This window comes from Nicotiana tabacum, chromosome 1 (genome assembly GCF_000715075.1).
Source record: "Nicotiana tabacum cultivar K326 chromosome 1, ASM71507v2, whole genome shotgun sequence".
NCBI classification, from domain to species: Eukaryota; Viridiplantae; Streptophyta; class Magnoliopsida; order Solanales; family Solanaceae; genus Nicotiana; species Nicotiana tabacum.
This window is the reverse complement of record NC_134080.1, coordinates 18,000,906-18,069,094: the sequence shown is the minus strand read 5'-3', so window position 1 is coordinate 18,069,094 and position 68,189 is coordinate 18,000,906. Positions and strand designations below refer to the sequence as shown.

At 35.4% G+C, this 68,189-nt stretch overlaps 5 protein-coding genes across 8 annotated transcripts; 3 read left to right on the top strand and 2 right to left on the bottom strand.

Moving 5' to 3' along the window:
- Positions 1-10,009: 10,009 nt before the first annotated feature.
- On the bottom strand, positions 10,010-14,337 carry LOC107816882 (uncharacterized). 3 transcript variants are annotated; one of them, XM_016642624.2, is made up of 8 exons: positions 14,153-14,311; positions 13,852-13,883; positions 11,757-12,222; positions 11,480-11,646; positions 11,303-11,383; positions 11,121-11,196; positions 10,952-11,044; positions 10,010-10,510 (listed from the first exon to the last, which is right to left on the bottom strand). In XM_016642624.2, exons 3-8 carry the CDS (start codon positions 12,205-12,207, stop codon positions 10,290-10,292), a joined length of 1,089 nt encoding a protein of 362 aa, XP_016498110.1. In that variant the 5' UTR covers positions 12,208-12,222; positions 13,852-13,883; positions 14,153-14,311; the 3' UTR covers positions 10,010-10,289. The 3 variants fall into 3 exon arrangements, with proteins under 3 accessions (XP_016498110.1, XP_016498111.1, XP_016498109.1); XM_016642625.2 differs by having other exon boundaries at positions 13,852-13,976; positions 14,153-14,278; XM_016642623.2 differs by lacking the exon at positions 13,852-13,883 and having other exon boundaries at positions 14,153-14,337.
- Positions 14,338-15,615: 1,278 nt separating this feature from the next.
- On the top strand, positions 15,616-23,253 carry LOC107816879 (thioredoxin domain-containing protein 9 homolog). The gene is made up of 4 exons (XM_016642622.2): positions 15,616-15,884; positions 17,044-17,319; positions 22,563-22,721; positions 22,839-23,253. The coding sequence occupies exons 1-4, from the start codon at positions 15,861-15,863 to the stop codon at positions 23,010-23,012; spliced, it is 633 nt and encodes a 210-aa protein (XP_016498108.1). The 5' UTR covers positions 15,616-15,860; the 3' UTR covers positions 23,013-23,253.
- A 6,800-nt stretch (positions 23,254-30,053) lies between these two features.
- LOC107806545 (IRK-interacting protein) lies at positions 30,054-32,057 on the top strand. The gene is made up of 2 exons (XM_016630715.2): positions 30,054-30,297; positions 30,555-32,057. The coding sequence occupies exons 1-2, from the start codon at positions 30,229-30,231 to the stop codon at positions 31,935-31,937; spliced, it is 1,452 nt and encodes a 483-aa protein (XP_016486201.1). The 5' UTR covers positions 30,054-30,228; the 3' UTR covers positions 31,938-32,057.
- A 5,835-nt stretch (positions 32,058-37,892) lies between these two features.
- Positions 37,893-55,531, top strand: LOC107806541 (SNARE-interacting protein KEULE). Of its 2 annotated transcripts, XM_016630709.2 has the most exons (21): positions 37,893-38,314; positions 44,562-44,620; positions 45,287-45,368; positions 46,288-46,366; positions 48,079-48,129; positions 48,914-49,010; positions 49,107-49,139; positions 50,296-50,421; positions 50,491-50,682; positions 50,775-50,858; positions 50,938-51,036; positions 51,117-51,193; positions 51,613-51,709; positions 52,868-52,993; positions 53,068-53,163; positions 53,508-53,627; positions 53,710-53,787; positions 54,148-54,344; positions 54,509-54,599; positions 54,727-54,816; positions 55,163-55,531. In XM_016630709.2, the coding sequence occupies exons 1-21, from the start codon at positions 38,242-38,244 to the stop codon at positions 55,214-55,216; spliced, it is 2,001 nt and encodes a 666-aa protein (XP_016486195.1). In that variant the 5' UTR covers positions 37,893-38,241; the 3' UTR covers positions 55,217-55,531. The 2 variants fall into 2 exon arrangements, with proteins under 2 accessions (XP_016486195.1, XP_016486196.1); XM_016630710.2 differs by lacking the exons at positions 37,893-38,314; positions 44,562-44,620; positions 45,287-45,368; positions 46,288-46,366 and adding an exon at positions 46,489-46,555.
- Positions 55,532-55,760: 229 nt separating this feature from the next.
- On the bottom strand, positions 55,761-60,980 carry LOC107806543 (deoxyribodipyrimidine photo-lyase-like). Its single transcript, XM_016630712.2, has 9 exons — positions 60,551-60,980; positions 59,569-59,909; positions 59,247-59,487; positions 58,335-58,492; positions 58,104-58,140; positions 57,782-57,840; positions 56,924-57,005; positions 56,781-56,852; positions 55,761-56,182 (listed from the first exon to the last, which is right to left on the bottom strand). The coding sequence occupies exons 1-9, from the start codon at positions 60,851-60,853 to the stop codon at positions 56,009-56,011; spliced, it is 1,467 nt and encodes a 488-aa protein (XP_016486198.1). The 5' UTR covers positions 60,854-60,980; the 3' UTR covers positions 55,761-56,008.
- Between the last annotated feature and the right edge of the window lie 7,209 nt (positions 60,981-68,189).

Here is a 68,189-nt window from a genome sequence, read left to right as displayed (position 1 = left end):
TTGACCCGATCAAGCCTTACCCGGTCTCACCCACTACCAAAACCCAAACGACACCGTCTTCCCTAAGTGAATAGATTCTGGCCATAGATCTCATTTGATCCAACGGCCAGGATCTAAACCCCCAGATCGTATATAAGCCTTCTATCGTACCCCACGCCCCCTATTCGAACCCACCCTTCACTCATCTCCTTCCCCAAGCCCTGAAACCCCCAAACCCTAGCAGCCGCCCTAGTTTCCCTTTCACCAGAACCCGGCGGCATGAACGCCGGTGACCACCCCCTTCACACCACCGATACATCCAACCACCCTGAGCACGAATCCACTAGCCATGTACCTCGAATCACCTTCCATCGTCTCGAATCTGGATTTGAAGATTCGAGACGAAGCTCAATCTATACCAAACCATCCCATCTTCATACCAGACACTCCCCTGACCCTCCTCGTGACCAAACCAAGCTTGGTTTGGTCCGAATCTACCCACAACTTCTAAAAAACCAGATCTGAAAATCCAGACCTCAGAACACATGCACCTGGGGAATCCGGCCGGTCTTGACAGGGGTTTGAGGTCTAATGGACCTTAACCAAGGTGTTCTCGTGTGAGAACACCCTGATTAAAGTTTGTTCGGTCTCAAATGGTCGAAGCTAAGTTGAATTTGGTTCAGTTTGGTTTAAACTTTTTCAGTAAGTTTTCCCTTTTCTTTGTTTTAGTTTTGATTGAGTTGTTAGCATGCTTTGTTGTGACTGTGTGTTATTGTCTGGTATTTTTCTTAATTTCTTCCATCTCTGTCAAAGACCTTTTATTTGGTCGGTTGATTTTCTATGTGTGTTCTGAATGTACTCTGTGATATACATGCTCGTCAATTAGATTAATCGTCAAATAGGTTAACTCATATAGGTTCCCAGTAATTGAACAAAATATGTTTGAAGTCATTCGGGACCCTGTACGTATTGTTTATATGAGCGACTAATTATTACCTGTTATATTTAGTATAGTCGACTCGATAAGCGTCGTCGATTAGTTTTCTATAACTAATGGATCAAATGAGCTAATAATTTCACATGACCAATTGAACCTTGTCACTGACTGAATGCCCGACATCGTCTGAAATGAGTTTGTTTGCATTGCAAAAATGACTGAAAAGGTTCAGTCCAGGGCAGTCCTGAATTTGAACTTTCATGAGTTCAAAATGCCCTGATGCTGCAATGGGCAGGGCAGTAATAATCAAGGTTTAACAAGGGTAGTCTGGGGTTCGAAAAGAACAGAAAGGCTTAGTTTTAAATGAGCTGACAAGTAGGGTACTAATTTGGGATTAAACTAATACCAATGGGGAACAAGACACAAGAGTATGGGGTTTAAAATGAATACTTAAATGAACTCATAACTCTTGATTAAAGAAAAATCCAGGCGTGGGGAACAAAATGGCTGGCATCAAAAAGATGCCTAGGCATGGGATTTAAGAGGTATGGGCAGTCTGCAAATTGGCAGAATCCAGGCAGCTTGACTGCACTGGTTGTTTGGCTTATAAATAGGCCATTTCAGAACTTAAAAAGGGGCTGGAATTTTTTAGTCTTGAGAGAGGTCTGGTGAGTTGAAGAAAACTAAAAAATATAAGGAAATTTCCAGAAACACTATAACCAAACACTGTCCAAAACTACTGAAGAATTCATATTGGTCAAGCTGTCTCGGCCAAGTTCTGTTGTTAGCCTTGATTGAGCTGCTTGTGATTGTTGAATTGCTGGTGTTGCTGCATCGAATACTCTGTTATTTCTGTTTTGTTTCACTACTCTTTTCTGGGATCACTTGTTTGGTGCTCGACCATCTGTTGGTTTTCTTTGTTCTGGAAATTGTTGCTGGTTGTCTGTGGACTGTGGAAAACACTTGTGGTTGTTGGTTTGTTGCTGTGTTGTTGCTGTGTATCTGCTGTTGCTGTGTTTATTGCATACTGCCCAGCTGATCATTCCTTTCTTCTTTGTCCTCTATACCAGGTACACAACCAATGCACTGTCAAATGTAATTGGAAAATTGAGCATGAATACAAATGAAAAGACCTGAAGAATGTCTTTTATACATAGATTGTTACATTAAATATTCATGTAATGTAGAATAATTTTATTTTTGTTTGGATGCTGGAAGTAGCTTGCCTGTCTAATAGACGTCAATGTAGGACAATTGAATATAAGTCTATATATGCATGCGGTTAGGTAAAACATTCCCAATACGATAGGTTGCATCCCAGATTCGGTTTAATCATGCAACATGTCGTTTAATACATGCTAAGCATAAAATTATCCATTCCTAGCTAAGCTCGTCTCCCTTGGATGAATTGTTTCGCTATAATTAGTAATCATCCACACCTACATGACAAAGACACAAGTTTACGGTCTCAACCTCACGGAGGTTGAGCCTAGGTAGAAACGGACCAGGCAGATCCGCATCAGATGAACAATGGCCCAGGTCTGGCCCATCACGTATGAGCTAGATTTGGGCACATAATGTTCGATTAGCTGCCCACGTGCATGGCCATGTTTTCTTATTCTACAAAGGCACTCGGAATTCCGTTATAAATAACCTGCAAGCATGTAATTGAGTAGGATTATTTTTACTTTCAGTTAGTAGATACAAATGTGACAGGAAAATATAGCCGCTATAGGATATCCTTTTAAAATAAAGACGAGATGAGCCTCGACAAATAAAAATGCATAAGCTGCGGGGCCCTTGTTAAATGTATATATCAAAGCATTCAGTTTCCAGGACAGGTCGTTTAGCAAATCTCACGGCCCTCCTAGAATAATAACACGATAGTCTCTTTAAGCGCGTACTTAATAATGTTATCTCCTTAAACTCGGGTGCACATTTATGTGACCCAAATCCAAATCTCAACGGAATCGAAATGTATCTCTAACTACGGGTACATTGATTGTGGCGTGGTCTGAGATGCATTTCCATGACGTTGCAAATTCTTTTCATAAGGAATGAGACTAGCCTCGACAAACAAAAATGTACAAAGTGCGGGGCCCTCTAAATGTATATATATAAAAATATTTAGAATTCGGGACAGGCCGTTTAGCGAATTTCATGGCTTTCCCCAAAATAACAATACGCTAGTTGCTTTAAGCGCGCCTTTAATAATTTATTTTCCTTAACTCGGGTGCACATTTATGTGACCCAAATCCAAATCTCAACCGAGTCGAGATATGTCAACAATCACGTGTACATTGATGTAACGTGATTCGAGGTATGTTTTCACGACGTTGCAATTCCTTGTAAAAATAATAATAATTATGAAAGCGGTGAAAGTTAAAATTTGCACATAAGTTCATATTTGTATAAAATCAGATAATCAAGCCGAATATAACAGTTGAGCGACCGTGCTAGAACCACGGAACCCGGGAATGCCTAACACCTTCTCCCGGGTTAACAGCATTCCTTATCCGGATTTCTGGTACGCAGACTGTAATATGGAGTCATTCTTTTCCTCGATTCGGGATCAAAATTGGTGACTTGGGACACCCTAAACCTCCCAAGTGGCGACTCTGAAATAAATAAACCAATCCCGTTTCGATTGTCCTTTAATTGGAAAAAACTCCCCTGCCCCCTCGGGTGCGTAAAAAGGAGGTGCGACAACAATGCATAATACTCTCCTTTTAATATAATATAGATTATTTCACTGATTTCCTACTCGCATTCCCTTCTTTCCTCTTTGGCTTCTGGATTTGTAGTTTTGGTATGATTTGGCTTCAAATTGGCAATGTTTACTGTCCTTTACTGTATTAGATGTTAGAACGTCTTTGAAATAAAATACTTTATTTTCTTTCCATTTACTTTGGAAATATTAATATGTATTTGTATATTTCCTTTTGTATGTGAAAACCACGGGAAGCAAATATGGATATCTCACAAAGAAAACTTGGATCAATGTCTAATTGTAAAAATATTTGTTTAGTTTATTCATGTACGACACATACAATATTCAAAGAAAAGAAATATTTCTCTGCATTTAAGTATGTGTAAGGGAGATGTTACTACAATTTCTGGTAGTAGTAAATTAATTGAAGGCTCTGGAAGAGCTACTATAACTCTGCCTAAGGGAATAATACTTGTCATAGAGAATGCAATGTTCTCCTCCAAGTCCAAGAGGAACTTGTTGAGTTTTAAAGATATCCGCCGAAATGGATATCATATTGAGACAATAGATGAGAATAATCTTGAATATCTCATCATTGCCAAGAATGTCTCTAGCCAAAAGAGAGTTATTGAGAAGTTCCCATCTTTAACTTGTGGCCTGTATTGGACAAGAATTAGTGCAATTGAGGCACATTCTATTGTAAACCAAAAGGTTACTGATTCCAATACTTTTGTACTTTGGCATGATCGATTGAGCCATTCTGGATCAATTATGATGAGACGAATTTTAGAAAACTCAAATGGGCATCCGTTAAAGAATGTAAAGATTCTTTTAAATAATAAATTTTCTTGCACTTCTTGTTATCAAGGCAAGTTAATTATAAGACCATCACCAACAAAGGTTGGGATTGAGTCCCTTGCGTTTTTGAAACGTATACAAGGGGACACTTGTGGACCTATTCACCCACCTAGTGGGTCGTTTGGATATTTTATGGTCTTAATAGATGCATCCTCTAGATGGTCTCATGTGTGTCTATTGTCATCTTGCAACCTCGCGTTTGCAAAATTAATGGCACAAATAATTCGATTACGGGCGCAATTCCCCGATAATCCAATTGAGTCTATTAGACTTGATAATGCTGCTAGTTTTCATCTCAAGCATTTACTGATTATTGCTTATCAATTGGGATAAAAGTGGAACATCATGTAGCTCATGTTCACACTCAAATGGCCTTGCAGAGTCTTTAATTAAACGTCTGCAATTCTAGTTCATCTCAGACCGACAAATTATCATAAATATTCTCCGTTGCAATTAGTTTTGAGTCATGAACCTAATGTATCCCATTTAAGAACTTTTGGATGCGCAGTATATGTGCCTGTAGCACTGCCATATCGCACCAAAATGGGTCCCCAAAGAAGCTTAGAAATATATGTTGGGTTTGAATCGCCTTTCATTATTCGCTACCTCGAAACATTAACGGGGGATTTATTCACTGCTCGATTTGCAGACTGTCGATTCGATGAGACACTTTTTCCAAAATTAGGGGGAGAAATTGGTGAAACTAAACGAGAAATTTTGTGAAAAAATTCATCATTGTCTCATCTTGATCCACATACCTCTATTTGTGAAAAAGATGTGCAAAAGATTATCCATTTGCAAAGAATAAATAGCAAATCAAATGCAGACGCATTTACGAATTCTCTTATGTTGCTTGTTCTCATTAATCAATAGACCAACTGAAATTGAGATTGAATCCCATGAATGCTGGAAATAGAAAAGGTGAATATGGGCCCATTCACCTGCCGTGTATACCACATAAGATGCATCTATGAGATGGTTACATGTGCAATTATTATTAACACGCAACTTGTTGTTTGCAAGATAACTTGCTCAATAATTTAATTTAGAGCATAATTTCCAGATTTTCTATTCAAGACTTTATCTTGATAAGTTGGTTATATCACAATTGATTTAGCAAAATGATTTATTGAGTGCCTCCACTTAATAACTAAACTATTACTTATGAGAACTAAGTTGTTTATATCAATTTGATATACATTATATACGAAAGTATATTACATTCTCCCCTCACAAGTGGTTCAGGGCCAGGAACCAAATAATTCCATCTTATTATTATTGATGTGCGGTGTATATTTTGATTAACACCATAATGCACAAAGATGGATTCCCAAAATTGAGGAATAAAGTTAGTTTTTCTAATATGAGGGAGAGACATGATAAACAATTGAGAAAAAGTTACGTGAAAAGAATTATCATTTGTCCATCTAGATCCTCGAATAAGATAATATGAACTTGAAGTTCATAAAAAAATAATTCATCTGCAATATATTGCAAAGCATGCTAGGCGCATTTGCTGACCCAAAGAAAGTAACTATATTCTCACTGAAAATGCTCATATTTAGAATAAGTCCTAGAAGGACAAAGTCTATGGCACGCTTAAGATGAGCAAATGATCAAAACAATCATAATAAAGGAGGCAAGTGATCTAGAAGATCACATGACATAACACTTCATAAATCTCAAGAGAGGTTCAGGTACCTGAAAATATGAATGAAGAGATCTCTATGTTATGTCTTTATGAAAAAGATAATATTGGAACTGATATAAAATGTTCGTCGGCGACATCTTTCATAGCGCTAAGTATCGATGAAGATCTTAAGTTTGTCGAATACAGACCCAAAAAAATATTGGCCAAATAGAAGAGACGCAATTCAAATAGAATTGGTTTCATGTGAAAGACAAGTATTTGGACCTGTAGTTCAAACACTTGAAAATATAAAGTCAATGATATGTACAATCACTTTTCGATATCTTATTTGTCTAGTATGACATGAAAACTTGATATGCATCTAATTAAAGTCTATTATATGACTTATATGACAATTCTTGAAGGATATTGCTAAAAGCACATAAAATTCTTGGTCATGAAATACTACATCCTACGTGCAATTGTGCACATATGTATCTTGCTATAACTATAAGCATGATAATGTGATAGTGGAGAATTATTCCATCTATGGAGACACTGAAAAGGCTATTCCACGACATTATATAAAGGCATTATATATATACAAGAATGATGATTTCAAGGTGCAACATATTTATTCAATTGATAATATAGCTGATTTGTTCACAAAATCTCTATCAACATCAACCTTCAAGAAGGTAATACATAAGATTGTGATGCGAAGGCTCAAGGATGTGAATTGATGCTCTCATCAGTGGGAGTTAATGCGCGTTGCACTCTTTTTCCCTTACAAGATTTTGTCCCACTGGGTTTTCCTTGCAAGGTTTTTAACGAGACAACCAAAAGACGCATTTCTAAACATGTTTACTTTTTCCTTTTCTAGAATTTTTTCCCATTGGGTTTTATTTTAGTTAAGGTTTTAACGAGACACATTATTTGTTGAATAGACATTCAAGGGGGAATGTTACAAATAGAATTCTATTTATGGTGAATGTCTATATTCTAGAAAGATTTTAGGGTTTGTTACTTGGTGGTTAAGTTACTTTTCCCCTACAAATAGAGATGTTTTATTCCATTGTAAATCATCCCAATTCAATAAGAATTCTCTCTCTCTCTTTCTCTGCAATATTGTTATTGTTCTTTTATTGTTTCATAACATTTGTTAATTTTTTCAGGTGAAATTCAAAAATAGTCAAATTTACAAGTACTAATTGTAAAATAGTTACCGTTTTAAAAGTAATCGAAATTTAACTATTTTTATATAAAGATAAATTTGAACGTAAATACTATTCAAAATACGAAAAATATTCCAGCATAATATACTGGAGTTCCAGTATCATATACTCGACTTCCAGCATAATATATTGGAGTTCCAACATAACATACTGAAGTTCCAGCATAATATAGTGGACTTCCAGCATAATATACTAGAGTTCCAGTATAATATACTGCTCCAGCATAATATGCTGGAAGTTCATAAACAGGTGCTCCAATCTCCAGTATATTATGCTGGAACTTTACGTGTTGCAGCAAAGTAGTGACTATTTTTTAATGACTTTGCAAACACTTGCTATTTTTCAATTATCAATCCCAAAACTGACTAGCCGTGCTATTTTCACCATTCTTTCAGTTAGACAAATTTCTAAAAAAAAAAATTGTGGCCCATTTTGGAGTAAAATACTTGCTCTCTTTTTCTTTTTTCTTTTCTTTTTCTGTGAAAAGACTGGAAGCCGATTTTCATCCAGAAATATTCTTATCCCTGTAAGTACTGAATATGAAAGAATTCATGTAAATGTACTGAACTCTTTTCGGATTTATTTTCAAGCGGGTTTAAATCTTTAATCTGATTTTTGTGAGAAATTTGGAGCGTATGTTATTTAGACTTGTTAGAAATAGTATAAAGAGGTTGTATATAAAATTTGAAAACATTTAATGGACATTTGAACTAATTTTGAACAAGAATAACAACTGAAAATCGTGAAAGTAATTCGTCTTCAGACGCTTGTATCAAGGTGTATAAAAGTATATAATAGTGTATAAGAGGTGTTTATAAACGCATATACACTATAAATACAACATTATATAATATTATATAAAAACTGACTTCGTCTTCTTCCTTGATTCTCTTATGAAATTTAACTCAAACTTCGTTCAAATCTACTCCAAATCACTTTAAATGGAAGTTTTGAACTCCTCTTGATGTTTCCAATTGATTAGAACAACACCAGTTGAAACAACAAACAAACTCAAAAACCAAGTTCTTAAATTTAACTCAAACCTACTCCAAATTACTTTAATTTAAGTTTCAAACTCTTCTTTATTTTTTCAATCAATTGGAGCAACACCAAATCCCAACACCTAAAATAGTAAAAGATTAAAATTAGTTTAAAATTTTTGCAATGTTTACGCACATTTCGTTTTAAAAAAAAAAAAAGAGGAACGCCCAATCAGGGGATCACCAATCATGACAAACGTATAACGCTATTGGTGTAATGATAGCTTAGTTACTCAAAAATTAAATTTGTTATTCATGGACAAATCGTTTAGAACTTTTCTCGCTTCAATTGAAAAGATAAATATAAAGATGGTCATAACATATGAATATGGTAGTGTCTAGTTAATACTACAAAAACATACCCATATTCTTATGTATCATTTTGATTTTTGAATACAATGCTTGCATAATTATATGGAGTCAACAATTGATGAACTATATGTTTTTGTATGAAAGAAGAAGGAAATAAAAAAACATTAAAAGTATGTTTTTAACGTTGGGCTAAGGAACGACAAAAGAATTTCAAGTTATATACAAAATGGATTAAACTAGGTAAGAAGCAAAAATATGAGCTAATTTTGGCAGCATTATTATCCCAATTAATAAATAGAGTAATTTTGTCTTTATTTATTTACCACACTTAATTTATAGGATAAACCTGTTCGCCATATATTTTACAGAAAAAACACAAAATTCTTAGTTAAATAGAGACGTCGGCGTTTCTGACGCTCAGACATTTTCGTTCACAGGTCATTTTCACATAATAAAGCACGTCAATTTACGCTCTATATCTCAACCTTCAGCATGCAAACAAACTCTTGCGTCGTGCCATGTTATGGTATTAATAATTAGTTATGTTTTGTCTCAGCAACATCTATCTACATGCTTTATACGAATAAAAAGTAACACCTACTTGAGTTCAGTCCCTTGCTAATGCTACTGGAACTTGGAAGCAATATTGAGTTGAGCATTGACGCAACGGATGATCACAAAACGATGTCATCACATTCCAAATTATAGCCGAAATCGTTAAAAATCATAGCAATTGCCATAATCCGATGACAAAGATTACGCGTAACTTTGGCGAGACATCATTTTACCGGGAGAAATTCAAAAATAGCTAGATTTACAAGTAGTCATTAAAAAATAGCCACAGTTTCAAAAGTAATCGAAATTTAGCCACTTTTCATATAAAGATAAATCTGAATGGAAACACTATTTAAAATCCGGAAAAATACTCCAGCATAATATACTAGAGTTTGGAACACCGGTGCTCCAGTATATTATACTGGATCCAGCAAAGTATACCGATCCAGCATAATATGCTAGAAGTTTATACACAGATACACCGAACTCCAGTATATTATGCTGGACCAGTCTCTGTTGCAGCAAAGTAATGACTATTTTTTATTAACTTGGCAAACACTGGCTATTTTTGAACGACCAGTCCGAAAACTGGTTAGACCGTGCTATTTTAACCATTTTACCCCTTAAGCCTACTCAGGTTTCATGTCCACGGCTCAGTAGGTTATAGGCAGTTCAGAATTCCATATTAAAACGCGTAATAAGCAGAAATATACTATATTTATAAAGCTGCAAACATATTCGACCGGGTACCCATCGATCAAAACTATAAGCTACTAATATCAGGTGATCATGATCAAAATCCCTTACAAATCTCTTATACCACCCAGTGGAACTGGCCAGACGGCCCAGACATTACAACAACTAGACAAATTTGCTACTACAGCACTAGATGATGAGAACGATTAGGGTGCATAGATGATCCGCCTCCTGAAAAAGAAGGCAGAATAGCAAAATACAAGACTAGAGCAGCGTCGCTCTACATGACTTGACATTGTCAAGCAGCACCCAAATTTTTTGGGGCAAATCAAATCCTTCAACGTTTCTTAGCTTTCTCCAGATTACTACCAGCAGTGACCCTAGAAGAACCTATCACGTTCCCAGCATCTGTTTTCAGCTTCCGTGAATGCATTGGATGGGATGGACCAGCTGCATTCTCCACTTCTGGTCCGAAGTTCCCTGAATGATGTGATCTCTCCGTCGAAGGAAGTGCCCATCCACCCTTATATGCACCATTCCGAGCAGTGCTCCCAGAGCCTAGAACAAAGAAGTTGTGACATGAGAATAGCGGAACTCACAAATGGGCTGAGGGACTAATATGATACAACTCGTAAAGAAATTCAACAGTCTGGCAGAGGTTGCATATATTATGTGTCTGTTTCCACCAAAGGACGCGCCATCCAAAAGCAAACATCACCCTCGGTAACAGCACTATATCCAACCAAAATGTGAATAAAAGAGAAGGGGCGGCTATTTCTTCACAGAAAAGAATTAAAGGACATGATACCGACCTACATAACTCTCCTCCCCCCCCCCCCAAAAAAAAAAAAAAAAAAAAAAAAAACAAATCAGGAACTTACACACATGGGGATGACATAAGATGTATAGATAAAAGAGTCCATAATGACAAAATTTCAGAAAATACAAAGTTGGGAGAGCAAACAGAGATGAAATAGTTGAATATCCTAGTCTACTTACCAGTATCACCTTGTATATTAAGCCCCCCATACAGGCCAGGTAGCTTATTTCTAGCTTTTCCTTTCCAGGCTTGTTCAAATCCAGCAAGTTCATCTACCAAAAAATACCTTTATTTAGAAGCAGTTCCTTGGAACCAACAAATGGGGACTCGAGTTTAGTAAGCACTTACTTTCATTAAGGTTGTGCAATGTCTGCATTGTGTCCACCCTACCATCTGAGTCGAGTTTCCGCAACACAGAATGACCCTATATTGACAAATTTCTATCAAGTTATTTTAAGCATAAAAGAAAGAAGGGTCTTGCGGAATCAAGAAAATAGTGAATTCTATTACTGTCAGGGGAGAAAACATACCTTATTCTGGATTCCCCTTGAGACCTTGTGACTTGCTCGACCAGTAGCTGAATTGGCTTCTTTACTTTCCTCAAATGTCAGCTGCAAAATCCAAATCAAATAATGAAAGATATGGCAAGGCCATAAAAAACTCAAGCTCTATAGTCCTATAACTGCTTATAGCCGAATATCACTTACTCCATCACTTCCGGTCCTCCTGGTTTTGGAAGAAGTATAATAGGTCCCATTTGCACCACCATAAGACACAGTGGAACTCTGAAAGCTAAAGCTACGAACTTGAGGCTGTTGTTCATTATTTATTCTCTGGATATCATTCTGGAATACCATTTGCTTACTCTTTCTCTCTGCAAAAGCAAATATTATTCATCAATCAGTACCTATAAGACAGAGAAAGTTACAACCCTGGAGATGAAATTGAACACTAGGCATATAATCATCATGGAACTATGTTCACCTCTAGCTTCATCATCTGGATATTCAACAGAAGGCTCAGTGCTTGCCCTAGCATGCTTTCTCGTGCTCTGTTTCTTCTCTTTTGCAATTTCCTTTTCCTCGTTCTCATCATCAGAGTCCAACTCCTCAATAACTGGACCCCTAGACCTAGGCTGCTGGTAGGGGGCAGGCGGCTGTTGTTCTATAAATCCAGTCATGTGCGAGTCCATGAACGGGTCTCCGATAGAACCAAAAGGGGATGACTGCGAGCCCATGAAAGGGCCTCCGCTAGGACCAAAAGGGGATGATTCAAATATGCCTCCAAATGGGCGGGTGAAGAAAGGATCATCAAATGGGTCCCTGCCACCAAAAAAACTAGATACTAAACTCCTCTGACCTCCGAATCCACCAAAACCACTAAAACTACCAAAAGGGCCACCAAAATTGGAAAATGGGTCTCTTCCTCCCTGCATTTTCAGTTTCTAGGCCTGAAAATTAAACAAAGGCGGCTTTCCTCAGCACAATTACTATATAAAAGAAGATGGAACTATCAATTACATACAAGTATAAAAGCAAAGAAAACAATTACCATAACAATAACCCAGGCTTCAAAAGAACATACACTCAATAGTTTAGTGTCCTCCCCTTCATATAGCCATATCATCTATTCCTTGCTACTTTACTCAAACAGATGTCAACTTTTTGACTGTTGCAACAGAGTGTATGCTGCTACATATATGCAGATATTCTTACATGTAAACTGTATTCTATAGAGTGACCAGATACTTTGGTACAACCAGATACGTTGGTACACTATGCATGAACATCCTTTATAGTGTTTCATTTCTATAACCCAATAGTAGATTATCAAATCCAAAAAAAAAATAATCTTCCAACTCATTTTTCTTCTTTTAGAAGCAAATAGAAATTAGACATTTGTCAGCGAGTGCAGGGTATGAAGACCATTATAAGGTGTTGATCCTCTCTTATCAGTATAGGTAATACAACACAAGCTAGCACGAAGGACGCCTTCCCAATTAGTTCATCAATAAACCAACGGCACCTCAATCTCAACTGTGGCCAACAAAATAATCGTCTATATAATCTGCTCCATTCAAGCTTATTTAATATCAAGGTAGCTAAGTAGTTTCTTGTTAAGCACATACAAGGTTCTACAGAACCAAAGGTTCACTAAATTTCATGGTTATTCCTTTTCGGACCTAAAATAAGTGCAACAACAACAACTAAACCCCAAATTCAGCTAGTTGATATTGTTTATTATGAACCCTTTGCTTCCATCGTGTTCTATGTTTGCTAAACTGTATTGACTCCTTGTCCTCTTGGTGCCATCGTTCCCATTTAATTGCACACGAGGCTCTCTCATTTTATCTTTATGTGTGCTAACTGCATCCTCTTAATGATGTGATCTCCTCTAATCCGATAATACACGACTGTGCATTCGTCTTAACATATTGTCCCAATAAAATTCATCTTGTGGATGGCTTCATCGTATTGTAGATCATTCCTGTATGACTCCCAACTCTAACCATCCTATTTCAATCCTAGGAGCTACTTCCAATCAATTATACAATTCTCCTGAAAGGTAAAAGATATATCAATTGTCTGCATTTAGCACTACACTCACCTTCACTCTCACTTCTCCTTTCATTCTTCCTATGGCAAGCTAGACATCTGTGCAAACTCAACTTGCATTATGTACAATCCATCTTATTTCTAGATACCGTAACACCCTTACCTCCTCAAGTACTTCTCCCTATTTCCAGCTTTTTCTTAACTTCCTAGTTGGTGTTATCAATTAATATCATCTGTCCTAGTATCTAGCCAAAAAATTACTAACTTCATCAAATCCTCCACTAACAAACACGAAAAAAGTCAAACTCCAGAACAAAGTGGCTGCACCACCTACAAGGCGTATACCAACATTCACTCTCTCCCTCTCGCACACAAAGAGGGAGGGGGGGGGGGTCCTCCCTGCTGGTAGAGATTATTAATCAACAAACCTACCCAAAGAATAAACAATATAAAAAGCAAAAACATTAATAAGAAGGAGATCATGCAAGAAAAATAAGAGAAAATAAAGAAAGTAATGGAGCTACCTGTATGAGTCAATCAACAAAATCCTGCATCTCTATGATCACACAAGTGAAAGATTATCAATTTATCGTTCATTTTCATAGTTCGATTCAAGCAAATTGCCAAGCATAAAAATCATCAACAAACCCTAAAACAACAATCGTCGAAAAACAACAAAAGAAAATTGGGAATTCAGACTATCAAAACTATCATCAATGCTGAAATTAAACAAAAAAGCAACTTTTTAACAGTAAATGCAAACAAACTAAACCCTAAAAAGAGAAATTCTGAAACCCTAAACAGATAAAATTGAAGGAGAGCTACCTGGGGAAACTAGTGTTTAACAAAATGTTACAGGAAAATTGAGTGGGATCAGAAGGAATTAATCCGCTATATCGAGGAGGATCCTTTCCACTTTAGGATATTTGGATGAGAAAATATAGAATTACAGATATCAGATTTTCATTTAACTGCTTAATAGCGTAAATTAACCGACTGTTTCGGGAGGAATGTTCTAGTACGTGCGAGCACAAATATTCGGTATGAGGCCAACTTTAATATTGGGCTGGGCTTTAGACATATAGAGTGAAATCGGAAAAATCAGAAATAGCCTGATTTACAACTACTAATTAAAAACTAGCCATACTTCAAAATTAATTTAAAGTTAGTTACTTTTTATGTAAAAATAAAATTTGAAAAAAACACCTTTAAAAATTCAGCATAATATACTCAAGTTTGAATTTTTTTTCATATGATATTCCAGCATAATGTATTAAAATTCATAATATGTTGAAGTTCCAACATAATATGCTATAAGTTTGTAAGCAAGAGTTCCATAATCCAGCATATTATGCTGAAATTCTCCAGGTTTCAGCCAAGGTATTTTTGTTCAGGTTTTATCTTCGTATTATATAGTGGCTACTTTTCAATAACTTTGCGTACGGTAGCTATTTTTCGATAACCAAACGTTAAAATGACTATGCCATGCCAATTTGACAGCGAAATCATCAAAAGGTAATTTGCACAAATAGGATGACTTGGTGTTACTATTTAAATTTGACTTCGATAAGAAAAGCCTCATAGTTTTTTACCAAAATTTTGAATTTTGAAGCATGCTACAGTAACTTTAGACTTCGAACTTTATTGCAACAATTTCGAACTTCAAATTACTGGTCGAATCCTAAATCTGTTGGCATAGCCATTGAATAGTTTACATATGCTGCTTCGGCTTGCCTTAGCAACCCAAGGGTGTCTTGTGCATTTTTATCTTCTTGAGACTTGACATAAGTGGAGCCATTGTAACATGAAAGAGTTTTTATACTTCATCATATTTAGTCGCTCGAGCTAAACTTTAGGACTAGGAGCGGCAAACGAGCGGGTCTGGTCGAATCGAATATGGTTCGAGTCGAAAATGGGTAATGAAAAACGGATAAATTATCGGACCCGACACATATTTATTTAATACGTATAAAAAACGGGTTAACCGGTCGAATCCTAAATATGATCACTTTTGGGAGAATTCCTGGTCTCCCAAACTTGAAGAACCCCAAATTTGGTGCTTTACAAATGTAAAAGTTAAACCCATTGGTTATCTATTTTCTAAATGGATAATATGGTTCTTATCCATATATAACCCGTTTTTAAAAAGTTCATTATATAATCCATTTTTTAGTGGATAATATGAGTGGTTAATTGTTTCTTTTAACCACTTTTTCACCATTATTTAGGACAAACTAAATTACCTATAGGAGTTCTGGTATCCCTCCTGCTCCTAGAGGAGTTCCTCACAACAACTTGCTTGGAAAATTCGAATTTACCTATAAAAAATTTATGGTCAAACATTAACCCTCTAGCTAAAGTATATAAAAAGTGGCCTCAAGAAAGGCTATTTTTGCAAATTGAGCTCTGAAATCGGGCTTCTTTTCTGATCTGCGTCCAGAGTTGGACAAAAATCCTTCTCCCTCTCACAGGCGAACAAACAATTCAAATCGAAATTCCGCAGAAATTTCGATCCATTTCCAATCTTCAAGCGATGGATAGATCCATGGTGCAAGAGGTATGCAAATATCACATGTATTTTCTATTCCAGAGATCTTGTTACGGTTTTATGGGGTTCCCATTAGAACTTATGCAAAGTCCAGAAGAATCCCATCAAACATCAAATTCCTATTCCTACCCGAAATTAGTAACCTTCCCTCTTCTTCTAGGAGAGGGGATAATTCTTTGAAAATATTGTTATCAATACTTTTGTTTTTGTGAAGGCATTTGTTTTTTTTTAATTGGAAATTTTCTGAAATCTTAGAACAAAAATTTGATAACTAGATAATTTTAATGGGTTTAATTTTGGAAGAAGAAGTGTTGGTTGGACCAGCGAATTTGTCACTAGTAGAAGAAAATTGCATTTACAGATCTGGGTTTCCTCAGCCCTCCAATTTCCCCTTTCTTCACTCCCTCAATTTGCGCTCCATAATATATTTATGTCCGGAGCCTTATCCTGAAGAGAATTTAGAGTTTCTTAGAATTAATAATATCAAGCTTTTCCAATTCGGAATAGATGGTACTAAGGAGCCAGCAGCTATGTCCCGGAGTGCTATAACTGAAGCTTTGAAAGTTTTAATTGATGTTAGAAATCATCCAGTTCTTATCCACTGCAAGCGCGGGAAGCATCGAACTGGTTGTCTAGTCGGGTGCCTGAGGAAATTGCAGAATTGATGTCTTTCTTCTGTTGTGGAGGAGTACAAGCATTTTGCTGGCTCAAAGTGGAGGGAAACGGACTTGAGATATCTGGAGACCTACGATGTCTCGTGTATAAAGCATTGCCTTGAGAGCATTATCTATATGTATTACGGTTCAAGGATGAGACGCTTGCTTTACGGAGATGAAAATCTGCAGAAGCCCCAGATGACTTATGTTCTATAGGGGTACTATTCATACAAATATTAGGAAGGATTGGGATATTCCTATTATTAGTCTTTACACCTTATTTTTGTGATAATACTGGTATTGTCTCTTTTTGTCTTTTTATCTTCTTGAGCCGAGAGTCTTTCGGAAACAGCCTCTCTACCTCTTCGGGTAGGGGTAAGGTCTGCATACATGCTACCCTCCCCAGACCCCACTAGTGAGATTTCACTGGGTTGTTGTTAGTGTTACGGTTTTATGGGTTCGTTGTTTTCTTTTCTGGCTTAATTAATATGGATTTATTTGTTTATTTATAGATAGTGGAGAAGCAAGTGCTGACGGTAGCAAAGGCGGTAGAGGAGAAGCTGGACGACGAATTACATGCTCTAGAGCGGCTAGATCTTGATGATTTGGAGGTATTGAGAGAACGGAGGTTGAAGCAGATGAAGAAAATGGCGGAGAAACGGAGCCGTTGGATTTCTCTCGGACACGGTGAATACTCTGAGATCCCTACTGAGAAGGAATTTTTCTCTGTTGTTAAGGCTAGTGACCGCGTTGTCTGCCATTTCTACCGTGACAATTGGCCTTGCAAGGTATACGAGTTTAATTCTACTTGCAGCAGCATACATTTTCAGCTTTGACATATGCATCACCTCTTTATTGTTGAGACAACTTAATTAAGTAAATAAAAGTGTGTTTGAACTTCAACCTGGCACCAGAGGAGACAGAGGTGTTGGGTTCAAATCTCACCATCACAAAAAAAAAAAAAGAAAAAAAAAAATTCCGTGCTTGGCCCATGAACAGAATAAAAGAAAAGAATCAGACCCCCACGTAAGGGGCGTGGTGAGACATAATTAAGAAATAAAAACATGTTTTCTCTTAAAGCTTAAGCTTTTAATTGAGATGGTCACACGCTTCAACACTTATAAATTTCTCTTAGACATAGTTATGCTATTTAACTATTTGATACGGAGATAACATCTCATGTAACATATGGCGTCGCAGCTCTCATTATATTTGGGGAGTTAATGTGGATGCTTCTCTAGTTGCTGCTTCATTGGAGATTAGCCTTATTGGAGTTTTGTTTTAAAAATTTCATGCAATTGTTCTTATTTAACTCCTTGTAACTGCATTGTAATTGTTTCTTTGACTGTGATGTTTATTTTGTTGTTGCCTGGTAGAACTGATTTGCAATGTTTATTTTGTTGTTGCCCGGTAGAACTGATTTGCACTGATGGATGATAATCGATAGGTCCAAGTGATCTACTTAAAAGTTAGAACTCTTTCTTGATCTGCAAATCAACAAGCATAATGTCACTAATAATAGTTGCTTCTAACCACTGAAGCCAAATGTATCAAAAATCTAGTAGAAGTTCTTGTGAACATTTAGTAGGGTCATTGAATATGGGGAGAGAGAGGGACATAATAGGAGATGGAAGGAGAGGAAAGGAGAGTGCGGTGGGAAGTGGAATGAATTCTGAAGAGAAGGAGAGGGAAAAGGAGTAGGAGGTAGTGAATATATATGTGGAGGGGGAGGAGACGTGAAGCCATTCAAGCTTAACAATGAAGTGTTAAATTGGACTTAGTTCTAACGCCAGTTTTTGAAGTATAAGGACTAAAAATATATTTGGAGGGCTAAGACATACTTAGTTTGTCATTTTTTCCCTTCTTTGGATAAGTGTGAAGACTGAGTTAGAGGGTGTTTGGATTTGCTTTTAAACTGGTCAAACCAACTTCTAAGCTATTTTTAGCTTATTTGAGTGTTTGGCAAAATTTTAAAAGTGCTTAAAAACACTTGACTTTTTAAGCCAAAAGGCCCAAAACCACCCAAAAGCAATAAGCTGGACAATCCCAACTTATTGCTTTTTTGGCTTTAAAACTATTTGGGTTTGACCAAGTTGTTTTCCCTTTTATCCCTAATATTTTTCTTTATTCCAAAATGCCCTTCACAGTAAAAGCCTCAAATTTATTCCTTTCTCTCCCGTTCTTCATTCCCTGCGTCTTTCCTCCATCAACAATGAGAATTCAGATCAATTGCAGAAGTGAGGAAAAAATAAAGTATTGCGTGTGAAATTTCACTACCTATGGCAACTACTCATAAATTTAGTGGAGCTATCCACTTATCCATGAAATGGGTGTTCAGGAAATTGGTAAAAATTCTCTATGTACTCGTGAAGGCAAGTGGACAATTTTAATTATCATTATTCTGTTAATTTCCGTAATCGTAAAAAATTCAGTACCAAATTTCAACTATTCCTACTATTCTGGGATTATGTTATTTACGTGTTTATCTTTCATTTAATTTTTATGAATTTTAAACTTATTTGAAGGTTGAATTGTTTGATCACCAATACTAATGTTGCCATGTGTGTTGGGCATCCGTTCTTAACTTCTAAGTAAATTAGCATGTGCTAAAGGTTAACCCTAAAATCTAACTTGATAAAGTAATTTAAACGAAAATAATTTCAAAATTTGTCTAATTAATTTTAATCAACATGGCTTGAAACATAAGTTAATTGAGATTAGAATCATTTTAGAATAAAAGATCTTATAGTAATTATCTCATTTTTAGTGTTAACAGCTTTAAGGATATTTTAGTCCTTAGAACAGAAAATGTATTTATAAGCACTTTTTAACCAAACACATCAGCAACTTATTTTCAGCTCCAGCACTTCTATTCAAACACGTAACTGCTTATTTCTAAGATAAGTTCCAGCACTTAAAACTTAAATTCAGCCAATCCAAACGGGCTCTTAGTTGCAAAGTGAGGTGTTAGATGTCATTTCCTCAAGTGGGTGGTATAACGTTTCTGAAGATTCTTCTTCCAATCTTTATTTATGCGGGATAAAAGTGATCCCATGTTCAAGGCAAGATTATCATAATTCTAATCCCATCTTACGATTTATCAACAGAACCTATGTGTATATTCATTGCTTGAATCTAGCATAAAGGGAAGCTGGCCTATCTTTGAATATATGTCTCGCCTTTTTGGGAAATCTTTATCTGAGAGTTTAAGTTCAGTTACTTTGATGGCTAAATTAACTGAAATCACTAGTTACTTGTGGTTAATGAATGTGCAATTTCCTTCATAATTATTCATCCAAGCATCGCAGGCATCTGCCATGTTGTCACACTAATGAAGACTTCTGTTTATTTTTGTGTTTTTTACCTCTTTTGTTATATCTAGTTTTTTTTCCTTGATGCTGCTGGACATTTTGCGTTTAAACTAGTCCAGATGTATTCCTTAGTTGGAGTTCACTGCATGTGCATGACTTGCTTTCCTCCTTGAGCTCTATCTAGATCTATAATATGAATCAAGTCTTGCTCACTTAAAATTATCACTTCTTGTAAACCTAGAAAAACAAGAATCCTTTGCAGAAGTTGTCTCCGTAATTTTTATGGAAGTTAGTGAAGCTAAGAAAAGTCTAGATTTGGATGAAGTGTATAAACCTGCACTAGAATGGTGACATGTGTAGAAGATTAATGATGCTGATAGAAACATCACATAGTGCTTAAGATGTAACACCACTCAATTCATATCGTAAACAGTTCAATCGTGTGCCCAATAGATCATGATAGTTCAAAAGTGTCAGCATACTGTACATAGAAACCTCAAAAGAAAAGCCGAGTAAATGATAAAGATGGCCAACACATTCAAACACTCACCAAGAGCTTGTTCAAACTACTCTGTTTGAAATTTTATAACATACCCGCAAGCCAGAAGCATAATCTTCAGCTGCTCGAAGAAGTTCCACTAGTTGAACAGCAGCATCAAGTGCATCTGGAGCCCATGACGGTGGACCTTCTAAAAGTCCAAGAAAAAGCCTCTGGGTCGCACTTGGAGTAGCAATTGCATAGTATCTAGTCAACTATTGAGTATGTTCTCAAAACCGATGAGCAGGTCAACATTATTTGACTGGTTGTGTGTGTGTGGGTTGGGGGGGGGGGAGTGAAGATAGTGCAGAATGTTCCCACTGTGGTATTTGAATCAAGGTCATGTACTTGTTCAAATTGGCGTGGACGGTGCCTCCTAAACATGTGCTTCTCTGTAGAAATCCTTGTCTGGGCATTGCATTTTTCTGGATTAAGTTGCTCCATGACTGGTGTTCTTTTTGGCAAATATCTATATAGTTTAGATTAGGAATATGAATATGTATGGAATGTTTAGGACAGGGCTGCTGTGTGTGTAACTGTCACTTGGAAAAGACAGATGCTTCACCCTTTTGGTTTGTTAACCAGCTCTATTTCTGGCTGGTGTTTGAAGCCTTAAAGCTATGTATGTAGAACAGTTTAAAACTCTTTAGGTTGGGGTAGTGGAACACTGACAACGGAGGAAGACGGAACCTAAGGCCAGGTTGTTTACCTGTTGATCTTGAAGCACAATATTTTTGTCCTTTTTTGAGATACTTCCAACTGTACATTGTTTTCCGCACTGAAGCACAAGAAAGTAATTTAACTATTAAAAAAAACGAGTCCTTTTGTGATCGGCAATTTGAGTTTGTCAACTAAATGATTCTGTGGTGACATAAAGCTTGGGCATAAGTGTTAATGACAATTAGATCTCTCTTCTCACACATTTTTTAGAGGTTGGGCGTACTACTAAATTCATGTCGTGCGTTTGTATTAGCTTGTGTTCGGCCCCCCAAATTCTCTGTATTTGTTTTCTCTATCCTTGTATTGTTGTCTCTTTCCATTTGTCATTATTATTGAAAAGGCTTGGATAATTTATCTCACTTTTTGTTTAATATAGCATGTTGCCTACTTTTAAGGGAAAAATATTTGTTCTCAGACAAAATTAACCAAAAGAAACTTAACCCCCCACCCATCCCCAGGTAAGAGAAAAGGAAGAATCAGATGCAACTGCAACCTCTTTATGTTATCACCATGTAAATTTTCTCAGTATTAATTAGTAAACCATATCTTACATCTTGCATTCAAAATGTCATCAAAATTAATTATGATCTTGCTTCTTCATTGACAGTTCGTATCTTGCCCTGATAAATTACCGCCTTTGTTTCTGCTTCGGGTTTGTTTCTAGAGAGATATTTTAGGCGTGGGGTTAGTGGTGGTTAAGTGGTTTTTGGTGGCAAAGTTCTAAAACAGAAGGATGGGACCACATTTCATGTTGCTTATATGAAGTATACAGCAGTTGAATTTTGCTTCCTTTACACTTGACATGTGACTTTTACCTTCAATCACTGCAATAGAGGACGTCACTGCTAACTATATTCAAATGATGACAGAGTTACTCCTCTTTTCATGCAAAGTGGTATTTCAGGATTCAATTATGAGTGTCTAAGTTTCCTTTTTGTTCATTTCTTTATCTTTAAACTAGCTTACTGATTAGGTTTTGTGACATCCTTTGATGGAAATAGGGCCGATAAGATCTAACGTTCACTATTTCCCCACAATAAGGGACTGATATATTAAGTTCATGCATGACTCAATGTCACGGTCTATAGTATATTTGAGGATTTAACATACAGCTAGCATGATCTGCAGAATGGCATTATTGGATAACTTCTGATGATATATTGCAGTAATTACAGTAAGCTAGTTGGTTAAATGTTCCTTTTTTCCTTACCCCCACGAGTCGAAGATCATATTGAATCTTTCCTTGGCTGATTCAACAATAAGTACTAGCTCATATCTACTCAACATCAATGAGTATCAGTACTTTCTGAAAGGGTTTCTACTTTTGCATATAAAGTGAGATGTTTTATATAGGGCTCTTATTTTCGGAAAACAAAGAAAAGAAGAAGCTCAGCTAAGTTTATGTTTTTTTCACCCTGAGAATTAGGTTTAGGTAACAATAATACATGCAGCTTCATTGCAGGTGATGGACAAGCATTTGAGCATACTGGCAAAACAGCATATAGAGACACGTTTTGTGAAAATCCATGCTGAGAAAAGTCCATACTTAGCTGAGAAACTCAGAATTGTTGTTCTTCCCACCCTTGCCCTCGTAAAGCATGCTAAAGTGGAGGATTACGTGGTATGTTTAGGTTCAGATAACATGAACTACTCATGTTCTATTAGTTATTTTTTCAGCCGTCATTTTGCTAGCATCCTTTAATGAAAATGTGCCATGATTTTACTCCACTGGCACTAGGTTGGATTCGACGAGCTTGGTCACACAGATGAGTTTAGCACAGAGGAACTGGAAGAGAGGTTAGCTAAAGCTGAAGTTATCATTTTTGAGGGTGAATCATCGAAACTTAAATCCAAAGCTCCATCTAAGAGTGTCAGGCAGAGTGCAAATCCCGACTCATCTGATTCAGAGTAAACTTAGACTGGAGAGTTATCTGTCCATTGTACTAGTACCATATAGTCAGTTTTGAAGACTTATGTATTGAGGAAGTGGGAATGCATATGTTTTTTGTGTCTCCTGAAGTATCCTTTAGCAAATCAGACGAAAAATTAACTTTGAGAGTTCCTGTAAATGTAAAACCTTTGGTTTTATCTTGGTGGAATGGAGATTACAATTCAGATAATGAACAAGTGCAGTAACTTGTCACAGTAACAAAGCGTGTTGCGCATTTGGTTCATTTCTAACTTTAAAAAGTGTTTGTTCCTCTTTTTATATAGTGTTAACTAGTATTAGCTAATAAGCAAACATTGCTCTCGGCGAACTAGATACTTGGTGTATATATCAATCAAGGATTCACATTTGTCCCACAAACCTGGGGCTTGGCTTCTGCTTTCAGTGTAGAGTAAGATGTAGACATTGCCTACTAGAGTATTTTAAATGTAATAGAGCTGATAATTTAATCTTACTCAGCTAGTTCATTCAATTAGATATCAGGGCGTTAAAGCAGGAAATGTCAATGAAAATTAACATGAAATGGCAAAAAGAAGACAAAAGGCAAAACTATTGTATAAAGGACATGGAAAGTGAAGGATTGAATGCAAGCTCGTACCCTGGTTACACATTGCTTGGCTCAATAGTCATTAACATTCAAATTCGAAAGACATAGTAAAGCTATCACCGTACCCTTATGATGCCGGCCTTAACCAAAGTAATCGAAATTTAAGATAAATCTGAACGAAAATACTGTTCAAAATCCGGAAAATATTCCAGCATAATATACTGGAGTTCGAATTTTTTACATGTGAAATTCATGCTGGTCCATACACAGGTGCTCCAATCTCCGGTATATTATGTTGGAACTTTCCGTGTACTGGAGTTCCAACATAATATGCTGGAAGTCCATATACAGGTGCATCAATCTCTAGTATATTATGTTGGAACTATCCGTGTTGCAGCCAAATAATAGCTATTTTTCAATGACTTTGCGAACGCTGACTATTTTTCAATTACCAGTCCAAAAACTGGCTAGCCCATACTATTTTCACAGTTTTACTCTCTCAACGGGGCTGCTGAATTCAAATTAATTGGATCGACGGAAAACTAGAATTAGGAGAAGACATACCCGTGATCATCTGAAAGTGGTCAGCACCTCCTATAAATCAAGAGGGACCACATTACAAACATAGCCACAATGACTGCTGGATCTAATTTCCCACAATCCCCATTGTCTCATTTATTACTTTCACATGCCCTACTCTCCCTTTAATCTGCCTTGATTTCCCTTTTTTCTTCTTTTGCTTCTGTGTATGTAGAATGATGTATCCATCTCTGATCTCTGCCTATGAAATTTAATGCAGGGTAGATGAAGAAGTTAATATAATAATCAATGTCACCACCAAAACACCTACTACTCTGTTGGCTAGTACTAACACCTTCTTTAATGTTGAGAATGACCATACCAATCTATATAGCCTTTTATTTATTTATTTATTCATTTTTTTGGAAGTTGTGTAAATTCATAACAAAAAGAAAGAGGTGAATATATACTTTCATGTATAGGGCAGCCTTGTGTATAAAACAATTCTCTTTTACATACGAACCGATAAAGGATCGCATCTAAGCGGTAATGATATAAAAAGCTAAACATAATGCAAGTATTAATAGTTGTTTCTACGGCTCGAACTTGTGACCTATAAATCATACGAAAACAATTTTACAGTTGGTCCAAAGCTCACCTCCCGATACTTTCATCTATAACGTCAACTCTTGTTTGTTTGAAAGAATTGCAAAATGATACACCTATATATGAATGTTCTGTTTGGTTTAACCCTCATGTATTTGAACTTTGAAACCAACTAGCTCGACTTATGCGGTGATTTGTGCCAAGTAGGTTCACTAATGGGAATAAAACGCTTCGTATCAAGAAATTGTTTATTCTTAGGGCTCGAATTCTCGACTTATGATTAAGAGTGAAGGGCTACCAACCCATTCCACTACATGTCAACCCCTTGTGGAATACACACATATATATATATATATGTATATGGATGTTACTCTTGTTTGTCTCAGATAATCGGTACATAAAGATACTAAAATCAGGAAAATAAAATTGTTTCAAAATACTAAGCTATTGTGTAACGTACTCAAAATTTATAGCAGCTAGCTCTATTAATTGAACTATAGGTGTCTTTTTGTGCAGGACCATAAATATTGTAGCTTCCCTCTAATGCAGGGTGAGAGTGATGTCCTTCTCAAATGGTTCTGTTTCGCATTCACACAATTAATATACTATAACTCTTTTTGGGTACTTCATTCTTTTGCTTTTATGATTCTCATGCAAATCAAGAATATACGTAATTGAATGAAACATTTAGTTTTGATCACTTTCTTGTGCTTTTGTATAACTGTAATTAAATAGTGAAGTATTATTCCCTGCGGTCCAAAATAAGTGGATTTTGGCCTTCCGAATGAATTAATTATTTTTTTCCTACATTACCCTTGGAGTAAATAGTGTTGGAGTATGTGTTAGAAGTGTTTATATGAAGAGCTAGTAAAGGTTAATATGATCAATTTTACTGCTAATTAATGTTAAAAGATGGATTTCTTAATCTGTGTGAAAACATCTAAAAAATTACTTATTTTGGAGCGGAGGGAGTAATACTATTTGCTCTCCTTACAACTATGTAAATATCATCCTCACTACATATTTTGATGTTAGATTGCAATATAGGATTTCACAAGCTCCATCTAGATTAATGACCAAATCATATTACACCGTTAGGTAATGAATGCCAGAGTCCTCTGTCCTAACGTTTGATCACACTTTTTAATGTACATTATATTATTAAAAGGCAGTATGATGCACTAAATTTTTGCTATGCGTGGGATTTGTGGAAGGATCAGACCACAAGGGTCTATTGTATACAGCCTTATTTTATATTTCTGCAAGAGACTGTTTTCCGCGGCTTGAACCGGTGACCTCCTGGTCACATGACAACAACTTTAATATGTAGATATTAGGGGTGTACAAAGGAAACCGACAAATCGCATCAACCCGATAATCCGAGTCAAACCGAGAAAAAAATCGATTATGGTTTGGTTTGGTGTTGGAAAAAAAAATCCGATCATAATTGGTTTGGTTTGGTTTTAACTAAAGAAAGTCAAACTGAAACCAAACCAACCAGACATTACATATATAGAAATTTTAGATATATTTAATATATAAATTGCTTATTGTGATGTAATTTATAAATATTTCTTAAACTTTTTCATAAAATTACCTTTAAGATATTATTTCAAGATTGGACTTAAATTTTTTGAATGTTCCAATAAGTTTTATGACCATTAATATTAGTAACTTATATAATGCTAACAAAAGCTCAAACCAAAATCAAATCAATACTAATGCTAACAAAAGACATTCAATTCAATACTACGAACGCCAATGTATTGAATATCTATTTTATATTTTACAATAATTTAGACAAAAATGCATAACCTATTTTTATTTTTCTTTAGCGTTTAGTCATGAACTTAATACTCCCTTATTAGTGTACTTATTTTAGCATGACTTAGTACTTTTAGATTATGTATTATGGCTTTTTAATTAACAATATTTATATTACATAATTTTATTATCTTTATTGTTGAATATTTTAGAATAATGCCATGACACATCTCATATTTTGTATTATTTTCTTGAAAAATACCTTATATAGTTGTATTTTACTAGGATTAAAGAAATATTTTGAGCACGAGTTATATGTTTTGTGCTACGAAGATTTTACCGAAAAAAACCCGAATAATCCGAAAATTCGAGATTGAAGTTTTATTGGTTTGGTCTTTAAATTTAATAACCCGACACAATTGGTTTGGTTTGATAATTACAAAATCTGAATCAACCCCACTTATGTACACCCCTAGTAGACATTATTAATTGCGAAAAAACAATTTTATAAAGGAGATATATATGTATTTCTCATCACTTAATTTTAGAAATCCTAATATGTATTTCAAACGAATCATCTTTTTTATTTTCCTTTCATTTCCAACGCCGAGGTTTGCAACCTCTTGTCCTACTACAAGTAGTTCTAAACAATGGGACAGTTTCTTTTCTTTGAAAATGACGGATTAAGAAGATGTGAGAAGCGCGCTTTTCTTTATAATAAGAAGTGTTTGGGAGTGTCACAATTAGGTTGTTAAATAAATCGACCTTTGATCAATAAGGATTGTGATTGAGTGGTAAGTACTCTTTCATTTTTAATCAAATATATTTTGGATTTGAGCCCTGAGTACGGGGTCGATTTTGTTAAGAAACAATATGCCCCCCAGTGTGGGACTTCTCTATGCATGTTCAGATTCAAACGGGCCCTAATACAGTTACCGAACACCAGATTAAAAAAAAAAAGAAAAAAAAAGTTGGCCTTTGATTTTTGTGTAGAAATGAATTCATAAAAGAAGGAGAAATAAGCTAAAAAATGGTTGGTTGTGTGTTGGATAGTGGTAGTAAATGCAGGTGTGGGTGGTTCACGTTGGAAGAATGAACAAAACATGAAATGTCATTACTAACTTTAGTTTTGAGTTACACATAGCAAAATGTGAACATGATATGCTTTGACATTATACGGCAGTGACATTTGCAAAATGACAATGTGAAACTTATAAATTTTTCAAAATCATGACGAAGTAAAGAAAGGACAATAGTTACTAATTTTGACAAAAGAAATAGAATTTACACATGATAAGTTTTTGGCTTCATTCAGTTTCATAATTTAAGGGGTAAAAAGACACATGCATTTTCGCAAAAAGATGTTTGTCCCTATGAACAATTGCCGTGACCTTTGGAACTCAAAGATTTTTGTGAAATTTTGGCTGGTTTTAAGGGAAGAAGAAGATAAAGCCATTTTGACTCAATTGATACATAGGTATGGTGGAAATTTAACTAGAAGCCATAGTGCCTATCTGTTAATAGACAATTCCAAAAAACCTCTCTTTCCCTTTTGGAAGATCACTGTCCTCATTTAATTACTATAGATAAGGATGGACCTACTCTCCAATGCTACCAAAAAAAAAGGAAATTTCTGGCATTTTGGGAGTTCTTTTAAGTTAAAATAATTTATTACCATATGAATAATTTCAATTATATTAGAGAAGAAGATCTTCATCTATGTGAGATTTGTAAAAATAGAGCTGATTCCAAGTTTGAATAAAGAGAAATAATTGCAGTCATTTATCACGAGTATAAACGTTGAGTGCGACTAAATTTTTACGGTAAAGATAGTCTTATTATGGCAAGGGGACCTTGGTGTAACCGGTAAAGTTGTTGTCATGTGATCAGGAGATCACGCGTTCGAGCCGTGGAAACAGTCTCTTGCAGAAATATCGGGTAAGCCTGTGTACAATAGAACTTTGTGGTCCCGCTCTTCCCCGAACCCCGCACATAACGGAAGTTTAATGCGTGGGGCTGCCCTTTATAGTCTTATTGTGATGAGTTTACAAATACCTAATTATCTGCTGATTTCTATGCATTTCTTAAAAATTGATATCAAATTATTTTCTGCTTCCAAAATGATGAAGGAACTAGCTAGCAAGTGTTCTTAATAATTACCACTTGGTATGTCTCAATTGAGTATCATGACCATGGTCTCCTTCTAAGTTCTAACTGCATAATTACAAAAAATTAAATAAATACTCTACTTAATAAAAGGACAACCCGATATACAAAGAATTATGTATTCACCCAGGATTCAGAAAAGGGCTGCACTCCAAAAGTGTGATGTAGACGGCCTACACTAATGCAAGTATTAATGGTTGCTTTCACGATTTGATTCCCTGACCTATATATGACAAAGACAATTTTACCGTTGCTCCGAGACTCCCCTTCAATTTTCTTCTACTTCATATTTGCTACAATACATCTTAGATGAATTTTAACTCTTTATTAAATTCATTTCATGTGAAAGTATTTAAGAGTCTCACCAAATGTACTCGGGTATTTCTTTTTTCTAGCTGGCATTTCCCATGAAAATATTTTAATTGCGGTAAGAAAACTTTTAAATTATTATTTTTCTTTATTTAAGGAAAAAAATGTTAATTGCAGCACTAGATGCTTCTCCCCTTTAGTAACTTGAAAAGCTAAATGAAATATTATTGAGAAATTGATAGCACTAAATAAATATATAATTAATTAGTAACACAAAAGGAAATCTTTTAATGCTAACTTTAAGAATTATATATTTTTGGACACGAAAGATCAAAAATTATTAAAAGGCATAGCATGCGTAATTGGTCAATCTAACGACAATTACCTATTCTAATATTCTATGCGTATGAATTACCAGGTCTTGTAATTATTTATTTTCTTTGTTAAGATTATTTACATTACAATGTAATTGTTAGTAACTTGTTTGATATCTACCTTCCAAGTGAAATTAAATATATTTAAGTCAAAATAGTAAGGCTGGACATCAAAAACAATATTTTAAATGATTTTAAAAGTTAATTTTGTATGAATACTATCTTTGTTAAATTTAGGTAATCTTTATTTGCTTCTTAAAACGTTCAAATTTTTAAGAATGAATAAAAAATAATACTTTATTCTACATAAGTTTCTTAAATTTCTGTAACTATTCAATTCGAAATTTTACAAAACATTCTTAACATTAATTTTTAAGTATTAGTTTAATTTTCTTACTATACTAATATACTCCAATTAAATGACTAAAATTAAAAGTTGTCCAAATTGGAAAAAGAGTAAAACCAATATTAAATGGAAATTAAGTCATTGACATTTGACTCATAAGTCATAACGAAGACCCAACTCCACATTGACAAGTGTAACATACGCTCCATGTGTCACGTCATAGCAAACCATCGTTAACTCCTAAAACGCTCCTGTAGCGCGTGGTACTAATAAATTCTGATTCTTCTGTATTTCTCCACGACCCAGGGTAGGGGTGATAGGGGGTGGGGGTGCGAGGGGGTGGGGCGTTAGCTTAGAAGAAGCTGAAAATATAGCTTACAGATTTCAGAAACCTGCAAAATCTGTTGTGTGATTCATTCAAAACCATGATTACAAGCCGACGAAAAAACAAACACAACCTTAAGAAAATGAATACACAATGAAACTGCCCACAAACACACATCTTTAAGATTAAAAGAAACAACCTTTTCTCATATACACTCAATTCCAATGGCTAATTCTTCTTCTTCTTCCTCAAAATCCTCCATTTCTCCTCGTCATCCCCCTCTTTTTACTCCTGTAAGTTCACCACTCACTCTCTTTTCCCTTTTTCTCTTTTGGGTTCTTGTCTTTTTTTACTAAGATATTTGGTATCTGATTTTCGAATGGAGCTTGCTGCCATGTGACCTGGAGGTCGAGCCGTGAAAACAACGCAGGGTTAGGCTGCGTACACTAGACCTTCCCTGAACCCCGCACGTAACGGGAGCTTTGTGCATCGAAACTGCCTTTTTGTATCTGATTTTCATTTTTTTTTGTGTGTGTTTTTGTTGATGCAGATAGAAGAAGGGAATGAAGAAGAGGAATATTCACAAGGAAGAAGCAGTTTTAGAGCAGAAACAACACCAAGTGAAGTTGAATACAGACACCATTCTACACCTTTACATCAACACTCTAATAATACAGAGAATAAAGGCAAAGGGTGTACAAAAAAGAGGCCAGAAAATGGAGAAGATGAAAGAGGAGTTTTATGCAACAAATGCAGGCCAAGTAACAGAGAGAGAATTACTCATGTAGTTCCTTTAGACAACAAAAACAATTCTATATCAAGTCCACATGGTATTTTCAAATCAGTTCTCTCAACTTTAGTTAAAAAAAGTCCAAGATTATCATCATCTTCAGATGTTGAGTCTTCTACTGGAGGGTCAAGAGAAGAACAATGGAAAATAGCAGTAGCTGAACTTTCACATAAGTTAATTCAAGCTACAAGAAAAAGAGATGAAGCTATTTTAGAAGCATCAAGATTGAAGTTTTCTATGGTTGAGCTTGAAAAAAAGCTAAACAAGCTTGAAATTTATTGTCATAGTTTGAAATCTGGGCTTGAAGTTTGTAGCAACAATGTTAATTCTCAGCACCAAATTACCAAATCCCCTCATCTCCAACGTGTTAAATTTGGTGAAGAAGATAAAGTTATTGAACATTTCTTGGTTATGGTTTCTGAGGCAAGATCTTCTGTTAGAAATTTAAGTCGATCAATGACATTTCAGTTAAGACAAATTGGTGGTAAAGTTTATGATCGAATTGCATTACTTCTTCAACCATATGATATTAAGGTTTCAATTTCAAGAAATCCAAGAGGGTTAATTGTATATCTTGAAGCTTTATTAAACAAAGCTTTTTATGAGGATTTTGGGTCAATTGGATTTCAAAAAGGTTCTTGTAATCAAATCTTGAACCCCATTGATCGTTGTGAAGCAAATTTTGGTTTGTATAATCGTTTGAAGGATTTAACGTGGGAAGAAGTTTTGAGTAAAGGGACAAGATTTTACAGTGAAGAATTCAGTAAATTTTGTGATAGGAAAATGAGTGAAATTGTGGCTATGTTGGGTTGGAACCGTGCTTGGCCTGAACCACTTTTACAAGCTTTTTTTGGTGCATCAAAAGCAGTGTGGTTAGTGCATTTATTGGCTAATTCACTGCACCCTGGACTGCCTATTTTTAGAGTGGATAAAGAAATGAAATTTGACTCAGTTTATATGGAAGATATGGGTGGAGATAAAGCTAAGAAATTGGTTCCAGCCATGGTTCGAATCATGGTCACACCTGGGTTCTATGTCTATGACAATGTGGTCAAGTGCAAGGTGCTTAGCAGGTATAATAATAGTATTAACAATATTTCATTTGATGGTAATGAAAAGGGTTTAACTCCATCACCTACATAACAAATTAGACATATGATCAAATTATTATCATATAAAAATGTTTAGTTTATTTTGGTTGTATGTACTTAGATTTTGGTGGACTTTTTAAAGCAAAGTGAAATATTTGGCGTTTTGTTGGTGTAAGTTTTTGCATTGTTTTTCTCATTACTTGGTCAAATTGGTGATTTTCTTTATCAGACTTTTCTTGTTGGGGATTGGATTCTAACATTTCTTTGGAATGAAAGATTAAAAAGGGACAAAAATTCCTATATGGAATCTCATAATTATGTGCAAACTAGATAGATAGAAGAAGGTACAAATGAATGAATACTACTACTTTTTATGAGTTGTTTCATTTCTTGTGGTACCTAAGATAAATACAAGAAAGTAGTAAAGTTTCTTCTTGGTGTAATGAGTTGTTGTTGTCGTTGACAGCCTTCATCTAGGTTTCCTCATCCTGCATTTTTGTCTTATTAAGAACTTGCTGGGACCAATGCAAGAAGTCCAACTCACTCTTTTTTAAAATCACTTTCATAGATTCACTAATGATCTCCATATATTTTCACACCTAAGATTTGCATATACATCAAATGTTACCTTCTATTAGTACATATATAACAACCACAACAAACCCGATATAATCTCACAAGTAGGGGTAAGGTCTATTAGAAATAGCCTTTATATCCTCACAAGGTAGGGGTAATGTCTACGTACACTACTTTCTTCAGATCCTATAATATGGGATAATACTGAGTATGTTGTTATTGTTGTTGTAATCTCACAAGTAGAACCTGAGGAAGGTAGTATGTATGCTGATATTACATGTACCTTATGAAGATAGAGAGACTATTTCCGATTGACCTCGACTGCTAGTACAGATAACGGCCGATATATCTTCTCTTGAAAGGTTTAGACAAATAAAAAAAATCATCTAGCATTCTTTTGTCTCTATTAGGATTTTATTGTTAATCTCCATCCAATTTATTGATCGTTAGGTCACACCATCGAAGGAAGTTATCTCCATATATGATGACATCTAAGATTTACCTATCAAACAAACACTACATGTTAAGGGAAAACATTTTATCAGACTTTTTCTCTCCCTTTGGAAATAGAATACGTATTGAAAGTAATCTTTATCGGTTACATCTTTATCCTTAAAGATGATGTTTGAATGAAAAACAAACATTTGTCCTAGGTATTGTCATCTATACACATTAATTGTTTTAGAAATGGTTAAGTTGTCATCAGCTAGCTGATGTATTTTGATTACTTATAATATAAGGTCGACCACGTTTACATTAATAATACTCCACTACGTAGTTTTCTTTGTTGGTTGGTGGAATTGAAGTAAAGTTCAGCTAGACATTTGTGCATATACGTGATGCTACTTTTTCTCAGCACACTTGCTACATGGCATTTGCTTGAAAACCATTAGCTCACGATTTGTTGTTTTGCTTTCATATATTATACTACTAATATTGTCCCACCTAGTGTGGCATTATTTACTCAAAATAACACCTATAATGTTAACTTTTACCTTAAAAAATATAGCGGGAGAAAATAAGTTATTAAGTAAGATATTATTGAAAGCATAGTTTAGTTGAGGAAACTAAGAACAGAGGCATGATTTTGACTTTAAGTGAATTTTAGTCTTGAAACTAGTAAAAGGGTAACCTGATACACAATACATCCTACATTCACACAGAGTCTGGGGAAAGGCCGCACCCAAAGGGTGATGTAGAGTGTAGACAGTCTTGAAACTAGAAAAAATTGTATAAATAATATGCGTAATAGATAAGCAGTAGTAATCTTTATGAGAAATTCTGAAATATGAGGAGAGCTGCATAAATTAGAATACGATCTGTAATGCGTATAAAATAATGTTCACTCATCAGCACGAAAATTTAAAAAGAAACAATAACAATATTATCACAGTTTTGGGTGTGGAAGTTGGAAAACATAAAATTGATATGGACAACTTTCTTGTCTATTCTGATTATTTAATTTGAAAGTAGGAGGTACTTATTTAAACAAAAACATAATACAAGGGTCCGCCAGATGAATGAAAAGGGTATTCAATTTTATCAAGAATGGAAGAAAATTTACATAATACAAGGGCCAGCCTTAGTGTGTTACTTATGGCCTTATATTTAGAGGTTAACCATTTATTTAAAATTAGGCTAATGGTCCGAATTTTAATTTTGAATCTCAGATCAGGTAGTCAATTTCACACTCAGACCACTAGTGTAATTTTGAAAATATGACCAACTTCTAGTATAAATGTACAGTATCACAAATGAAGCTATTTGTGCAAATCAGCTTAAATGGCTAATTTATTTTTTTTTGGTGAAAAATAAATCTTTATTCATCATCCCAAACCAAACATACATATTTTTCATCATTCTTCCTCTATTTTTATTCTATCCTTACTGACTTTCCTCTATCTCAGCTATACTTTCATTATCATGGACTGTTTCTATACATTTCATTTCTATCTAGCTATATAGTGACTCTGTCCAGCTTATTTCTTTCTTGTTTTTCTTCTTCTGTACAGCTTCCATGCACCTGTATTTGCATGTATGTTGTATCTGCTCCAATATTGCTTGTGGTCTTGGCACTTTTTTTATCCATACTGCTTCATTCCTAGCTCTCCATGTGTGGTAGATGACTGCATGCTGCCAGCACTGTCATTGTGAATGCTCTACTTATTTTCCCTTTTGCTTTTCTTACCATCCTTCTCCATATCCCTGTCACCTCATTGTTCTTTATATTCATACCTAGCCATTTGCATACTTCAGCTAAGCACATCTTAGAAAATGTGCATTCAAAGAATAGATGGTCCATTGTTTCTACATTTCCTTCACATAGCATACAATCACTATCTTCTGTTATTTTCATTCTCAGTGTTCTATCCTTTGTCAGCAGTTTTCTTTTCATTAAATAGCTAAATTGGATAAGCTGGACTTAGTACAAGACATATAGTTGAGTCCTATAGTTTCTGGGTCGATATGAGATAGTGCTTTTGCATCTATACCCGGTTTCGGAGTCACAATTGATTCTATACCCGCTTTGCAAAAGTGTTTGCAAGCGTACCCACTTTATGATCAACTTCAAACTTATCGGGTCTGAAGTTAAAAAAGAAATTAGCCTGAAATGAAAAAATTGCACTTCAAATGCACTTAAGACCTGAAGTGCAACCAATGATTTCAGCATTTAAGGCCAATAAGTCTGAATTAAAATATTGTACTTTAGATGCACTTAAGGCCAAAATGTCTGAAGTGCAACAAACGTTTTCCTTCACTTAAGGCCAATAAGTTTGAAGTGAAAAATTGCACTTCAGATGCACTTAAGGCCAAATAGGTCTGAAGTTTAACCAATGACTTCATACACCTAAGGCCAATAAATCTAAAGTGAAAAATTGTACTTCAGATGCACTTAAGGCCAAAAGGTCTGAAGTGCAATAAACGTTTTGTTACACTTAAGGCCAATAAGTCTGAAGTGAAAAATTGCACTTCAGATGCACTTAAGGCCAAAAGGTCTGAAGTCAACAAATGTTTTGCTACACTCAAGGCCAATAAGTCTGAAGCGAAAAATTGCACTTTAAATGTTAAGGCAAAAAGGTCTAAAGTGCAACCAACATTTTCATGCACTTAAGGCCAAAATAGGCCTGAAGTGCAAATTGCCCAGAACCAGAAATTTATTCTTCGAATTATAACAATTAAATATACAATTTAATACCTAAATCTACTCCAAATGAGCTCGAATTTCAAACATAGCCTCCAAATATCAACATGAACAAACCCTAATCATCAATTTGTTAAAACAACAATAAATCTAGTGAACCCATTTTGCAATTAAGAAAAAGAAGAAGAAGAAACCCTATGTAATAGTAAAAATAAAGCGTCATAACAGCTCACCACTATAAAACATCATAAACTATCTTAAAATACGTTCACAAACACCATCTAAATCACTGTCACCCGAAGAAGAAGAAGAAGAAGAAGAGGGGGGATGTCTGAAGTTGTTTAAAAAGTGAGTACAAGTTAAAACTTTTTTAAAAAGTGGGTGTAGGTTAAATGGGGGCGACCAAATAGGGTGCCCGTGCAATTTTACACAAACAGTCATTCTTAGGGTGCTTTTTAGATATTAACCAATATTTATTTTGTCCTGAAATTTTGTACTCAAAATCTTAACTTTAAGACAATTTAGTGCATTTTTGTCCCAAGAAAATTAAACTGATAAATTAAAATTGAGGACATATTGACTAATTCCTAAATAATAGCTTTTTAAAGTGGCTATCTAGTGTCATTTCTACTATCCCTTTGTATAAGACTTAGAAACATACTTTTATCTATTCGTAAATATGAAACTACGTGTATGAATATTACTTTATATATCTTTCCAATGTAAAATGCTTACGTGATTTGATCTTCTCTATAGTACAGTACTTTACTGCAAAATAAAAGTCTGATTAAATATCTAATTTTAAAACTTAACCGAACTAACATAATCAGTTAGAAGATATTCTTCCTAACCCCTTTTTCCTATATGCTTGCAGCCTATTTAGAGAGGTTTTGCAAACAACATATGACAGTCTCTTTTCTGGAAAGTAAAGTTGGTGGCCAAATTATTGCCCATTTCTCTGTTTAAATAAATTGTTGTGATAAATCTCATCCTAATCCCCAAGGAGTAGTTGATATAGTCGCGATCATGCATGGTGGTTTCACCAAATGTAATACATGAACTTCGATTTGTATTACACGTACGTCCTTCTAGGTTGTCGTTCGACCAATGTGCTTTTAAGCTCGTATCGTTCCAGATCAAGCTAGAATTTGAAGTTTATAGGTTCAGAAATTTAGCTTGTTTAACTAACTAGCATTTCGATTAACAAATCGTACATATATAAATAATTTCTCAAGATACATAAAAGATTTAGACCAAAATTATTGATTCTGTCAAACCTGTAACTCAAATGCTAGCTTCACCCTTGCATGGTTTTAATCGGTGGCGAAGCCAGAAAATTCCCTAAGAGTGTTTAGACTTGAAAAAAGTAAAAAGAAATTCAATACAAAGAGTGTTTAATATATGGTATATACATCTAAAATCTAATATTTCACTTATATACACAATATAAATTTTTCGTACTATTTTGATGACCACCCTTTAGCAAAAGGTGGCTTCGCCCCTGCCTCCACTTATATAATATTGATATACATGGATGATTCTAATGTTCTAGAATTAGGAAGAACTTAACCGCGTGCATAATTTTCTAAATACGGCATTGTTTCTGAAACAATCAAAGCCAGGTGTTTAACCGTAATTCTCCAGACTTTCCTAATTAGGTCCTAGCTACATATTCCTGCCAGTTTCCTTTGTAGCATTCTTTTTCGTTCCCTATCAAAACAAAGCTCCGTATGACTTCCGCTGAAAGACATTTCAAAAATATACATTTTTATAGATCATGTGAAAATTAATATGTCACAATTTTTTATGGTTAACCTTTTAAAAGTAACACTTTGATCTATCCGTTTCAAAAATAATAAACTTATTTATTTGAGAAGTCAAACACGGTTTTTTATGATCATATTTTTGCAAATAGTTTTAAATATTCTAACTTTTAATACCTCTTATATAAATTTTAAATGTATAAAATTTATTTTTTTAAAAAAAACTTAAAGAATTTATATTCAAATTACACCGAACTCCAAAAAGATTCAAACAAATTGAAACAGAGAAAGTATAAAACTTGTACTAGTATAATAAAATTCTTTTGGTTCTTTAAATGGGAATATTCACTTTATTTTATTTTACATGACACTATTACTATTTTTGACTCAAATATTTTTTTTTTCTAATTTTTTAAATACTTGCTGAATTTGTATTCTAAAAAATGAAGAATTAAAGTACTTCTTGTATAATATCAAATATGTTAAAGATTAAGAAATAAATGTGAAATGAGACTACGAATTAGATAATTTGACCGCGTATCTGAAGCCACTTTATTCTTTTCGAAACGGCGTTTGGACGGCGGCTACATACCCGTTCGACCCGGTTCAATCTCCCGACAATGTGAATTTCGGGTCATAGTCATAGCGTCGGAGACAATTCAACTTTGGGGCTTTCAACAGTCAACGTTCGAAATTTACCTCATATTACGACTCAACCCCTTTTTCTCTCTCTCTCTGTTGATTGTTAAACCACTGAGAATTTCAAATTCGATCACAAAGTCACAGCGATCTGTTTGATTGATCAATTATTAAAGGTCACAAAGAGAGAGATATACATACATATAATTGAAACTATTGTCGGTGAAAATTAAAAAATGTCGATGTCTGATTCCGATACATCGTCGCAGGGAAGCGATTACAAGTACTTCCGGCAAGTTTCCCGTGACAGTGAGTATTTTATTTGCATAATTTGCTTAACTTTTTGCTTCCAAATGATATGATTTCAGCCTAATTTGGTGCTACTTTAAGGGTATTAATGATCACAATTTTAGTTGAATAGAAATGTATCGTCTTGATCCAGTCTCGTAAATTGTGTTGTGAGGAATTATAATTACTCCAGCTCCTTTTGAAATCTGTAACATATATTTATGTAGCTACTTTCCATCTCAAAAAAAATATTTTTGTAGCTACTGAATGATTTTTCTTTAAGACAAATTGTAATGATCCTTAAAATTTTAAGACAAATTGTTTACCGTTGTTGTAATGAAATGTGCTAGAATAAAGCGGAGCGGACTAGTTGGGAATCGAGGCATAGTTTGTTGAATGATTGGATGCTTAATTTATGTTAACTTGCTTATGTTCATTTGAGAATTAGTGTTTGGTGATGTAATCAGCGAAGTCCTTGATTCTTTTTTCTTTTTGTGGAAGATAAAATGTTAGAGTATTGGATTGAAATGAACGCGAGTCCTCAGGATAGTATGTTATATTCATTATCAGTGACCTAAAATTAGGCTACCTCACGTGTTTAAACCCTGCAGTAGGCAAAATCTTGCTATTTAAGTGGAGAAGGGTAGGGGGCATAGCCTATTATCCAGCGAGTTTCAAATCGTGATATCACTAGCCCTTGGGGATTTCGCGGTTATAAACAACAACAACAACCCAGTATAATCCCACAAATGGGGTCTGGAGAGGGTAGTGTGTACGCTGACCTTACCCCTATACGGAGGCGAGGCTGTTGATTTCGCGGTTATAAAAAAGTTAGAATTTTATTGTTAACTAATGTGATTGTCGTGAAGTCTTGTATTAAAGTAAGATTTTTTTACTGCATCTAGGTGGTAGTATAATTAAATTGGTGGCGGAGGTTTATGGTGTTGGATTTGGGTTCTGCAGCCTATAATGTTGCATTATATTGTGGGAAGCATATGAACCTCAGGATATTTGGTGCTGAGTCTCCATTTCTGGAAAATGGTTAAGAGTTTTATTCTTCATGCGTAAATTCCTTTAGATTACCAGACAACTGTTGCGGCTTTTATCATCCACTATGTCCAGCATCATCAACTGTAGCTTACTTGGTTGTTCACCGTACTAATAATGTGAGCTTGAAATGATACCCTTTGTTCTAGTGTAAGCTAAGAAAATGATCTGGAGTAATCGTAACTAATGTAATAAAGAAATATTTACTCTACAAAATCTAGGAAGTACTAACGGGACTTTTAGGGGTCGTTTGGTTTGAAGACAAGTTATATTGGGATTAGCTATGCTGAGATTAGTTATACGGAGATTAGTTATGCTAGGATTAGTTACCTTGGTATTATTTCTTATTGATGTTTGGTATATTGTATTAATTTTGGTTATTGTCAATTTTACTGCGTTATCCTGGGATAACTTATCCTGAAATAACTATTCTACCCGCTGGCAGGTATAAGTTATCCCAGCACTATTTTTAATCCTGAGATAACTTATCCCAGGATTAGTAACCAAACATAAGGTTATACTAAATTTTTTCCCAAGATTAGTTTTGTTTATCCATCATACCTTTTCGTTGACCCCTTATTATTTAAAGAGAGACGTCAAGTTTATTGGTTGAACTAAAAAAGACAGTAGGTCATTTTCTGTCGGATGGATGGCATGCAACTCATAAAACTGACTCTGCCACTACATATGAAACTATAAACTCCTCAACAAGAAAATGCTAGGACAAATGATTGAATTATCTAAATGCCTCAACAAGAAAGGATTGTTTTGGAAATTATTAAATCTAAAACCATCATTACTTTACACTTCATAACATCCACAATCTCCCAAGTTTGAAATAAATTCTGGATGGAGTGTCTTGTCAGGGCAGTTTTTGGCATGGGATTTTAAAGGAAGTCATGGTCAACACAAATGTAGTGATAGGGAAGTTAACCTCTGGGGCATGGCATTCATACACCTATAAGAACCATGCAAATATGCGTTATTGAGTTAAATGATTGTTGGTTGTAACAAACCGAGATGATATTGTAATCATGATAGTCAGATAAGATTATACGACATCAGATAATGCATAGATTTAAGTTAGATATATATTTCTGGTCAGATGTTGATGATTCAGAATATAGGGGCTTTAGACTAGCATCGCATTCGTCTTGCAATGTTTAGACTTCCTTTTTAACAACTTTATCTCTGAATTTTAATGCTTTAATCCTTTGAATGGCCTTAAACAATGTTATCTTTTATCCTTGTATAAGCAATTTCATGGCATAAGATAATTTCTGAATATGCTATATTGTTAATAGGGATCATAGAAAACACCCAGTTCTATACGTTGTTGCTTAAATGTGATGCCTTATTTTAGATATCAAACAACTGCCCTAGTTTGGACTTCTCGCTTTTGGTACAAGTTCGTTCTACTTGTTATTTTTAGAACTTCCGTAATATCTTAGGCAGGATATGTCTAGGCCCAAGACAATGTTTGTGGACTTTGAGAACAAGTGCGACTTTCTTTTACCCATTTGGACTTGCACTACCTAAGCCCCAATGATTTTTTGGACTTAAGAGTTATTATTAAGCCATCAACTCCAAGCTTGAGTCCTATTTTTTTCCTCTTTTCTCCTATCGACAACGGGCTCTACATTTCTTTTCCTTTTCTTGATAAGGTGAGGTAATTTTATTAATATCAGTACCAAGAAGGTATGAAATAGAGTACAAAAGAAGCAGAATATCAATTTATGCTATTGACTCAAAGAGTCTGAAAAGGGGTTGCTATCAAGAGGGGTTGCTCTGATGGTAAGCAACCTCCACTTCCAACCAAGAGGTTGTGAGTTCGAGTCTCCCCAAGAGCAAGGTGGGAAGTTCTTGGAGGGAAGGATGCCGGGGGTCTATTTGGAAACAGCCTCTCTACCCCAGGGTAGGGCTAAGGTCTGCGTACACACTACCCTTCCCAGACCCCACTAAGTGGGATTATACTGGGTTGTTGTTGTTGTTGTACTCAAAGAGTCTGAAAAAATCCAAAAACTGTTACATACTATCCTAATGTGTTTCCTTTGCATCAGAACTATAAGTTCTGTAAGAATTTAAACTTGACAAAAGAAATATTCTCACCCTTCCCTTCAACACACATCCTTTTTGTTTCAAGCCACACAGTCCAGATGATACACATACACATGGGAATAGTCTTCCAAATCTATTTGCATCTGCTGTCCACCCTATGTCCTTCCCAACATAGTAGAAGTTGTTTGACATCTTGTGGCATTACCCATCTTACTCCAAACAGGTTGAGAAATAGAGACGAAATCTGCCAAGTGTAGCTGCAATGTAACAATAAATGGCTGCAATTCTCCAAAGAACTACTGCAAAGAAAGCATCTGTTACATAGTGAAATACCCCTCTTCAATTTATCTTGAGTAAGACATTCTCCCTTGCTGCTACCAAAGCAAAACATGAAACTTTAGATGGAACGATAGATTTGCAAATCAGTTTCCGAGGCCCAATCAGCCGGCTGCTGTAGGAATCATATATAGGGACTACTAACAGAAAAAGATTCAGACTTGCTAGCCAACCAAACCTGGGAATCTCTCGTATTTTCATCTAGCACCATGTTGCAAAATCATCAGCATAATCTAGAATTTGAAGTTACCGTTGTTCAAGGTCAGAGTTGGCTTGAATAGGTGCTAGAGGTGCTCTGCTGGGGTTGGCATTTGGTTTCAAGCATCTAAAATACTTGAAGTCAGCGAGCTTGGAGTCTTATTACTGCCAGCAGTCAAATGTCACTCCTTAGCACTCGTTAGCTGGAGGCGGAGGGCAAGATTAGTGGCACTAAAACCAAAATAAGGTGGACCATAGAAAAGACTTAAAATGGACTTGTGACTGCTGTTCTTTCCCCTGTTTTGGAGAGAGATAGAGAGGTGAGTCAAATGATTGCCTAGCAATGGCAGGAGCCCATTGGCCATTTGTCCAAAGCTAGGAGCAAACAAACAGCTGCTAGATATAATGAGGTTATGACGTGAGGATGCTCATTTAAGGAGCTGAAAACCATTGAACAGCTTGTTTTACCAAGAAAAGGATAAGGAAAGCTTTTGCGGCATCCATTGAAATCCTTCAGTCAATCAACTAGCCTCAGTTTCAAACTAGTTCGAGTCGATTATATGAGTTCTATATATCCTTTTCACTCAATTGAACACCTTACTTACTTGTTTTGCCAATGTTGCACTAAGATTATAAGGGAATATAGCAGATTGTCACCCTGGGAATAGACAAATGAGGCTGCTCTAGTGACAAGAACACTCTACCTCCAATCAACAGGTTGGGAGTTTGAGACAACGAGGAAGCAAAGAGGGAAGGACCACTGTTGACTCCTGCTTGGGAGGGTTGGGAGAACGGGGCTTTACCATATAAGAGAAAGATTGACACTCTAGGAGTAAATGGAAATGCTTTGCAACTAAAGAGCGAAGAAGTAGCTACGATGTTGATACACATCTTAACCTAAATTGTCTGCGCCTGTCACAACGACCTCCCTGTTTGTTTGCCTGTTTAGCTAAGCACTCTGACTGAACGCGTAATTTCCAGCACTCTGACTGAACGCGTAATTTCCTTTCTAGTTCCCTTTTCATCTAGAAGAATATTATTGAAGTATGTTGCTAAAAACCAAGAATTGTTGAAATATGACTAAGCTTTAGATGAGTGGCTCTAAGAGGAATTTGTCAATGTTCAGTTGGGATATTTATTATTATTTTTTAAATTGTTTTTGATCACTTATGATGTTTGTGATGGGAAAAGGGTTCTCATTTATGGAGTTGTTACTTGCTTCTTTCTGCCATGATTTCTTGTAAGGGTGTTAAACGGGCTGGGTCAGCCCGGTTCCGGACCGGCCCAGACCAGTTAAAACCGGAACCGGTCCGGACCGGTAGAAGAGGGCTGGGTTAAGGGTGTAGGGGGGGTTTGGTCCGTTCACATTTTGACCACCGGTTAACCGAACCGGTCAAACCCGGTCAACGAACGACACTGTTCATCCGGTTAACCGACCCAGACCGGTTTAAAGGTAACAATTTTTTTTTTTTAAAATGTGGGCTCAGATTCTGACCGTTGGCAACGGTCCATTTCACATTATGGCCGTTGCCCAACGGCTTAATTGCATTTTTAGCCCATTTTTGTTTTTTTTTAAATAAATTAACCCCCCTTTGAAAAACTATAAATACCCCCCCCCCCCCTTCCTCATTTCTTCACTCATCTCTCAATTCTCAATCTCAATTCAAGACTTCAAGTTAAATCATGCCTCGTACTTCTAGAGTGCGCTCATATGTTTGAGAACACTTTGAGGTGGTAGAAGAAAATGAAGAAGTTCAGAAAGTAAAGTGCAAGAACTGTGGTCAAGTCTTAAATCTTCGTTCAAAGTCTGGCACAGGCAGTTTAAAGAGGCATATAAAGTATTGTCTTGAGCGTCCTCCGGAAAATCGAATTTAAGTTGGTTTGAGACATTTTGTGTTATTTTAAAATTATTAGACGTATTTATGCTTAATGTTTTAGTTTGTTAGATTAATTTGAAGTATTATTAATTTATTATGCATGAAAATTTAGTTATACTATTTTTTTGTTAATTTACTTGTTAAATGCAAACTTCAATTTTGTAATTTTGAAATAAATGTAGCACTTGCAATTTATAAGTGCCATTTTTTCCCATCTTCATTGTATTCTTTATATTTTTACTTTATATTAATATAACTTACAATAGTTATACAAAATACACAAAAAAAATTAAAAATACACTAAATCCGGCCCGGCCCGGCCCCCTCAACCCGTACGGTTCAATTTTACCCCGATGAACCCGAACCCGTTAAACCCGGTAAGCCCCAACCTGTAACCGGCCCGGACCATAACCCGTACGGGTACAAAAAATCCCAACCCAGCCCGACCCGGCCCACTCGTTAAACACCCTTAATTTCATGTCAGCATGTTGCTAATTAATGCACTTCAGGATCTGCTATAGGTCTCCATCCAGTTAATCATTTTCTACTATCTTTACAAATAGAGCTCTCAAGTTGCAGCCTTATGAGAAATACATGATAAATTATGTGTTTGTTAGCAACTAATGATTATCTCAAGTTCTGCCTTAAGAGTCTTATTCCTTCGCCACTTATTCTCACTTGCAGTGAAGTGTATTCGTCTAATATTCTGTTTGTATCAACCTATTCCATCCACTTCTTTCTATATTTTGTAGGATTACTATATGAAATGCTCAGGTCAGCCAAGGCAAAAGACTCAAAATCAGCATGGAAGGTACAGCGACTACAATCTGTTTCACAATTTGGAGAATTTATGAAAATTTTCACTGCAAATTATGTGATTTCAAATGAAAACGTGTTCCTTATCTATTCAATGATATAAATTTTGAAACTCCTAGCTTTATGACACTGAATGTTGCTTGTAAGTATTCTTTAGGAACTATTTTTCGGAAAAAGTTAGGAACTTCGTCTTATGTGTAAGATCTCATAGATATCATTTATGGTACAAATTGTACTCTTCTGCCATCACACACCCTCCAACAAAATCTGATGCCTTTGAGGTTAGAAATGATTTTTGTTGCACTTTCACATGCTGCTAATGTTGCATTTATGGTGTGATCACCTTTAATTCAACCTTTTTTCTCTTTTCGGAATTATAGCATTTTAGTTACTTCACACCTCAGATATTTATATAAATAGACTCAGGTACTCGTCCTGGGGGTTTTCAACTTCGTGCTTTCTGTTGGTGCTTGTCATATATCGTTGTTATAAAAAGTTATGCCCTCACTTTTTGAAAGGTTATGAATATACCAATTCATGACAAGGTTATGCCCTCACTTTTTTTCAAAGTGGCCGGAAATACTTCTATTAAATTCCGAAAGACTACAGTTCGATGAAACACATAGACAGCTCTTCTATTGATTGATCCTCTATCCTGCAGGTACTCATCATGGACAAACTAACTGTTAAAATAATGTCATACGCATGCAAGATGGCAGATATTACAGAGGAAGGAGTTTCATGTAAGTATTAAAAAACCAGTCTAATTGATGGTTGTGTATAAGTTTACCTTATCAAAACAAAAAAGAATAAATTTTTGTATAAGGTTAACATGCTTTCAGATGTGAGACGTACTTATGTATTTGTGTATACACTTACACATACGAACATTTTCCGTGTCCAGATTGTATAGATGGCTCTCGACATGTAGTTAAATATGCAAATTGTTTTCTTTTCTTCCTAGGTTTATGTGGTCTTAAAAGTTTCACTGGAATGTATAGAAGATGATGCTTGTAGCGTCACAGAATGAAGTAAAGAACATAAATGATATTGGTGGTGTCATGTAGCGGGTGACATCTCTGTTGCAGACTTACAGTTATAATCTTGCCCTCTTCAACCTATTCACCTTTTACGTCACTGAATAGGATGTAGTGTTTTTACTTTTGTGCATTTCTAGCAAGCTACATTTTCCAGTTTACCATATATATGAAGTGCAAAATTACCCTATTCATGACATTTCTGCGGATTATTATCTTTTCCTCTGAAGGTGTAAGTGCAATTTATCTTTTACTGGTCGCCTGGTGCTTTTCTCCCTTTTCTGTTAAAGATTGTCAAACCTAAAGTTGGACCAGAGAAACATGTATTAATGCCTGAGGAAGAATATAAAACAAAGTCTTATTGCTATAGAATGTAGCAGTTAACAAAAGTTTCATGGGACAACACCATAGCATGTTCTGATCCTGTGGTTTGTCTGTTACTATTGTCTATTGGTAGATGATTGTTAATGAAAATTGATCTTGAACGAGTGAAATAGCAATTGCTGACTGTGTCTGCTGGGTCTTCAGTTCAGAGGTGTGGGGTTATGTAAATTCACTGGTTACCTCTCTTGTATAATACTGAACTTGATCGTTAAAAGCATCCGCTTCTGATGTTTTTTTGCAGTGGTTGAAGACATATACAAACGACGGCAGCCACTCCCCTCAATGGATGCTATATACTTCATCCAGCCAACAAAAGAAAAGTACTGAATGCTCCCCTTATAATTTCTTTGTTTGTCTTTCATATCGTCTAGCATTTTTAGGTTTATGCTTCTATGTTGCAAATTAAGTTCTTTTCGCTTTGTACCCTCAGGGTGCTTGATTTGCACCACCGCATGGTTATTTTTCTCAGAAATGGATGCTATATGCTTCATCCAACCAACAAAAGAAAAGTACTGAATGCTCCCCTTATATTTTCTGTGTTTGCCTTCCTTATAATTCAATCTTTCATATCGTCTAGCATTTTTAGTTTTATGCTTTTATGTTGCAAATTAAGTTCTTTTCGTTTTGTACTCTCAGGGTGCTTGATTTGCACCACCTCATGGTTATTTTTTTCTTAGAAGAAAATAAAATGATAGGCTTCTCAAAAAGAAAATTAAATGATAGGGTGCAAGAAGCATGTACTGAGAGTGCAACTCAAAGAACTCCGTATTTTTAGAAAAATGAAGATATTAAGTAGTCATAAAAATATAAAATATAGAGTGCAAATCACAAAAAAGAAACAACATTAGGTTGCAAAATGCTGCAAATAAGCATTTTTATAAATTCTGGGTGCTTAAATATTTATGGAATTAGTTGATTACATTTGTTGAGTTTGATCGTTATACCTCCATTTTGGAATCTTTATATTTGGCACAATGTAATCATCAATGCTTACAAACTCCACAAACTATTTAGAAGTTGAATTACTAAACTATTCAGAATTGAACTCTTGTAGTGCTTTCCTCTTAACTCATGTACTTTGACCAATATGATATACCCATAAAATTAGCATTTATAATCCTATCCAGTCAAATGATTTCAGATAAATGGGACGGGGAAGACTTATACCATTTATTCTAATATGAATCAATATGCTCTTAATAAATCTATTCTACTTCATTATTTTCTTTTATAAGTATGGTAAACTTTTATAGATGCATGACCAGCAATAAATCTATTCTGCTTTCAGTTTTGGTATCCTTCACCATAATGTATGACGATAGAAGTTAAATTGGGGTCACTAAGAACTTTTGAGGTTGCAGCATGTTAAGTATGTGATAATTTTTGTTTTTTAATCATGAATTTTTGACCCTGATCACGGAGGAGTATGGCTTTGTATCTTGTCTATGAATGTTTTTTTTTAATCTTTTCCTTTTGATAGGCAATCTTATCTATGCATGTCATTTAAAGGTTATCTTGTCTATGAATTTGCTTTGAACATAAGTTATCATGCAGAGTTTAGAGGGACACACAGATATTACGAGCAATTGGTTTAATCACTCTTATCGCAAGCTCCATTTGTAATAGAGGTTTTACCTACCATTCTGTTTTGGTTCTTCTCCAAGGGTGATCCACAAATTTTCCTATTATTTTTTTCAACTGAGATTTTGATATAGAAGGATCTTTTCATTTCGTCTTGCCGCAATCATCAAAGATTATATGTAGATTCTCTACTTTTTGGTGTACTGCTTGTATACGGGATGTTTCCCATTATCAATAAAATTTGTTACCTTATTGAACAAAAAAATCACCAAAGATTATTGTGACGCTATTAGCAGAACTTCTGTTGATAAGTGTTGTTATTACTAAGCTAGCCCTTATGTACTTGTTACTAATATCAGGCTTGCTGTTGATCTATATTTAAATATGTACAGGTAGCTTCTCTGTCTTTACACATGCAGAACTTGTCATTAACCTTTTATTTTGTTTGCAGTGTTGTGATGTTTCTATCTGACATGGCTGGTAAATCACCTTTGTACAGAAAGTACGTCCTGAAATATCTTATTCTTGAGTTTCATTCTCAATGCCTTTTGTCTTGGTCATATGTTTTTATTGACAAATGTGCTCTAGTTTGTTAACTTCCTTTTGATAGAAATAATGAATCCATGTATTATAGCTATAAAGGCACTAATTCATATAATTGAAAGAAAGAAGTTACTTGACATCCTGTTTGATGGGGAAAAAGATACTATGTATAGGCGGAGGACATTTTGGGAGAAGAATTGTCTGCTCCAAGTCTAAGTTGATAAAACGCTTTCTCACTTAACCCCGTACGTCCAATCTCTCTGCCTCTCTTATATCTAGGAGCTTTTTTCTAGACTAGTAAGATTCTATCAAGATTGGCCTATGCAGTAATTAACTTAAAGATAGATTGCTCTTTGTGAAAATCCACGTTTTCTTTTACTGAATGCACTATAACATAGTGCACATACAGTCCCACCTAAATGCAATTTGTGTGAGAAGACAGCTGTGTAATAAGTTACCCACATTTAGGCCTCTATCCTTTTTATGAGGACGAGAAGGTCCCAATGCACATATGAATATTCATGGTATGAGAAGCCAGCTGTTTATCTCAACTTGGTCTATTCTCTATATCCTAAAGCCTGATTGTCAAAACTTAGCTTCCCTTTCTAAAGATAGAGGGAAACTTGACTTTGTCAAAAGGATAGGGAAACCTTAATATCTTATATGTCAAGAGTCTGATTTGCTTGGTTATCGCTTCTCCTTTCTTTCTCTCTCATCCTCTACTCTTCTTCATTTCCTTTCAGGGCATTTGTCTTCTTTAGTTCACCTATTGCTAAAGAGTTGGTTAGTTACATAAAGAGGGATTCAAGTGTTCTGTCTCGCATTGGTGCCTTGAGAGAAGTTATCATCCTTCTTTTGTGAAATCTTTTCTTCAGCTATTTTTACTTCTTATTGCTTGAATTGGTCACAGTTCTTATTGAGGGTTTTGTTGTGCAGATGAATTTGGAGTATTTTGCTAATGATATCCAGGTATGTGATGATGCATCACTCAGAAGGTCATGAATTTTTTGTGATTACTCTGCTTTGATTCCTGTGCTTAACTAGAGAATTTAAGTTCTGGGGGGCTTTCCTTTGTTATCATTGATACTGCAGGAAACCGAGGACCATATTGTAATATAGCAAACTGCTTGACTGTTACTTTCTCTTATAAGAAGGTATTTCGATGCAACAGCTCTAAATATGGCATATTTTTGCCAGCAGATTTTCCCCTGGGGTTGTATAGAATACTGGTCTATGAGGTTGCAAAATGGATTGATCCTTGTTCTTGATAATTTTAGAAGAACCAGAGTTAAATAACATCATGCCCAGTTGGATGTCTTACCTGAACTTTGCTTTTCTTTCATTATTTAGAGCAAGGACATAATAACAAAGGAACTTTATGTAGTGTATCAATTCCTCTCCTCCTTCCATGGTGTATGCATGTGAAAGGAAAAAAGAACATGATAGGTCCAATTATTTATTTGATATCCTGACCATATCCCCTTGGCTCTCAAGCACTTTTATCCTCTTCCGTGCAGTTATTACACGCACGAATTATCACCTAATATGAGCTTTTTAACCGAAAAATCCTCAAGGGACAGCTGGCGTATAGCTTCTAACTCGATGGATAATGAGCCCACGGTAGGGTTCGAACTCGTCACATGTGTCTAACCTAGACATTAAGCTACGCTGTTACCATTGAACGAAAGCCCTGGGCTCAGTCTGGAGCTTTTTCCTAAGTCATTCTTTTCAATCCACTTTAGTTCTTTCATAGTGAAGGCATGTCCATATTTGATTTAAGTGAAATCTTTTCATAGCTCGCATTTCTTACTTTCTATGGGTCATCTAATTAACAACTTGAAATGATTCAACATGAAAACAAAAGTGACATTGTTTTATATATCTAGAGTTTAACAACTGTATCATAGTTGTCAGTTCCAGGAATTTCAGAGCTTCTTACTTAATCTTTTGTCGTTAATCTGAATGAGAAATGAGATTATAGAGGGGAAGGTGGCCCTTCAGCAATGCATTGTCTGGGGAACTCTTTTGTATTATTTACTAATATGGTCCTATAGGTTGATAAACCATCTCTCTGAGGTTTTGTAATCGATCTATCACTTTCTTACACATGCATATTACCCTACAGTGTTTTACCACCGATAATGAGAGGGCGCTTGAAGAACTCTATGGAGATGAGGAAGGTTCTCGGAAGGGTGATTTGTGTTTGAATGTGATGGCCAACCGTATTGCTACAGTTTTTGCTTCATTACGGGTAAGCATTTAGATCTTGATCTGGAGCTTTCGAGCATGGAAACGCCCTTGCTAAAATTAATTTCTACAGGAATTTCCTTATTTGCGCTACCGTGCTGCGAAATCGCTTGATCCTACTACCATGACAACCTTTCGGGATTTAATTCCTACGAAGCTTGCAGCTGCTGTTTGGAATTCTCTTGCAAAGTACAAATCTACTCTTCCTCACTTTCCACAGACAGAAACATGCGAGTTGCTTATTCTGGATAGATCAGTAGACCAGGTTTTAGTTGATGTTGTTTCCTCCATTCTCATTGTAATCTTGTCTAGTTTTCATTTTCTTGAGTTGCTTCTCTGTCACCCTCTGTTTTACAGATTGCTCCCATTATACACGAGTGGACATATGACGCAATGTGCCATGACTTGTTAAACATGGAGGGAAATAAATATGTGCATGAGGTGAGTTGTGCCTTCTGAGTCTCTATAATGGAAATGCTGTTGAATATACCCTAATAGTGACATTTTACTGTAAGGCTAGGTTCCTGGCAAAGCAGGTGGCCCTCCTGAGAAGAAAGAGGTTCTTTTGGAGGATCATGATCCTATCTGGTTAGAGCTCCGCCATGCACACATTGCAGATGTAGGTCTTGTGCATAGCTAGCTTTTAAATCAGGAATAGAACGTGTTTATGCTATCTCTAACCAGTAATTGGTTTGTCAGGCTAGTGAAAGGTTGCATGAGAAGATGACAAACTTTGTGTCAAAAAATAAAGCTGCTCAAATGCATCAAGGTTCAAGGTCAGTCGCAATTAACGCAATTTATGAAACCTTTTCTAAACGTTTTCACTTGAGTGTGAGTGAAAATGCTTTGTCATGATACAAATTGAAAATCTATGCGATCTGCAAGAGGTGACATCTGGGATTCTGGTTGATTCAGACAATATGGGACCTGAGAGTATGTGAGATGCTGTAGAATTCTTAATCGAAAACTTCATATTTACAAGTTGAACACATGTTAGGCTATTTTCATCTACTAGAAAACGTCTTATCCGTTTATTTGTTAATCCTAAAACAGTTTGCAGCATGAGATCCTATTTTTATTTGGGTAAACTGGAAATACCTGCAAGTTTGGTCATCCAGGCACTGTTTTCCCTCAATTCCGTAGATTCTAACTCTGATAGGTTATGTTGCTTAATCCACCTTTCTCGAAATTGTAGAGACGGTGGTCAATTATCTACACGGGATTTGCAAAAGATGGTTCAGGCTTTACCTCAATACAGTGAACAAATTGAGAAGCTTTCCCTCCATGTTGATGTGAGTCTTCTGAAAATTTCACTTGGTAGTTTAATCTTTTAAGTCTGAAATTTGATGCTTTATCTGCACTTTTGAATGTAAAGCAACTAAATATGCTTCTGTCATTTGCTTTTCTGGATAAGAAACACTGTTTATGTAATTCATTAAAGCCTAATTGTGAACTAATGTAGGCTCTTGCTCTCTGTAATTTTATCATGTCTATTCTGGTATTATGGCAAATTGCAGGTCACTCAAATGTGCGTAATATGGGTTTACGTCATGTGTGCAAGTTAGATGAAGTTGTCAGAACTTTTCTACCATTTTGGCATTAACACATAATTTGGAAGGAAGATGATTAAAACTAATAGTTAAATTACATCCAAATTTTTAAAAATTGTTTATGAAAAAACTACAGGCATTTGGGATTCTATGTTAACATGTTTCATCTAGTCCAGATTTCCTTCGGAAAAGTTATTATTTTTCCAGCTATATTAACATTACTCTACTTATATAAAATGCAAGTCAAATTAACTCAACGTTCCTGGTCAAAACTATCTTAAACAACATAAAAATGGAGGTGAAATATATTTGATCAACATCCATTATCCCTAAGAGTGCCAGACGAGCTGATTTTATCTTCCAATGAATTATTATTCTTATTCTTCTAAGAGGCTGCTAGTCAGATTTACTCAGTTCTTATGTCTAGCCAAACTCTGTTGTATTAGATAGAGAGGGAGACATATATAGAAACACATCTAGATGCTCCTAACAAGTGCCAGAAAAGATGGCATCTTCTGATAAATCATTGCCACATCTTATCCAGAAAAAAAGAAAGTTAAATGCACATGAACAGGTTGCTGAAAAGATCCATTGACCCTTGCAAGTATTAAAACACACTGTATTTTTCTAGTGCTTCACTTGAGTTAGCACAATATTCTGTGTGATCTATGAGTTTATCTTTGATAGGGAGAGTTTCATTGTGATGGTGAGTGGTCAGGGGACGTTGTGAGTAGCTGTAGAGTATTCTTTGTTTTTATGTGTGCTGGCGGAATAACCTTTAACAGGTCATGCTTTACTTGAGCACATATTAATTCAGTGTTTTGTGGATATGGTGGATAAAACCTTTTATTGAAGACGCCATCGGTGTTCTGATGGCCATGCATTTTTTCCCTAATTCAGATTGCTGGGAAGCTAAACAGAATTATTAGGGAGTCAAGTCTAAAAGAAATTGGACAATTAGAGCAGAACCTTGTTTTCGGAGACGCAGGAACTAAGGATCTGATCAATTTCCTGAGGGTTAATCAGGTAGAGATGGTATAAGGTTGTTAGACCTCCATAATGTAGATCTGTTTATCTGAGCAATTAGTTTCCATCTGCAGGATGTGACACGGGAAAACAAGTTACGGTTATTGATGATTTATGCAGCCGTTCATCCTGAGAAGCTTGAAAGCGACAAACTCTCCAAGTTAATGGAGGTTGGTGATTTGTTGTTGTCATCTCTAATATCTATTTCGAATAAGTATCACCATATGTGGAGATTCTTTTTATCTTGGGTGAACTATTAACAGCTTGAAAATCTGAATAAAGTGGTCGCTACTGCATGTTATGGTCTCCCCAATGGTCCAAAACACAAATTTGCTGTTTGATTTGAATTCTCTATATGCATTATTTAATTCTGATTGCTTTTCATGTTAACTTGTGTCATCTGGAACTGCATTGACTATTTTACTTTAATACTATTCTGAATGGTTGACAACGTTGCTTTAAATCTATGGGGACTACTTTATACATATGAGCACTCACATTCTTATCCCGTTAGTTGGCGAGATTGCCCCAAGATGACATGAATGCTGTGTACAATATGAGATTGCTGGAGGGATCATCGGATAATAAGAAAAGCTCACTAGGACCTTTCTCTCTCAAGTTTGACGTTCACAAGGTACACAATTGGCTGTCAAATAGTTTTCATTCATGATGAGCTCCTTCTGATGTAGTTTTCCTTGTTCTATTTTTTATGACAGAAGAAGCACGCTGCTAGAAAAGACCGTACTGATGAAGCAGCAACATGGCAGTTGTCTCGTTTTTACCCAATGATAGAGGTAGGCCATAGGCGACATGGGGTGTATTATGACACCATTTCTATGAATGGCTGATTCTGACTATGTTTGGTCGTCATTGTTCTAGATGTAAAGCCAAATATGTCAATACTTGACAATTCAGGTCGCTTCCGCATTCCTCTCCCCTCACAATCCCCCCCCCCCCCCCAAAAAAAAAAAACACACACACACACACACACAAAAAGTGGGACATGACTATTAGCTCCGACAGCAAGAAGAAAATCTAATATCAGGGTCTGGACACTGTAATTCATCACATTGATGGGTTGGGACGAGTTAGAGACTGAAGATACTGCTTTGTGTTGGTCGAGATAACTGATCAAAGCTTTTCTAATCTTGCAGGAACTTGTTGAAAAACTCAGTAAAGGGGAACTACCAAAGAATGACTATCCCTGCATGAATGATCCAAGTCCAACTTTCCATGGGACCTCTCAGTCTGCATCAGTACAAGCAAATCAAGTTCCAACTCCCCATTCAATGAGATCGAGAAGGACAGCTACGTGGGCCCGCCCTCGAAATTCTGATGATGGATATTCGAGGTACATCTTATTGCATCTGACCATTATACCTCTTGATATCATTTGTGCCAACAGTAGGCAATTATTGACAGGAAGTGCTTGTTTTCCCTTTTCACTGCACATTTGCCCATCCTCATCTTGCACCTGAGGGGATTAGCAGTCTGAATTCTTTCATTTTCTTGTAGTGATTCAATTCTCAGGCATGCATCAAGTGATTTCAAGAAAATGGGTCAACGTATTTTTGTATTTATAGTTGGTGGGGCTACGCGATCAGAGGTATTATTTTCTCAATCTTTTGCACTTCCTATTTTAGGCTTATATTTGGTTTTCTTGGTAGGATTTTAATGTTTTAGATTAAATGTAACATTCGTTAATCTCAAAGTTATTTCCTTCTATGTTTCAGTTGCGGGCTTGTCATAAGTTAACTACGAAGTTGAAGAGAGAAGTAGTTCTTGGTTCATCTAGCCTCGATGACCCTCCACAATTCATTACGGTATGACACTCCATCTGCTTCCTCCCATACTGCTAATTATTGTTTTCTACAGAATTGGAAGGTGCTTGCTTTTTTTGTTTTCGAGTTCCTGAATCTTGTTTTATGTTGTTTTTTGAATACCTGCTTCTCTTGCATTACTTTGGACCACAAATAATGTTTTGTAGAAAAGCAGGAGACACACATGAACCGTCTGGACTCCATGATTTGTTAATTGGAGAACTAGTTGTTGAGCTTTACTATCTACCTTTTCTAGTTCTATATGCTGGAATACTGATAGTCCAGTATCCGCGTTGAAGTTTAAGATATAAATGCCCATACTGACATGTGATGGTTGATTGTGTTGCAGAAATTAAAGCTCTTGACTGCAGATGAACTCTCGTTGGATGATTTGCAGATCTAAAAATGAATTGCTGGCGGAGATTGCGAGCAAATTCTTTATTTCCCAGGCTACCTTTCCATTTGTAATCATACCGAACTACGTTGATTCATTTCCATTTTTGACGTCTTTTGGTAGATGTCTGGCACGTTGAAGGGTAATGCAGAGTTGCGGGAGCATTCAGATTCCCTAGAATGTTATGCCACAAGTTATGCTTTATCAATGTGCCAAAAAAATGGGGTTTTGGGTGTGTTGTATCATTTTTATAGGTCCCATTCAAGACTGCATTGTGTGTATAATGTCATTTCTGTTAATATAGAGGGCCATTTGGAAGGAAAATGCTATAATTTGGTGTTTCTTCTCTTAGAAACCTTTTTTTTTTTCACATCTCTTTTCCGCACAGAATTTAGATTTAGAGAATAATAAAATGAAAATTTCCTAATTCAAAGAACCAAAAAACTTCTTAAATGTGTAGTAGTGGCTACTACTAGTGAGTAACAACTACGTCCTAAACAAGTAGGGGTCGGCAAAGTCACCACTACTAGTAAGTAATCATACAAATTGCATACAAGACTAAAACTCTTACGCGTTATTTTTTCCAAGTACCAAAAAAGTGGAGTGCATCGTCAAATTGTACAATGACAACAACAACAACAACAAATTCAGTGTAGTCCCATAAGTGGGGTCTGGGAAAGATAGAATATACGCAGTCAAACAATCCATGATTTTAATGTAGTTTTCGCCCTTGGGGATATAATAGTTCCTTCAAATCAGTAGTCAGTATCCATAAACAAACAGGTTTGGGGAGGTTAAAATCTAACTACGCAGTTCCTTTGCCTTCTTGTCGAAAAATACTTCTGCTTTTCTTTTCTTGCTTTCGCCTACAAGTCTTTTGACGTATGAAATATATCCATCCACGTTGAATTTCCTCTTGCAACCTGCATAGTTCATGTACCGTATTTTCCCAAATACGGGACGCTCTCTCCAACCCTAAAGGCCAAACATGAAATGTCTCAGTTCAGTTACTTAATTCAAGCAAACAAAATGTGATACAAAGTAGTTTCACTAATGTTACAAACTTATTCTCCTCATACCCGGACCACACAAGCAGTTGACTACCCACCACTCCCACCGGTTAACTACGAGCGTTATTATTGGGTTGATAAGTAATTATCAATGTTGGTAACACTTTGTATTTAGATTTTGCAAAGCTTCATTTGATGTGTACACTGAGTGTAAGTAAGTATTTTCCTAGAGGTAATCATATGTTATTATTTGGTACCAGGTAACTCTGTCTACATGGGAAGAAATCACTTAGTGTTTTTTGCCTCCACTGGGATTTGAACCTGAGACCTCATGGTTCTCACCCACTTCATTGACCACTAGTCACTCCCTTGGGTGCTATGTTAACACTTTGTATTAGATTTTGCAAAGCTTGATTTGATGTGAACACCGAGTTTAAGAAAGTATTTTTTTTAAAGGAGGTAATCACATGTTATTATTTGGATAAGAGCGTGATCAGTAATAAAGAAAATAACTCAATTAGTTTAATGCGACATTGAAGGATTGAGAATAATGCACTAAGAACCTGGTCGTGTAGGCCACATATTGACCACATGCATCCAACATAACCACTAGGATCTCTTCCATCTATATGATACTGCAAAAAAGAAAGCAGATTTAGATCAGAACTCTGATGCATCTCCAAAGGCAATTCTGTTGGCAGATTACCTTGTCATTCAAATATATCGTGATGGCCAGAGCTTCTTCTGGTCCACTTGTCCATTCAAGTATCTTTTTAGCCCAATACATCCTGCAAAAAAATTCGCAATCTGGAACTTAGCAAAAAGCAATAAGTTTGTTCAGTCTTCTTCCCTTTTCTGGTTTTGGTCAAAGAAACAAACGAGAAATTAAGCACTGTATCTTGATAAAAGAAGAAAATTCTTGAGAAAAAGAGCAGACAGTAAAATCACAGAATGAAAGAAAGTTATTGAGAAGAAGAGCAGAGAATGCTGAGTAGAATCACAGAACAGAATATTAGTAGAAGATCTCAATTTCTTGGTGAATCAAAGAGAGTGTAGCCATTAAACATTAACTGCATGAAAACAACACGCTAATAAAAGCTGACTTGTTCTATACAATTATGCACCAGTTTTTATCATTATTCATGTCAGCAAGAGAAGTGAGAAGCACCAAGAAATGGAAAACCTGCTATGTTAGCTGATAAGATCTATTCATCAAATTACCTTTTCATTTCACTTCCTTTTTAATTTTCAACTAGAAACCTACATCTCCTTTTTCGTTTGGCTGATAAGATCAGTTTCTGAAAGGATTTAACTAACTTGTGCTTCTTCTATCACATTAGAAATCTAGTTAATCCAGACAAGGTTCTCTTCCATATAAATTCATATGGAATAATACTATACTTCCTAAACATGTTCTAAACAGCCTTGAAAACCAAACAGATACAATACAAGAAACAAGCATAATTAAGTGAAGTAGAAGACCAGATAACATATCAGGGTGGAATAACTTGTCATGAATTCAACTAGCAGGATCAAGACATAAATGCCCAGAAGCATTACTTGCCTCATAAAACCATGCATTTTTCCATAGTGAACCATCTCTAACTGAGAAGCATTCCAAAGCTGAAACCCAAAAAGAACCACTAATCAATAAACAAGTTGGAAAACATATTAGAAAGCATAGTAACTCAAACGGAAAAAAAAGAAGACCATGTCACTGCAAGATGTGAGGAGGATTCTGCTAGAAGCCTAAAAGCAACAGACGAAATAGCAGTGCCATGCTAATATCTTCAAATCAGATGGATAACTCGTTCCTCACTAGATAATGTTATCACGCTTTTGGCACTGCTTGTTAATGTAAAAATTAAGATGAAGAGGTAACTTACCGGGTCTGCAGTTTGTGCCTTCTCCAATTGCTCTCGCCTGCAAAAGACCATATTCACTTCCAACTTCAACACCATGTAAAAGTAGTTACTAGCATCTTACGACAAGCTTTTTGTTTCATCTTCAAACAAACTCTTATCAATTTACGATTCGAAGAACATATAGGTAAGAAGCTTCTTCTTTTTCTTGCTTACTTTATCTACTGAAAAAGCAAAAGAAAACATTTTACTCACGTGTATATATGTTCACGCTTATCAGATGCATGTTCCATCAAGGTTTTACGTGCCCATTCCCATGCACCCAGTAATGAATCATATCGAGGCTGGTAGTAGCAGAAGTTATCAGCAAGCTCTCTGCGCACAATCAATTCCTCCAGAAATGTGTCAACTGCCTGCATAAGCAATAATTAACCAAATAGGCTTCACATCAGGACACTGATAATGGATAATCAATCTTGAGGCAATATGAAACTTAACAAAAATGAGAGCAACTACTAAAAGTTCCAAATATGTTTGAAATTCTCGCACTGCACACCGGGAGAGCTTATCTTACAGTCAATGAATCAACTGTAACTAAAGCCATGTTTGGTTGTGGTGAAAAAGGGAGGAAATGGAGGAGTGGAAGTAGATGTGGACCGGTAAAGTTCATTTGCAGCATTTGATAAGTAAAAGATGAGATGAAGTGGAGAGAAGGAGTAGCCCCTCCACAGCTCTCTCCAACACTTGAATGAAGGGAAGAACAATACCACTTTAATTAATTTTGAGATGATGTGGAGAGGAGTATCCCTCCACAAGTCCCCCCAAAACTGGAACAAAGCGAGGAACAATGCCACTTTAATTTTGAGATGAAGTGGAGAAAAGGAGTCCCTCCACAACTCTCCCAAAACTGGAAGGAAGGGAGGAACAATGCTACCTTAGGTTTCTGTCCAACCATACCAAAGAAATGGGGAAAAAATCATCAACACTTCACCTATGTGAAGCAAAACACCCAATTTTATCTCCTTTACCCCACAAGTCCGTCCTGCAACAAAATATAGCGCAACAGGAGGCAAGTGATTTATCGACTAATTCTATAGACTGAAGAAAGGATTTCGTAGTAAGCAGAATTATAGCACAAACGTAGATAGATGGATATGATTCCACAACCTGGGTATAAAGCTTCCGAACTTTGTGTGCTTCTAAAGCACATCGCTGTGCTGATATCTGCCCAAAGTGCAAATAAGGAGAGAGACCAGAAAGTGCTTGGGGTTTCAGAGGGTTGTTCCGCTCTGTTGAATAATTTTTCAACCTAGCTGTCAGGAACCCATTTTTACTTCCCATAAGCACTTCCAATGCAGCATCTTCACCTGGTTCACACCATTCAAGTTCAGGAACTTCTGCTCCTTTCCTGGTGCAGTGGTCAATTTATAGCATTTGTAGGCCAAAAATAAAAGTTAACTACATTCTTAGACCAGAGAGAATATCTGACCTTACAACATCGGCAATTAATTTTGGCCAATCTATTGGAGGATTTGGAGATAACCACTTTATCTTGGGAGGCCCTATTGCAGGTAATTCGATTAGATACTCAGGAAGCAGCTTATTTATTTTACCCCGTATGGTTTTCGCACTGTATTCCAATTTATTCGATGCCACCCAAACAGGAACAACATTGTGCGCATCAACCTCGTGTACTGTTACCGATTCACTCACTCTCTCACAAATTTTTTCCTTCCAACTCCGCACATCCCTCAAAGGTGAGAAATCTGTTACTAAAAGAGAAGCTCCACATTCTTTCAGAAAATTGGGAATTGTGTCGACAGCTTCTCCCTGTTTGAGACAAGCCATTGCATAATGAGCTTAAGAGGGATTTCTAATAAGTTAGGACAAAAGAATATATGGAAAATGTACCATAATAAATATCAATATAATGGTTATCTTCCGCGTTTCAGTACAAAATCATGGGCCAATTAAAATCTAGAAGCATATGCATATATGCAATGGAACAGCGGAAAAGATAATGAAACACAACATGATGTTTGATCATAACTAATCAATCAATTAATGGATCAACTACTCTGGATCAACTACTCTCAATCTTAAACTAGTTGGAGTCAGCTCTACGAATCTTCAATATCCATTCTGCTGTATTCGTGCTCATTTCATTCTAATGCTAAAACTCATAGGAGTTCTCTAAAACTGGAAATGATCTAAATCTCAATTTATCCATGCCGTTCATAATAAACAAGTGAAACGAACATCTTTTAGATACATTTCTACTTTACGGATAATTAAGTTAATATTTTTTTTTAAAACATGTTTTACATTATATAGGTGTTAGTGACAATTTCAGCAGCTGATTAACTAAAACATGCTAATAAAGAAGAGTTTAAGCTGTAAACACGCACAAGATAAATAATTAAGTATACCTAAATATGAAAATATATATAAAAAAATAACAAATCTTTTACCTGAAATATAAAAAAGGGAATTTGAAGAGTATTTTCGAGGTTGCTGTGAAGTTTTTGAAGGCCTCTAAGCATAAACCCTAACTGTCTAGCTTTTGCGCCTAAGAACTGATCGAACAAATTGAAAGCAATAGCTACTGGTACATTTGCTTTGTTAGCCTCATCAACGGCGTGGATTAATGCCCAGTTATCTCTTATCCGTTGATCTCTGAACATCCAATACACTACCGGTCCAACCAACGGTCCTGATCCTTGCTTCAGAACCCGGATCCGACCAGACTGAACGACTGGGATCGGAGATGCCATGGGAGAAACACGGCCAAGCACCAACTGTGCTAACGTGCGCCGGAGTGCTTAGGTTAAAGGGTTTTCTGTGATTTGTGTGAACAATTGGTGAACTTCGTGTTTTGGGTTCTCGTACAGCTCAGAGTTAATGGAGGGAAAAATTAAACCGTTAACGGTTGTGGTATTTGAACGGGACACGTAATGTATTCTGATTGGTTGATTTGTTGGGTATTTCGGCCTTTATGATTTTGGGCCGAAAGAATTGAGTCCAGCCTTATAAATCCATTGGCACGAGCCCAAGGCGATGAACGTCTGGCCATAGTAATCTTTTGAGAAACTACCAGCGTGGAAATGACATGAGGTAGCCACTTTTAAGTATGTTGTTTAAAATATATTTATAATTTATAATGTATTTAAAGAATAGCCAATTTCACTCAAATTTCAGGACATGACGTCCTAGAGTTTAAACCTCAAAATTCAAACTTCAGGACATCGTGTCCTAAAGTTCGAAAATTATATCCTGAAGTTCAAATCTTATGTCTTGAATTTTAAATTAGTGGTTCAGAAATTCAGGACATTTATTCCAGAATTTCAAATTAGCAGCTCAAAAATTCAGGACACTAAGTCCTGAATTTCCAAATTCAGGATACTTAATCTTGAAGTTTGTATAAATTGGCTAATCTTTAAATACATTGTAAATTGTGGATATTTTTTAAATAGAGAAATTAAAAGTAGCTATTGCTGCACTTCGCCCTATCTCAGTTCATGAGCAATTAATATAAAAAAATTAGTCAATTCATAAAATATTATCAATATTAGCTGAATGCTACCAACATAGCCAATTAGCTATTTGTTGCCAAAAAATGTCAATTTTTTGCTTTCTGTGGAGTAAGTGTTGATTGAGTACATCTTAAGGAGTTTGAATCTCCGTTTTGGGATGATTTGATAAAGTTTTGAGGTGAAAATTCGAAATAGAAGATGAACATGAAAAAATAAATATATCGTATGTATTCATATATACATGTATGTGAGATACACACAAAAGAATTTTTAAACGCAATTTTACTATAAAATTTGATATTAGTCCATATCACTTACAATCTTCCTCAAATTTTTACTGCCGAGTTAAAAGCTGCGGTTTTACATTTCAAAAGCTAAGTATTGGATAAGTGTTTGACATGAATGTTGGCAATAATAAACCACGTTTCAATTAGTTAAAGCAAATGATGCTCTACTCTTTTTTCCTTTCTTAGCGCTCAATCAACCATTATTTGATTATGACTCTCTTGAAGTTCTTCTGTATCTTATATTTTTTATTCACATTTATTCACAACCCATCAATACATGAAAAAGCGTAAAGATTGATCAAATTCCAAACTAGTTGGTATTTATTTAATTCAATGTTCTCCCTCTTTACATTATTGTTCCATTTTTTCCGGAATTCCAAAAAAGTTTGGAGCCGTTACAGCTTCTACCACAGCCTTTGTCCTTCGGGTGAGCAATCTGTAGTCATAGGATAACCCCCTCCCTCTACTGTGTACTAGCCTACAAGCCACATAGGAGATGTAGACGGCACTAGGCAAGCCCTGTGCGACAGACTCGACTCATAAGGCATTGAGCAGGAGAGGGGGAGGGGGATCGATCCCAGGTCATCTGTATGAATGACCGCCCTCCAAACCAACTTGATCATCCAGAAGTGATCTTTTCCATTTTTAAATAGCTTAATTTTGAGGACTTCTCTTATTTTTCAGTAACCTTATGGTCAAATACATTTATCACATGTAAATACTATAGAAAAAGTAGGCTGCTAAGGGAAATAATGTGGACCTATGGACATAAATACAGCCAACATCTTTTGTGGTAAGCAACCCACTAAATCTTGGAATTATACATCACCAAATCTCCTTTAAATATCTTCTTGATGAAAAAGACAATTATTTCCATCACATAATGATGTAGTTTGTCCTCCTACATTTCTTGTTGTACGTACAAATTTGCATTTTTAATTGATTGTCACACCAAATATTTAAATGTCGTAATGTAATGACACCAATAAAAGTCTAGTATAGATTATTAAGTGTCTCTTTTTTCCGCGACAGATAATTAAATTTCCACCAACAAAGTACAAAAAATCGTAAAAAGTATCATGTGATTTTGTCCGACTTAATTGGTTATTTATTTCTTTAGCTATACGTTATAAGTTTGAGAATTGAGTGATTTTTAATGGAAAAATGATGTCACTCTCAAAATAATAGCCGAAAAGTGTGTATATATATGCATACACACACACTCTATATGTTATATATAAAAATTATATAAATTTTATACACTTTTTTGTCTACTTAATATAAATGGTTTCTGATCGGGCTAAAAGTAAAAAACCTCATTTTTAATAGTCAGTAATATATCCCATTTACTCTGGAGCACTATTTTTGTATTGAAAGAGAGAAAATTTCTTTGGCTATGTTTTGTCAAATATCTTTTATCAAAGTAATGATTTCAATTTTAATATATAAATTTTCCTTAAATTAAAAAAATCAATGTTTGAAATATTTATTCCAAAAAGTAATTGCATCCGTCTTTGTACATCAAATTTTGTTGTCTTTTGGAAGAGAGCAAGGTATAGATATTTATGATGGAAAACGACAAAATGGTCTCTTATGGTTGGAGTAGGTTTTAAATAGTCCTCTAAATATATTTTAAGCAGTTTTGGTCCCTTATATTTTTAAAAAAATTGAGCACTTTTGGTCCCATCAAATATTTAACAAACTTGTTAAATTTACTGAAAATTGTGGGGAAAAAAGTCTCTGTCTATTTGGTTGATATAATTTTTTGTTTGACCAAAAAGAAATTTATGGGGAAAATATAATTAGAAACGACAAGAAAGCCCCTTCAAATCACAAAAATTATAACAGTAAAAATCGTATAAACACCAAAAACAAAACAATAATAACAGAAAATACCACCTAAAAAAATGTATCATACAATAAAATAGATGGATAATAGTAGAGACTGCAAAAATTAAACCTCCAAATGTGAAATCGAATCAAAGTTTTCTTTTTTCATGGTTGATCTAACAACCAAAATTTGCTAAATATCTAACGGAGACCATACGTGCTCACTTTTGACAAACTGAAAGAACCAAAGTTGCTTTGGTATTTTATTAAGACACCATTTTAGACCTGCCCCAAACATAAGGGGCCATTTTTTCCTTTTTCTCTTTAAACATATTCTCGATGTCTAACTAAACCGAAAGAAACTAGCGCACCACTATAAATTATTGGCCTCATGTTAGTATTCTACGTGCATAATTATGCACCTATACATAATTTAATAAAATAACAATCAAATCAAAGCATGACTAAGCCAGGAAAAGTGGGAAAAAAGTAATTTTAAACCTAAGAAAAATGGGTACTCCATTTAAATGATCATACTCATGGATTTACCCCAAAAAAATAAACAAAAGTGGATCCTCATTTGTCACCCTATATCATTAAATTAATGCTAGACCTAGATATGAATTAAATAAAACGCTTGCAAAATGTGCACCAGCAAGCAAAAGCTGTCTTACACGAGAAAAGAAACAAATTTAGTGTGTAACATAAGATTTGTAAAATTCCGGGGAAAAAAAAATCCAAGTAAATCTAGTACTCCCTCCGTTCACTTCTAATTGTCAAGTATTCTAAAAATAAATTTTTATTTTCACTTGTTACTTTTCGCATATCAAGAGAAAAATAATTTATTTTTCATGTTCTGTCCTTAGGATTAATTACTCATTTCAAATCATTTTCCAAATTCATTATGACAATACACCAATTAATTTGGGTATCATAGTAAATTAAACACTTTATTTATTGGAGTATTTCTTAAGGGTGTGCAAAGTCAATAGTAGGCAAGTAAAAGTGAAACCATGGAGTATTTGAAAATTAAAGTTGTCTTTGGACATGAATATAATTCGGAGTTGTTTTTGAGTTTTTATGAGTGGTTTGAAGTTAAAGTTCTGAAAAACAGCTTTTGAAGTTTTTCAAATTTTCAAAAAATTTCGAAATTTAACTTCAAGTGAAATTTGAAATTTTTATGGTCAAACACTGATTTTCGAAAAAAGTGTAATATTTTTTATGGCCAAATGGGTTAGAATTTTCGAATTGTTATGAAATATAACTCAAAGTAACAATATGGAACAAGGAAATAAAAGCAATTGAGTAAAACATGAACAAGAAATGGAGATAGAGAGAAGGAAGAGATTTGCTTCTTCAATTGTGTGTATTTTCCTATCTATTACAAGGCCTTTATATAGGCATGAAAAGTGAAGAAAATATGTCATGGAATATGTCATTGAATATGTCATTAAGCATTTGACATGAAGATCATGGAGGAAGAGTAGACATCCACCATAATATGATATTTATCATAACACTTCCCCTTGGATGTCCATAAATAATGTGCCTCGTTAAAACCTTATTAGGAAAAAACCCTATGGGAAAAAAAATCCTAATGAAGGAAAAAGAGTAGACATATTTAGAAATACGTCTTTTGGTTGCCTCGTTACAAACCTTGCAAGAAAACCCCGGTAGGACAAAACCTTGTAAGGGAAAAAGAGTACACCGCGTATTAACTCTCCCTGATGAGAGCATCAGTTCACATCCTTCAGCCTTCGCATCCCAATCTTGTACACCAGTTTCTTGAAGGTTGAGGTCAGTAGAGATTTGGTGAACAAATCAACCATATTATCACTTGAACGAATCTGTTGCACATTGATATCACCATTCTTTTGAAGATCATGTGTGAAAAATAACTTTGGTAAAATATGTTTTGTCTTATCTCCTTTTATGAATCATCCCTTCAATTGGGCTATGCATGCTGCATTATCTTCATACAAAATTATGGGTAGTTTGTCACACTTCAAACCACATTTGTCTCGGATAAGATATATTATAGACCTCAACCAAATACATTCTCGACTTGCTTCATGAATAGAAATTATCTCAGTATGATTAGAAGAAGTAGCCACGATTGATTGCTTAGTCGATCGCCAAGATATGACAGTGCCTCCACATGTAAACACATAGCATGTTTGAGATCAAGCCTTGTGTGTGTCAGATAAATACTCTACATCGGCATAACCAACAAGATCGGGATTGCAATCATTGGCATAAAATAAGCCCACATTGGTAGTCCCTTTTAGATAATGCAATATGTGTTTGATTTCACTCCAATGTCTCCTTGTAGGAGCAGAGCTATATCTTGTTAAGACATTAATTGAAAATGTTATGTCACGCCTTTTAGTGTTAGCAAGATACATTAGTGCATCAATTGCACTAAGATATGGTACTTCAGAACCAACAAGTTCTTCATTATTTTCATGAGGTCGGAATGGATCTTTATTTATATCGAGTGATCTCACAACCATCGAGGTACTAAATGGATGTGCTTTATCCATATAAATTTGCTTTAAAATCTTTTCAGTGTATGCTGATTGATTGATAAAAATTTCATCTTTCATATACTCAATTTGTAGACCAAGAGAAAATTTTGTCTTTCCAAGATCTTTCATTTCAAATTTTTTCTTTAAACAGTTTACTGCTTTAGGAAGCTGCCTGGGAGTTGTAATGATATTTGAATCAACATACACAAAAATTATAATAAATTCAAATCCAGATCTTTTTATAAAGATACAAGGACAAATTGAATCATTCTTGTACCCTTCTTTCAATAGGTACTCACACAGGCGATTATACTACATGCGCCTTGATTGTTTCAATCCGTATAAGAATTTTTGAAGCTTTATTTAATAGATTTCTTGGAAACATTAATATGCTTCAGAACAATTTTAATCCTTCAATAATTTCCATTATACGAATATCAAGTTTTCATGTATTACCAGATTAAAACCTAAAATAATTATATCCACCATAAGAGAACATGTCTCCATATAATCAATGTGAGGATATTTACTAATTTTCTTGTGTCAAAAGTCATCTTTATGTCTATCGACATGAACTTTTTTGCACAAGAACACATTTATACCTCCATTGGCTTTATACTTTCAGGTGTTGGGACTATCCGCCCAACTTCACATTTTTTCAAGTGAAGTCAATTTTCATTGCGTATTTTTCATTTGGCCAATCATTTATCTGTCCAAATTTCATGACAGATTTGAGCTCAAGATCCTCGTCAATATTAATAATATTGAGCGCTATATTATGTTAACAATATCGTCGACGATCATTTTATATCGGTTCAATTATTACACAATAAAGACATAACTTATTGAGATCTCTTTATCTCATTATTTTCAGGTACCTGAGACTCTCACATGAGGTCTTACGAAGTGTTATGTCGTGGTGCTCTTCTAGAGCACTTGCCACCTTATTATGACCATTTTGCTCCTCTCTTTCTTCAAGGAGTTTTATCTTTGGAACCGATTGGTCTGTTACGCTTCATGCATACCATAGACTCTGTCCCTCGTGGACTTTATTCTATTTGGAGCATTAACAGCTGGAATATGACATTTAGCTTTGGGTCAGCAAATGCGTCTGGCAATAATTTGTAAATTAATTATCACTTGAACTTCAAGTTCTTATTTTCTTGTACGAGGATCTATATGTATTCATAATAATTCATTTCACGTATCACTTTCTCAGCTATCCATTTTCTCCCCCTAATGTTGGGATCACCAACACATTTCCCAACCTTCTTTGTGAATCCATCTTTGTACATTGTGGTGGCATAATTAAATTATATAGCACATTCATATTCTATATAGAAATTATTTGGTTCCTGACCCTGAACCGATTGTGATAGGGAGAAATTTTCATAACTTGGCTAGATGTGTACAAGTGCTGGTGTATATTAAATAATACATCTCATACCGAATTTCATTTTTGGGAGTTTTGTTCTCATAACCAATGATTTAGCTATAATTGAAGGCATACAATTTTTGCTAAACCACCTTGGATTTAAACCAGTATTATCAAGATAAATCATCATAATTTATATTCTGGAATTGTGCTCTAATAATTTGAGCAAACAATCTTGCAAAAACCAAACCGCAAGTTGATAACAAATGCACATGTGACCATAAAATAGATGTGACCATAAAATAGATGCATCTATTAAAATCATATAATAGTAAACGGTCCACATGGCAGGTGACTGGGCCCATATATATATCACCTTTTATTCCTTCCAGAAATCAAGGGATTCAATCCCAACCTTTAACTAGTATATCATGAGAATAAGCAGCACAAGAGAATTCTTGAAGAATCTTCTATTCTTCAATATATGTCAATGTAATTCTTAATTAATTTTTCGCATCATAATTGAACCGAGATGGTCAACCGGTCATGCCAATTAA

Bases quoted from the DNA above. Each gene is read 5' to 3' on its own strand.
- LOC107816882 (XM_016642623.2), bottom strand. From the start codon at position 12,207: ATGCAGGGAGGAAGAGACCCATTTTCCAATTTTGGTGGCCCTTTTGGT. The intron at 11,384-11,479 runs GTAAGTGATATT...TGGATTTTGCAG, and splicing joins GGAGGACCGGAAGTGATGGA to CTGACATTTGAGGAAAGTAA. The intron at 11,045-11,120 runs GTAAGTGCTTAC...ATTTTTTGGTAG, and splicing joins ATTGCACAACCTTAATGAAA to ATGAACTTGCTGGATTTGAA.
- LOC107816879 (XM_016642622.2), top strand. From the start codon at position 15,861: ATGGATAGATCCATGGTGCAAGAG. The intron at 17,320-22,562 runs GTATACGAGTTT...GCTTCATTGCAG, and splicing joins GTGACAATTGGCCTTGCAAG to GTGATGGACAAGCATTTGAG. The intron at 22,722-22,838 runs GTATGTTTAGGT...CACTGGCACTAG, and splicing joins CTAAAGTGGAGGATTACGTG to GTTGGATTCGACGAGCTTGG.
- LOC107806545 (XM_016630715.2), top strand. From the start codon at position 30,229: ATGGCTAATTCTTCTTCTTCTTCCTCAAAATCCTCCATTTCTCCTCGT. The intron at 30,298-30,554 runs GTAAGTTCACCA...TTGTTGATGCAG, and splicing joins ATCCCCCTCTTTTTACTCCT to ATAGAAGAAGGGAATGAAGA.
- LOC107806541 (XM_016630709.2), top strand. From the start codon at position 38,242: ATGTCGATGTCTGATTCCGATACATCGTCGCAGGGAAGCGATTACAAG. The intron at 50,683-50,774 runs GTTTTAGTTGAT...TCTGTTTTACAG, and splicing joins TGGATAGATCAGTAGACCAG to ATTGCTCCCATTATACACGA. The intron at 54,817-55,162 runs GTATGACACTCC...ATTGTGTTGCAG, and splicing joins ACCCTCCACAATTCATTACG to AAATTAAAGCTCTTGACTGC.
- LOC107806543 (XM_016630712.2), bottom strand. From the start codon at position 60,853: ATGGCATCTCCGATCCCAGTCGTTCAGTCTGGTCGGATCCGGGTTCTG. The intron at 59,910-60,550 runs GTAAAAGATTTG...TGTCTCAAACAG, and splicing joins TTCCCTTTTTTATATTTCAG to GGAGAAGCTGTCGACACAAT. The intron at 57,841-58,103 runs GTAAGTTACCTC...TTTGGGTTTCAG, and splicing joins AGGCACAAACTGCAGACCCG to CTTTGGAATGCTTCTCAGTT.